The following is a 72,089-nucleotide window of genomic DNA, read 5'->3' on the forward strand; positions in this document are numbered from 1 at the left end:
AATGAGAATCTCAAGAGGACACTTGAGATGCAAACAACACGTATGATGCAACTTGAAGAGGAAGTCAAGGAATGTGAACGCTTTCTTGTGGACTTGAATGCTTTGAAGGAGTGGATGAGCAAAGTAGAGCATGACCATGTATTGAAAGAGGAGAAATTTGACACCATGAGCCGGGATGTATGCGACATGAAAAATGTATGCACAAACAAATCTTGGTCTGATGTATGTGGTAGCAATGTGGTTTCCAATTCCTCACTCATACAAGATGTGGTTCAAACAAAGAATGTTGAGTATGTGGATGTGGAGGAGAAGAAGGAACGGGAGCGACGTTCCAAGAACATTGTTATTTGTGGAATTTCCGAAGAGAAGCTAGACACACCTCCTTCTCTTGCCATTGTTATCGAAGATTTCTTCAAAACCCACTTTGGCACGTCCGGAGTTATGGTCTATGGAGCACATAGAGTGGGGAAGCAAGGAGCTCCTTGCTCGGGAGAACGGCCAATTGTATGCACCATGCCGAATGAGACCAAGAAAAGGATTATTCTTGATAATAGTTGAAAATATTTGAGGGATACAAAATGTTTTGTTTGTGAAGATCGCACTATTAAGCAACAAAATATGCGTCGCAAGGCATATGATGAAAAGAATAAGAAAAAAAAGGAGAACTCTCATGAAGAAAATGTGCCCAAGGAGGAGGCAAGTCCTTGGAGCAAATAGGGATGCGTGACCTATGAGACCAAGTTACAATTGAAAATATGCTTTTGGAATTGTAATGGATACCTATGGAATGCGGAGGTTGGCATTGATGAACTAACAAGCAAAGCCGATGTTGTACTTCTTGTTGAAACTTGGGAGCATGATACACAAAGGATTAACGGCTTGGAGAATTACAATGTACATTCATTGATTTGGTCAAAGAATCTTAAGCAACGAAGAGGACAAGGAGGGGTAGCATGTATGGTTAAGAAAGGATTGGAAGATTTTGTATCAATTGTGAAAGATGACAAGTACAAACGTTATGTATGGCTGAAAATTATGACACCAAAAAGAACACCCATTTGCTACATTCCTCATCATGATTTACCCTTTTATGCTTGCATGGATAGAGATCAGCCATTTTTATTTAGAAGAGGACATTGCTTATTTCAAAGGTGAAGGTGATGTTATTGTATTCGGGGATATGAATGCTCGCACAAAAACATTGCAACATGATACTCAACAATTTGATATGCCATACATTTCAAGGGAGTTGGAGGAAGTTCACTTGTACGATCGTTCTTCAATGGATGAGAAAGAGCTGGATCACTATGGAAAGTTACTTTTACACATATGTAATAGTAGCAGGGGTATGCTCATTGCCAATGGTGTATCTTTGTGGAGTGGAACCAATGGATATACATGTAGGAGACATAATGGGGACAATGTGATTGACTATATGCTACTCTTCGAAGCCATCATGTACCACATAAAGAGTTTTATGTTTGGCCAATGGACCCCGGAATCCGACCATCGCACCTTATGTATTGACCTTTCATGTGGAGAAGCAACTAAGCATGATAATTTCAGCCAAAGGAGAGAAATTATCACTATGTATGGATTTCAAACGGGCATCAATGTACATTGAAATGGTTGAGCAAAAATTATGGATGAAGAAGCTTCAATATGATGCATCATTGGAAACTAAATGGGAAGCTTTCAAGAAAGTTGTTTGTTCTTGTGCCAAAGAATGCTTTGCTATAAAGCATCTCCATGGTATCAACAAAGATAGATCACATAAAAGGTGGTTTGATAAAGAATGTCAAGATGCTCGAAAGTCCTTGATAAAGCTTGATACAACTATGGACAAAGATAACTATCAAAGTCATTTGCATACATACATACAAGGCATTGATTCAAAAGAAGAGAAGAAGATGGAAGTAAAGCAACAACTTTTTCAAGTCCAAGAAAAGGCACATGCATGTGGAAGATTTTAGAGAAACTTGAGGGAAAGCGGGTTGAGTCTTGTGGATATGTACACACATTGTAGGCCCTCTTTTTTACTGTTGAGGATGTATGCGGTGGGCTTGAAAAGTTGGCCACTCGCAAAGCGGGAGATCTTCAAGGTATTAAGCTGGAGATGATCAAATGGACGGGAGATTTTACCCATGAGTGGATGTGTGATATGTTCAACCTTGCACTTCAACATGGTATGCTTTATGATTGGAGTACTAATTGGTTTAAGCCTTTGCATAAAGGAGGGGATGTAAAGAATGTAAACAACTACCAGACTATAATGATTGGGTCTCTTATGGCAAAGTTGTTTGGGTGCATAATGGAGATGAAATTTAGTGATTGGGGCTGAAGATAATGACAAGCGTGCAAAGGGAAAAACGGGTTTTCGTCGATGCCATAGCACCATTGATCATCTTGTCACTCTTCGTGTTCTCATGGAGGAAAGTTGGTTGAAAGGCAAGCGATTGTATTGTTGATTTGTGGACTTTAAAAAAGCCTTTGATATGATTCCACGTAACAATTTGTGGGGAAGGATGGAAAAACTCCAAGTGCCAAGTGAGTTTATGCTTGCGGTTTCTCGAATCTATGAGAACGTGATTTGTCAATTGCGCATGGAAAGAGAAATTTCAAAAAAAATTGTAAGCATTATTGGGGTTAAACAAGGGTGTCCGTTGTCACCAACTCTCTTTGGTCTATGCATCGATCAATTGGAACAAGTGGTACTTAACTTTATGTAAGAAGAAGGCATTGAAGAGGTCACTATTTGCAATGCGGTAATCATGCTTTTGCTGTATGCAGATGATGTAGTCCTTCTAGCACACTTTAGAAGATGCACAAAAGCTTATGGTTGTCCTTGAGAACTTTTTCTTGTATAGTGGGCTGATTGTGAATGAATCCAAAACAAAGGTTATGCTTGTGAAAACCAACCATAAGGAGAAGCCATGCATTGTGTACAACAATGAGACACTTGAAGTTGTTGAGAGCTTTAAGTACCTTGGCCTTGAGGTTCCGTCCAATCACAAGTGGCATGAATGTGCTATGCGTCGTTTGGAAGCAGAAAGAGAGCATATTATTCATTTGAGAACATGTGTAATGCGGGAAACATCAAGTGTTGGGTTCTGAAGAAGTATCTTTTTGGTGCATTGGTGACACCGGTTCTTCTTTATGGAGTTGAAGTGTGGGGCGGGAGCATCTCAAAGTCTACTTGGAAAGAGTTTGAGAATGTCCAAAAGCGTTTTCTTACAAACTTTTTCCAAGTGAAGACACAAACACCATATATGCTCCTACTTCTTGAGTCGGGATGTCTTTCAATTGAGGTTATGGCCATGGAAAGGGTTGTGGAGTACATGATAAAGATGCGTCAAAACCCCTCACATCAACTTCCTACAATTGCATGGGAAGCAAGAAAAAAAGTTCAAAAGACGCATAAAAACAAGATCTTGAGCACGGGATGGATGCAAGACATAAAGAAGTGGTTTGGGAGATGGGATGCATTACACTTGCTACATGATGCTTCAATTGACTCCCAAGTGAATGAAGCTTTTCTACAACGCCAATGTATTACAGCTTGGAAGAAATCCAATGGGTCACGCTTCATACATTACACTATCCATATTGCTCCCAACTACAAAACCATGTTCTTCGCTGAAAGAGGAAACCGTACTTACACTTACATGCTTGAGCCTATCCCCTTGTTGGCGATACGCACTATCGCAACGATTCGGCTTAGCTTCCATTTCCTTCGATGCGAGATAGGGTGTTGGGGCAATGGAGAAGATTCAAATCGATTGTGCACATTATGCTCACTGCAAGTTCAAGAGTCTGAGTACCACACACTACTAGAGTGCTCAGCTTTTGGTCACACCCGAACTTGCTTCTCTCACATTTTGAGCCATAACTTAGACCTACATACTTTCCTCTCTCAGCCAAAGTGTGGGCTCTCCATTGCGACTCTCATAACCACAATTTTGGAGCATCGAGAGTCACTCATCAGCCATACACATACTACATCACATGTAACTTTGGTCCCATAGGTCATATTTGACCTCTGAGGACGATAATAAAATCTATCTCTCTCTCTCTCTCTCTCACTCTCTGTCTCTCTCTCACACACACACACACTCACTCACACACACACACAAAATGGTAGTGGCAAGAGACCTCTCTCTCTCTCTCTCATACACAAACACCCTCTCTTTGTGCCCCTCTTTGTCTCTCTCTCTCTCTCTCTCTCTCTCTCTCTCTCTCTCTCTCTCATATACATACACTTATGTGTGTGACTATGGACGCTTGGGGATTGGAAAAATATGGAGCAAACACATGCATTAAGAAGAGTCTGCAAGCTGCACTCATGTTGGAGAGTTGGCTCACAATTTGGCGACACACATTAGTGCTCGTTGCTTGAGAAAATTTTAAGTTTCATAAGAAGAAGAAGTATAGAAGTTGAAGGTAACATGTGCATTTGTGTAGAAAGAAAAAGTCTTTTGGCCTTTAAAAAGAAAAGTTCAGCCACTTTTCAATTGGCTTCCAAAGGAAAAGTAAAATCTACCTTCAAAAGGAATGTATGGTAAACCTTTTGTATTATAGATTCTCCCATCAAGATAGACTTGGTACAATACTATAGATTCTCCCATCAAGATAGACTTGTATTATAGATTCTCCCATCAAGATAGACTTGGTACAATACAATCTTTGTGTTCCTTGTGAATCAGATGATGCAATGAAGATGGAAAGCTTCATGCATCACAACATAGACTTTGTAAAAAACATTAACTATCCCCAACCTCAATCCCAAGGCCTCAAACACCTTCAAAGGTGGAGAGAGCTAGCGAGGAATGAGGGTAGGGAAGAGGAAGAAGAAACATTCATAGGAGAAAGAAATAGTTCCTCACTTATCATCACTCTTTTTGCTAGTATACATAATAGCATAGTAATTAAGATGAAGAAGATGACAAGCTTTAGCATTGAAGCATGTCCTCTTGGTTGGATTTGCATCCCATAGCCAAGAGTGTTGGTGTAGGCTCTCAACTTCTCTACTAGGTTGGAAAAGGAGATGGAGCTCTTGCACTTTGCACTTCACACAATGTGTGTGTGTGTGTGTGTGGGAGAGTATACCCCCCAAGCTAGTCCCCCTTCTTGCTTTGGTCGAACCCCTCTTCTAGCACTCTTTGGCACTTTATTGGACCTCCTCAAGCTTGGACAATCACAGGCTTAGTGCATACCAAGCAACAAGGGTAGCCATGGGACAAGCATTCCCCTTTTCCCTTTGATAGAGAGGACTTGATAAATGCAAAAACAATTAATTGAATCAACTAAATTATCATTTGACCCCTTGGGAGGCTAACCAATAGTCTTTAGACATGAAGAGGAGCTTGACAAGTGTCCTATTTGCTTTCTTTGTACCAAGCTTACCTTGTGTGAGGGTGTGTGTGTTCTCTCTCTAGCCCCTAGAGTGAGGGCTTGCCCCCCCTTGTGTAGGGATATACATTGACTTTGTGGAACACCTTACCCTCAATTACCTTAGTCATGGAGCACCTTAGCACCTTAGTCATTAAGCACCTCAATCACCTTAGTTAGAAAGCACGACAAGCACCTCAAGCTTGGGCCAGGTTCCCACCTCAAGCACAACCCTAGCTTGCCTAAGGTCAAAGGACTTTTAACACTAACCTTTGGAGGTCTTTAATGAAGCTAACCCTAAGGTCTTTAAGCTCCATTAGCTAGCCTTGCTCTTGGACATACCATCTCTCATTTGGACCCCTTTACTGTAAAGAAAGAGGATGCAAGAGAGCTACACAAGATAAGCACAAAGCACACAGAGATGGAAAGCTTCTTCTTCTTCTCACAGAAAAGAGAGTACAAAATGATTAAGTGCTAAAACTGAAAAGTAGCACATATGTACATGCGGTCACTAAGTGTGAACTCGCTAGAAGCATACTAGGCTGGCACTATAAGTGTAGTCCAGCTGTAGAATCACTAGCAGAGATCCTCCGTGTCGGTCACCTAATGCACCAGTGAGTAAATGCCGTAAGCGGCCAAGACCCATAGTGGATGCCAACTCAAGATGTAGAGCTTGACATTTCAACACTCCTCCTCGAGCTCTGCATGTCGTAGAGTCCAAGCATAGTTCGGAAATGTCGAAGCTTCTCAGCTCCGAGGGCCTTGGTAAAGATATCCGCTATCTACTCCTCTGTGCTGACGTAGACCAAGTCGATGTCGCCCGCCAACACTCGCTCTCGAACGTAGTGGTAATGGACCTCTATGTGCTTGGTCCTGGCATGGAACACTGGGTTCCTAGCCAACTGCATGCTACTGAGGTTGTCACAATGGATGACAATCTGCTGGTCCACCTGCACTCCCAAATCCTCAAGTAATGTGCATAGCCAAACTACCTCGCACGCAGTAACTGCTGCACCTCTGTACTCGGCCTCTGTGCTTGATAAAGCAACCGTAGGCTACTTTTTGCTGCTCCAATTAACAGAAGCACTCCCAAAAGAGAACATGAAGCCACTCGTAGATCTCCTATCAACAATGCTACCTGCCCAATCTGCATCTGTATACCCATACAATGCTAATGGCACATCTGCTGCATAGAACAATGCGTAGTCAAGAGTCCCTTGCACATACCGAAGTGTGCGTCGTACTCCATCCAAATGTGGCTTCCTCGGAAGCTGCATGAACTGACTCTCCAAGCCTACTGTGTAGCTCAAGTCTGGCCTTGTGATAGTCAAGTAGATTAGACTACCCACAATCTTCCTGTACATCTTGACATCCTCAACAACATCACCCTTCTCTGCACTCAGCTTTGCATTCACATCCAAGGGAATAGAAATTGGCTTACAATCATCCATACCATACTTTGACAACATGTCCAAAGCATACTGTCTCTGTGAGACAGCCATACACCCTCTGGAGTCCTGATCACCTCAATGCCAAGAAAGTAGCGCAACTCGCCCAAATCTTTCATTTCAAACTCCTGTTTGAGAAGACCCTTCACATGGTCAATCTCCATAGCATTGTCACCCACAATAATAAGTTCATCTACATATATGGTAATTACCACAATCCCCACATTACTCTCACGTACATAGAGTGAATGATCAGCATGAGCTCTCCTAAACCCAATACTGACAAGATACTTGGCAATCCTGTCATACCATGCTCTAGAGCCCTGCTTCAAACCATACAAAGCTTTGAGAAGTCTGCATACATAATCTGGGTAACCTGGATCGACATAACCAGGTGGCTGATCCATATACACTTCCTCTTGCAACTCACCATTCAAGAAGGCATTCTTTACACCCATTTGATGCATAATCCATACTCTAGATGTAGCCACTGCTATGACAGCTCTCACAGTCATCATCTTTGCCACTGGAGCAAAGGTCTCCTCATAGTCTATGCCATACTTCTGTGCATAACCCTTTGTGACCAGCCTTGCCTTGCGACGCTCAATGTTACCATCAGCCTTATGCTTGGTTTTATACACCCATTTACAGCCAATAGCTTTCTTGCCACTTGGAAATGGCACCAACTCCCATGTGTCGTTTGCTTCCAATGCAGCCATCTCTTCATTCATTGCATCATCCCAATGCACATTTCCAATTGCATCCTCAAAACATGTGGGCTCCACATCCTGTATCACCTTAGCCATGTAGGCTTGGTGATGCGCTAGATACCCATCATAAGTCAATTTTTGAACTGGATTTCTGACTCTGTTAGATCTGTGCGATCCTGGGTCACTCTTTTTCCCTCTAGCATCTTCTTGTACTTTCCCTTACACCAGGTGTCCTGACAGCCGGGATTCCAAATTCCTCATCAAGACTTTGTTCAGAACCATCTGAATCCATGTCTACATGTGAAAAACCTGATGATGCATCAGCCATAAAGGGAGGTTCATCAACCTTTTCCTTTCCTTTTCGTGATACATTCCCTATACCTGCTGGTGGAGTAACCTGCGTACGTAGTCTACCATTCCATGGCTTCTCAACAGAGCCACAAGAAGAGGACTCTTGTGGTCCACTCAAAACCTGTGACTGTGGCCTCACATTTTGTACAACCACATCATCTTTTACATCAGCCCCAATAGTGCCATGTGCATTACTGTACCAGCTGCTCATCTCATCAAAGACTACATCTCTGCTCACTCGTAATTCTCGTGTAGTAGGATTGTAGCACCTGTATCCCTTTTGTTCAAGGGAATATCCCACAAGAATACATTTCTTTGCTTTAGGATCCAATTTCCTACGCAACTCATCTGATACATGCACGTAAGCTATGCAGCCAAACACTTTCAAGTGTGCCAAATCAAGCTTTGTACCTGTAAAGTTTTCCTCAGGTGTTACATCATGCACCGCAGCTGTAGGTGTCCTGTTCATAATGTACACAGCTGTATTTACAGCTTCAGCCCAGAAATGATGAGGCATGTTCTTCTCATTCATCAATGCACGTGCAACCTCTGCAATGTGCCTGTTTTTCCTTTCTGCGACCCCATTCTGTTGTGGAGTATATCTGCATGTAAACTGCTTGCGTATACCATGCATTCGTAGAAAATCTAAAAAATCGCTGGAGAAGTACTCTCCCCCTCCATCTGACCTCAATGTCTTGATTTGCATATTTGTCTCCTTCTCAATCATGACTTTGAAGTCCTGAAAGTGACCAAACACTTCACTTTTGTTACGCATGAAGTAGACCCATACTTTCCTTGTATGGTCATCAATGAAAGAGACATAATACCTGCAACCATGTATACTTGCAGTATCGGTTGGACCCCAAACATCTGTGTGCACCACCTCAAGTGGCTTTTACATACATTACGCTCATGTGGAAATGAGCCCTTTGACCGTTTTCCAAACTGGCATGCTGCACACACTTTATGCATACCATCCACCTTGAATTTGGGCAAACCTTTTACAATCTATTTTGATTGCATGCTGCGCAATCTCTGCTCATTGACATGGCCAATGTGTTTGTGCCAAATTTCAACATCATCCACAACACCTGTGCCTTGTGCAAATAATGCAGCTTTTACCTCAGGCATGTCTACATTCAGCGTAAACATTCTGCCCACACATTTGCCCTCTGTGATCAGCTTACAGCCATTCTGGAAATCTTCTATTTAATAGCCATTCAGATTGAAACGAGCCTGCAAACCCTACTCAACCATTTGTCCAACAGAAACAAGATTCTTTGTAATGTTTGGGACATGAAGTACATCTGCTAAGTACTTTGATTTCCCACTCTTTGTATTTAGAGGTATGTCCCCTACATGAGCAATGGGGTGAGCTGTGTCATCTCCTGTCTGCACATAGCCTGACACATCTGGTTTGCGCATATCTCTAAACCACTCTCCACGAGACGTCATGTGATTAGAGGCACCTGAATCCACATACCAAACATCATCTTGGTGGGAATTCTCTGCAGTCATTGTATTCATTACATGCTGCATAACAAACATGCGCTTGTTTTTACTATCATCTACATCTCTGCTAGTAGATGCATAGTTTCCCTGTTCTCTCTTTCCACTTGATTTTCCCTTTGGACAGTCACGTGACATGTGACCTCTTTCACCACAAGTCCAACATTCTTTGCTATCTGTAGTATGTTGCTGCCTGCTTGATCCTGCACCACAACGTCTTTGACTCCCCTTGCCTTGAGACTCGTTTCCCCTATCACCTGTATTGTTTTGATTTGATTGACCTTCTTGAAATTGGCCCTTGCAACCACTTGGGCCTCGACCACGACCTCTACCTCTACCTCTGTTGGAGTTAGAATAGAAGGCCTGTTCAGACCTATTTCTGCCACGAGAAGTAGATGTGTCAAGACCAAGGTTCTTCTCCTCAAGAATAAGCATAGAAATCAAATCTTGGAACACGGGGATGTCGTCTCTTGTATTCATGGAAGACCTGAAATGTACATACTCATCTCCTAGACCATCCAAGCATGCACGAACAATGTCATCATCTTCCACTAAGACTTTAATAGATCGAAGAGCCTCAATGATACTCTTGATCTTCAAGGCATAATCATTGATGGAGAGGTTGTTCCTCTTAACCTGATTTAGCTCCGACTTTAGTTGAAGCTTCCTGGCCTCGGTGTTCACCTCTAACACTCTGCCTAAGTTTTTCCATGCAATGGCGGGGGTTTCAACATCCTGTAGATAGCCCATCATGCCATCTGTGATGCTCATAGAAATCCAATACATCACTTTTCTCTGGCCTTGTTGCCAGTCCCTCAAAGCTTTTCTTTGTTCTGCTATAGCATTTGCCTCAGGAATCTCTGGTTCCTTTTCATTGTCTCCTTCTACATAGTCCCAATAACCTTTTCCTTTTAGGAAATTAGTTATTCTGAACTTCCATGCAGGGTAGTTATTTTTCTCAAGCTTCTCAGGAACAATCTGACTGAAACCGTCAGACATCTTGAAGCACTAAGACAAAATAGCCGCAATCTGCAAAAAAATGCAAATCTGTTGAACCTGCTATCGTGGTACGTGTAACGCTTTCTACACTCAACGAGTGTCCACAATCAAGCGTACATACAACCACTGTACTTGTACAGTAAATCTCTGTGTACTACACTTTGGAGACTATGTACAAAGAGATTGTGATGCTCTTGCTCTCTTAGCCTCTCTTGCCTGCACCAGGCTCTGATACCATGTAAAGAAAGAGGATGCAAGAGAGCTACACAAGATAAGCACAAAGCACACAGAGATGGAAAGCTTCTTCTTCTTCTCACAGAAAAGAGAGTACAAAATGACTAAGTGCTAAAACTGAAAAGTAGCACATATGTATATGCGGTCACTAAGTGTGAACTCGCTAGAAGCGTACTAGGCTGGCACTATAAGTGTAGTCTAGTTGTAGAATCACTGGCAGAGATCCTCCGTGTCGGTCACCTAACGCGCCAGTGAGTAAATGTCGTAAGCGGCCAAGACTCGCGTGGCCAAGACCCGCGCGGCCAAGACCCGTAGTGGATGCCAGCTCAAGATGTAGAGCTTGACATCTCAACATTTACATTGGCCCCGTGTTGAGATAGATATGTAAGCACATGTCTATATTCTAACCCTTGTTCCTGTTTATTCTCCCACATTAAATGATCAGTTTAATATGAGAAAATCATTTGGGTTGGTTAGATATTAGATTTTATGACAAGATCCTCTTTCTTTATACACATTATCTCTCTTGAAAATTTGAGAGTATGAGCATCATATCCTACTTCAATGCTTAGTATTTGATCACATCAAACTTTGTTTTCTTAGATTTTAGCCCGAGACATGGCCTACATTTCTTTCTCTCCCAGAAACTTCATGGATTCAATTTGTCAATTGCCACCATCATATCCATAGTCTTCAAGCATGCTACATCGTATTTGGTCCCATAGGTCAATCTAACCTTTGAAAATGATGTCTCTCTCTCTCTCTCTCTCTCCTCTCTCTCTCTCTCTCTCTCTCTCTCTCTCTCTCTCAACTCATTGTGATTGTTTCTATGATATTAAAAACCCCTACCCCCTCTCCCTCCTTGAGAAAGTATGCAAGCATGTAAGCAGTTGTGTTCAAAAATCAAAACTCATCGGCTACATTTTTAAAGTCACATGAGTTTTTTTTTTCTTCCTCCTCTTCTCTCTCTCTCTCTCTCTCTCTCTCTCTCTTTCTCTCTCTTTGTGTCCTCTCTCCCCTTCTCAGAATTCATAAGATAATATTTGTCACTCAATTATTTATTTTGGTGACGTTAAATGTTCTCTCTCTCTCTCTCTCTGTCTCTCTCTCTCTCTCTCACACACACACACACACACACACACACACACACACACACACACACACACACACACACACACACACACACACACACACACACATTCAAGCTATACAACATGAAGACTCCTTGCCAATAGTGTTTAGACAAGGTTTGCCTAAGCTTAGTGGTTGAGAGTCTAGATTACCTGGTCTCAAACCGGGTCAACATAAAGTAAAGTGGGGTAAAATAGTAAAAAGTATTTTTGGTGTGCATCTTAAGAAGAAGGAAATGTGCATTGCAAATACATCAACAAAGTTATGGCCATTTTGGTTACAAAGGGCAAGTGCGAGAAGGTCTCAAAGGCTTGGGTGTGTGTGTGTGTGTGTGTGTGTGTGTGAGAGAGAGAGAGAGAGAGAGAGAGAGAGAGAGAGAGAGAGAGAGAGAGAGAGAGAGAGAGAGAGGCACACACCGGGCTTTTGACCTTTTGATATGTTGGGCTACGAGCATCCTCATTGGCACTATGCATGGGTGGTCAAGAGTTTAAGAAACTTTTAATGTACAATAAATGTTATACAATATTCTAACATCATAGAAAAGATCCCATATATTGAAACATTTGATAGAATTGGAATGATATAGAGATGACATTCATAGGTCTCCCTCCCTCCCTCTCTCTCTCTCTCTCTCTCTCACACACACACACACACACATATTAGTCTCTCTCTCTCTCTCTCTCTCTCTCTCTCTCTCTCTTTCACACACACACACAAACATATTAGTCATTGACTAAATATCATAGTAGCTCCTATTGCCACATATGGCTATGGACTTTGAGCCTAGAAGCTAAAAATATGAACCTACCTAGTCAGTCACTTTCAAACTTTTTGAATACTACAAATTTGTAGTCACCTTGAACCATTGTTTTAACTAGGTACAAGTAGTGTTTAAACCTGCTAAAATTTCAAAATCTGGGTTAACTCTTGAGCTTGTGTATCAAAAAGCGGGAAATTTACACAAACCTTAAGGTACTACCATAAAAAATTTCAAAATTTGATTTGAAAAGTAAGAGTTTTTTGCTTCCTTTCACCGGATAAGGATAATATATTTTGGCCCGCCTAGAGATTCATCCTGCCAAAGAACACACACATACACACTCTCTCTTTCACTATTTTATCTTAAAAATACTTTTTTTACTTTTGTCTCTCAATGCTACTTTTTCTTGTTGAGAAGTCAGATAAGGTAAACTCTCCTAAACTAGATAGGTTGAAACACTTGAGTCTTACAAGATGACGGGCAAGTTTTTTTGAGCAACAAAAGAAATGAGCGAGTCTTTCAATAAAGTTAGTTGTGAATTAGAGAGATTTAGGGAAAAGAGATGGTCGTAGAGTATGACAAAGAAATAGAGATGGTCTCTACGTAGAGATGTTCCTCTGTCCACGTGTATGTGGTTACCATTCCCCTCATCCACACATGGAGCCACCTCGGACACTATGTGAAAAGACACAAGCTCAAAAGTAGCTTCTTTCTTACTAGTTGTCTCAACCTAAAGGTCTATACTCTCACTCTCATCAACAATAAACATGATTATCAGAATCATCAAAATCTTTGATGACAGACACTGAACTGACTTGATCATTATAGAGAGGATCATTAGTCAACAAAGCCCTTCCCCATCTTTGAGAGCCATGACCAATTATTGGACTACATAATTAAATGCCCTCATTGTTTGAGTATTTAATTTCTACGTATATGAGATATACACTTTGAACTGGACAATAATGTAGTCATGATACTCTCATAAACGCTAAAACACATCTAGACTTTTCTTCACTGGAACCGCAACAATTTTTTTGAAGAATGTATCAAACTTGATAGCTATATTATATATATAAAAAATTACCAAAATACCCTTGAAATTTGTGGAAATTCTCGAAATACCCCTCAAAGTTTAGAAACTCCCAATATACCCTTGCATCATTTTGGGATGTATTTGCCCCAATTTTAACACAGTTTAATGTTTATGACAATGGAGATCTATTTATAGTGTCTTAGACAAATTTATTCACCAATAGGCTCACAAATAGAGGCATTCAGCTCCAAAAATGATGAACGATTTCATATGAAGAGACCTCAATACCATCTTAAATCCTAAATCTATCATCCTTTATTCATGAGAATCAATCGTCCTATAAAGAGCTGCAAAAAAAAAGATTTTAGAGATGTTTGAAAGGTTAATTAGGGAATTCTGGTGGTAAATTGAAAAAAAGGCTCTCATGCATGTTGGAGATGCCGGACAGAATGGGTCCACGGCACTGCAAACCGATTTTAGTAGTCATCCAATCCCTCACATTACCCAAAAATTCCCAAATGTCCTTCAATTGTGCCGATTTGATATAAAACATAAAAAAATCTATAACAAAAGCACCCGGCCCCGTCGCACCAGGGCTCAGGCTACCATCACTGGCGATGGCAACTATCCATGCTGAAATTGGTTCGCACCACCGTGGATGATTTTGAATTATGATCATGAAGGCCATATAAACTCCTTCTGAAATTGATATTATTAAAAAAAGTAAAAAAACCTTCAGAATAGCCTGTAGGTAGCTTTGAAAAGCTATCATTGGGAACCTGCTGAAACTAGTCCACACCGGCGCGTGGACTGGTTTTGACAGGTTTTAGGCAGGGTGAGTGAAGGAGCTTATTAGTGCCGGTCTTCTTTGCAAGGGCAGCCGTGAGCCCTCGCAGTGGAAGCATCGATAATTAGCACAAGGAAATGCAATCCAAATATGCACACACCAGCTGATAATTGTAGCACTCCAGTATCTACTATTTGACCTGCCTAATGGCATGCAAACGCGGGTGCGCCTCCTCACGCAAGGAAAATGGAGAAACAGACCATGCATTTGTGAAATAAACGTAGCGCTTTACCTCCCATGTCTTCTGCACCTAAGAAGTAGAAATACATATCCTTTCTTGGCTCCATCGTTTTCATGAGAGATAGCGGTGTGTCACTGTGTGGATTTGTATGTGCACTGTTAAGTACGGAGCCTGATTTACCCCTTGTTATTTTCTGTGGTAAAAGCGCACATTTGTAAGGCCCCCATTATGAGGAGAAGCCATCGTGTGTGAACGAAAATCACTCACCGGAAATAAAATTTTCATGGCCAAAATCAGGGGCAACTTTAGGGGCCTGCCCCCGAGACTTTTTTTCCCTCGTTGGAATATTCCTTTTCGCCGGAATATTATGGCCGGACGACGGCCGGCAAACGACCGATCGTTTGGCCGGTGGGGGCCGATGGTCGGAAGTCAATGGTTGGTGGTGGTCGGTGGCCGAATTCAAAAGCGGATTTGTCTACACAAGGGCGGCCACACATGGGCGGATTGGAGGGTCTGATTTGGACTTATTCACACAAGGGTGGCTACACATGGCTGCCTCTCATAAGAGAGGGCAGCCCTTTTGGCCTATAAAAGGAGTCCATTTCTACACCCATTTCACAGTGTGAAGTTGATGCAACAAGGTGGGTGTGAGGTGGTGAGAGTGAAGCAAGGCGGGAGCTCCAAAAGGGTATTATCCGTTTGTAAACTACTTCTTGTTTTGAAGTACTAAAGCCATTGAGTGACTGCTTTCCCGTGGACGTAGCCCACTTTGGGTGAACCACGTATATCGTGTATACTCTCTCTCTCTCTACTCTATAATCTCGTGTATGCAAATCTATCTCTCTCCATTAAGTAATCTACTCAATTATCTATTTAGCTACGTCTTATTTCCTAACAACTGGTATCATAGCAAGGTTTGCTCGTAGCTAAATTATCTCAAGGAAAGGATTCCTTGAATTTAGTGGGAGTTATGGCGGAGGAAGGGAAGCTCAAGATTGAGAAGTTCAACGGCAAAAACTACCAACATTGGAAGATGTAGATTGAAGACTATCTACCAGAAGGACCTCTACTTGCCACTAGGTGGTCTTGCAAAGAAGCCCGCAACGATGGCAGATGAAGCATGGATTGTCCTGGATCGAAAGGCACTGGGAACAATCCGGTTAAGCTTGGCGTCAACGGTGGCCTTCAACGTTTCGGAGATGAAGACCACGGAGGACTTGATGAAATCACTTGATGACTTCTACGAGAAACCATCGGAATCCAATAAGGTATTTCTTATGAAGTGATTGTTCAATCTAAAGATGGCAGAGAATGGTTCAGTTGCAGAACACCTAAATGACTTTAACACAAACATAAGTCAACTTCGATCGGTGAAAATCAATTTCGATGACGAAGTGCGAGCTCTCCTTGTACTATCATCTCTACCGGATAGTTGGGATAGCCTTGTGATGGCTGTAAGTAATTCTATTTCTGGCACAAATACTCTTAAGTTTGATGATGTTGTGGGTGTTCTCCTAAGCGAGGAAATACGAAGGAGAAGCACAGGAGAATCATCAAGTGCTGCACTATCAGTGGAAACAAGAGGAAGGCCTAAGGAGAGGTTCAAAAACCAAAAGGGTCGTGATCTCTCAAGACGGAGCAAGTCACTCACAAAGTCAGTTCTTGAATGTTGGAACTGCGGCAAGAAGGGCCACATCAAGAAGGATTGTTGGTCCAAGAAGAAGAAGGAGACTGAGTCTCAAGACAACAAGCCAACATCCGAGGCCAATGTGGCAGGTAAAGTAGAGCAAGATGCTCTAATTCTCTCATTAGACAATGTGTCTAATTCTTGGATAGTAGATTCCAGGGCTTCATTCCATGCGACACCACACAAGCAACATTTCCAAGATTACACCAAAGGTAATTTTTGGTATGTATACTTGGGAGATGATGAAGCTTGTGAGATTGTCGACAAAGGTACAGTTTCTGTCAAAACTGCTAACGGAAATGAATGGAAGCTTAAAGATGTTAGGCATGTTCCTTCTCTTGGGAAAAATTTGATCTCTACAGGACAATTGGATGATGAAGGTCACAACATTGCATTAAGAAACAAACGGTGGAAGATTTCAAAGGGATCTTTGGTGGTTGCCAAGGGAGAAAAGGTCGGTACACTTTACTTGTGTACTATGAGCACGCAACCTTCAGCTTGTGCAGCAACTACAGAAGTTGACAGTGCGGTGTGGCACTACCGGCTTGGGCATATGAGTGCCAAAGGAATGCAAAGGGCCTTCAAACAAAGAAGCTTCTACCAGGTTTGAAAGAAGTGGACTTAGAGTTCTGTGAAGATTGTGTTTATGGTAAACAAAAGAGGGTAAAATTTCAAAAATCAAAAAATGAAAGAAAAATTAGAAAACTTGAGTTGGTTCATTCTGATGTTTGGGGTCCTGCAAGTACACCATCACTTGGTGGCTCATTGTACTATGTAACATTCATAGACGATGCGACTAGAAAAACATGGGTTTATGTCATGAAGAATAAGTCCGATGTATTTTCCATATTTCAAAGGTGGAAAGCCTTTGTGGGTGAAAGCATGTTAACCTGTCATGCTTTTTCATGTCCCGGACAATGCTAACTAGCACATTTTTGACATATGCTAACTAGTACAATAACTTGAGCTACATCTCCAAGATCTATGACATATGAAATATCAATAGAAAGCACTTGAAACAAGGAATCCAAATGTACAACCTCCGACAAATTTTGATATTATTTGTAAAAAATTTACTGGACGCCCAGCTTTTTGAAGATGTGCTAACTTGAAACTGCTAACAAGCACAAAAAGTGCGACAAGTTAATATGCTTTCAGCCTTGTGGAGAATGAAATAGGTACCAAGGTTAAATGCCTCAGATCCGACAATGGAGGCGAATATTGCAGCCAAGCTTTTGAAAGCTTTTGTGCTAGCAATGGCATTCGGAGGCAAAGGACAACCCCAAGGACACCTCAAAAAAATGGGATCTCGGAAAGGATGAATAGGACAATCATGGAGCGAGCACGAAGCATGCGGCTACATGCAGGCCTACCGCTTGAGCTTTGGGCGGAAGCTGTAAGTACGTCTGTGTACTTAATCAACCGGTCACCCTCAACAGCATTGGATGGGGGAGTTCCAGAAGAGGCATGGACTGGTAAATCGGTGAATTATGCATTTCTCAAAGTGGTTGGGTGTGAGGCTTTAATGCACATAGATAGAAACCTAAGATCAAAGCTAGATGCAAAGTCCAAAAAGTGTTTCTTCATTGGCTATGGAGAAGGTGACTTTGGGTATCGCCTATGGAATCCTGAAGATGGTAAAATCTTAAGGAGTAGGGATGTAATTTTTAACGAACAAAATATGTACAAAGATTACTTGGAAAGAAAACAAACAAAAGAAACAGGTGATGAGTACATGGAGCTTGAGGACGGTGAAGACTCAAGGACTGCAAACGGCGACAATGTGCAACAACGTCAACCAATTGAGGAGCCTCGACCTATTCCCCGAAGATCTACAAGAGCAAGTAGGCCTCCAGAAAGGTTTGTTCCTTCCTTCAACCATCTCTTGATCTCAGATTCTGGTGAGCTGGAATCATACGAAGAAGCTATGCAACATGAATCCAAAGAAGAATGGACAAAGAGCATGCAAGTGGAGATGGACTCACTACATCGCAACCAAACATGGGAGTTGGTTGAGTTGCCTAAAGGTAAGCGGGCACTTCAAAATAAATGGGTATACAAGCTAAAGGAAGAAGAAGGTGGGAAGAAAAGGTACAAGTCTAGGCTTGTGGTAAAAGGGTTTTCTCAAAAGAAAGGTATTGACTTCAATGAAATATTTTCTCTTGTTATAAAAATGAACTCAATTAGACTTGTCTTAAGCCTTGTGGCTGCTCATGATCTAAATCTCGAGCAAATGGATGTAAACACGGCATTCCCTCACGGTGACTTAGAGGAGGAAATCTACATGCTTCAACCAAAGGGGTATGAAGTAAAAGGTAAAGAGAAAATGGTTTGCAGATTAAAGAAGAGCTTGTATGGTTTAAAGTAAGCATCAAGACAATGGTACTTGAAGTTTGATCGATGGATGTTGGATCATGGATTCACAAGATGCAACTCGGATCACTGCGTCTACACGAAGAAATTGGGAGATGGGAAATTCATCATCCTAATGTTGTATGTTGATGACATGTTGATTGCAAGTGCTAACATGCAGGACATCAAAGACCTAAAAGAGGAGCTATCTAAATCTTTTTCAATGAAAGATTTAGGTGCTGCAAAGAGGATACTTGGTATGAAAATAGCAAGGGACAGGACGAAGAAGACAATAAATCTATCTCAAGAGGATTACATCAAGAAGGTACTAGAAAGGTTTGCAATGCAAAATGCAAAACCAGTTTCTACACCTTTGGCTGGTCACTTTAAACTAACGAAGGATATGTGTCCAAAGACACAAGAAAAAAGTAGTTTATATGTCTAAAGTTCCATATGCTGCAGTGGTAGGTTCTCTAATGTGCGGCTATGGTCTGGACAAGGCCAGATATTGCACATGCAGTGGGAGTTGTGAGTAGGTTCATGGACAACCCAGGTAAAGAGCATTGGCAAGCTGTGAAGTGGATACTTAGGTATCTAAAAGGGACAACAACAAATGCTTTGTATTTTGGAGGAACTGATATTTTTCTTCAAGGGTATGCTGATGCGGATATGGCAGGTGACAAAGATACTCGAAGGAGCACTACGGGCTATGTCTTCAGGTTGGAGGCACAGCAGTAAGTTGGGCTTCAAAGCTGCAGAAAGTGGTCTTTCTTTCTACCACGGAAGCAGAGTATGTAGCAATGACGGAGGCAAGCAAAGAAATTTTGTGGCTTCACAGATTAGATTTTTAGAAGAGCTTGGATTCAAACAAGACAATTGTGTCTTGTATAGTGATAGCCAAAGCGCTATTCATCTCGCGAAGAAATCATCCTTTCATTCAAGGACAAAGCACATTGAGGTGAGATATCACTTCATACGCACTCTTTTGGAAGAGCGACAGCTAAAGCTAGGAAAGGTGCATACAAATGAAAATCCTGCAGACATGTTTACAAAGGTGGTCAACAAGGAGAAGTTGAGCTTTTGCTCATCTTCAATCGGCATTCAAGGATAAGAAGCCAGGATAAAAAGCGGTCACAGGTTTGGTTTGGAGATCAGTCTCCAAGTGGGAGATTGCTAAGTATGGAGCCTGATTTACCCCTTGTAATTTTCTGTGGTAAAAGCGCATATTTGTAAGGCCCTCATTATGAGGAGAAGCCATCGTGCGTGAAAGACAATCACTCACCGGAAATAAAATTTTCACGGCCAAAATTAGGGGCAACTTTAGGGGCCCGCCCCCGAGACTTTTGTTCCCTTGCCGGAATATTCATTTTCACCGGAATATTATGGCCGGCCGGCGGCCGGAAAGTGGTCGGAAAACGACCGATCGTTTGGCCAATGGCCGGTCGGAAGTCAATGGCCGGTGGCCGAATTCAAAAGCGGATTTGTCTACACAAGGGCGGCCACACATGGGCGGATTGGAGGGTCCGATTTGGACTTATTCACACAAGGGCGGCTACACATGGTTGCCTCTTATAAGAGAGGGTAGCCCTTTTGGCCTATAAAAGGAGGCCATTTCTACACACATTTCACAGTGTGAAGTTGATGCAACAAGGTGGGTGTGAGGTGGTGAGAGTGAAGCAAGGCGGGAGCTCCAAAAGGGTATAATCCTTTTGTAAACTACTTCTTGTTTTGAAGTACTAAAGCCACTGAGTGGCTGCTTTCCCGTGGACGTAGCTCACTTTGGGTGAACCACGTATATCGTGTGTACTCTCTCTCTCTCTACTCTATAATCTCGTGTATGTAAATCTGTCTCTCTCCATTAAGTAATCTACTCAATTATCTATTTAGCTACGTCTTATTTCCTAACATGCAGGTGCTCTTTATGCGATTATTTTCCAAGACTTCCTTGGTAGTGCTTTACTTGAAAACCCAAGGCTTGTAAGAATGGGTGGCTACTGTGTTCAACAGTAGAACTGGGGCCCTACACTTCACAATAATATATGTTGTCTCATGGGTCTTGTTGCAAGGGGGGGGGGGGAGAGAGAGAGAGAGAGAGAGAGAGAGAGAGAGAGAGAGAGAGACTCGTTCAACTGCGCTCCTACGGCACGATGCCTTCCCATAAGATCTTTATTATCAAGAAGAAGCTTGCAAAGAAGCAAAGGAAAAACCGTCCCATCCCGCATTGGATCCGCATGCGCACCGACAACACCATCAGGTACAATGCCAAGCGAAGGCACTCGAGAAGGACCAAGCTTGGTTTGTAGAAATGCTGCGAGCTAAGTCACAATTTTGACAAACTTAGTAATTGCTTTGTTTAAGTGGGGGAATCTGTCCTAGGGGGTTATGTTTCAGATTGTACCTCCTGGCAGGGTTCTGCCCATGATGACTAAAAATGTATTGGGATTGAGAATACTTCTGTTAAGTGATTCGGCTCTCAAAAAAAAAAATAGAGAGAGAGAGAGAGAGAGAGAGAGAGAGAGAGAGAGAGAGAGAGAGAGAGAGAGAGAGAGAGAGAGAGAGAGAGATCGGTCCTGTTGCAGGTGAAAAGAGGCGAGATTAAAGAAATTCGTTTGCAACAACTACGTTGTGTATGGGGGGGGGAGAGAGAGAGAGAGAGAGAGAGAGAGAGAGAGAGAGAGAGAGAGAGAGAGAGAGAGAGAGAGAGAGAGAGAGAGAGAGAGAGAGAGAGAGAGAGAGAGAGAGAGAGAGAGAGCTTATTTCTAGATTCTATCTAACGAGGGAATTTTTACTCATTTCCTCACACTGGGGATGACGGTGTCTACATCGACTTTGGTGGCTTCTTCACTCGAATGCCTCAACGTGTCCACGGCTAACTGTGGGACACTATCAGGGCTACCATATATGCCCATTTCCTCTGCTAAGAAACTCACATTTGAGCGGCCGGTTGGGACCTTCTTTGACTCCTGCTACATACTAAACTGAGGAATACAAGAGAATAGTCTTCTTGAGGGAGTTCCATCGATGACTTTCTACTTTGCAGATGAAGACAACCACATACCTCCCCTAGAGGTCAGAGCATTCTGACAAGCATATCTGCATAAGCTTCACTCCAACCAAAAGCTCCTCTCTCACTTCTATCCTTGGTAACATCCACCAACAAGGCATTCAATTGACCTTTGACGTTGCCGATGTGACAAAGTGGGATTCACTATGTTAGGTTGAAATGAGATGGCAACAACTATGAGACATGATTGTTAGTCCGCTGCGACTAGCACCTGGAACTTATGTAATGGCAGAGGGAACTAAACTACATCCATGTGAAGTTGAAATGTTGCGGCACAATTGGTTTGTTCTTAAAGTCATTGATGTAAGCATAGAGTGCAACCGCAATGTCAGAGATGGTAAATCTGTGATTAGTGCATTTCACCCCAACCAAGTTCAAGGATGGTAAGGAGGTTAGATGGAGATAAAAAATAACAGGAGATTCAAAACAAAATTGCACAGGGAATAAGCGTGCATAACACATTGGTGTAGGAGGTAATCATGATCCCCATGCATCACATGTGTTCCATGTCACTATAACTGGCTCATTGGAGAAAGGGGTAGGTTTTGAAGTTTGAGATTTTGAAGCCTTCGCTGCTTTGTGGTAATTTTAGATGTGCGGCTCTTTTGGGTTGAGGTGCTACTTGAATCCAACATGACATGGTTATCTTCTTCAATATACCCTGTGCTCACATCAATTTGTAAAGGGTGTTGTCCATATTTGCTCGGAAATCGATTTCGCTCGGTTTTATTTGCTCGTTGATTGGAAACCCCCAAAACACCTTAGTATTTGGGAATAACTTTACTAGTTACAAGGAACACTATAGGGAGGGAGGGTATACATTTTTTTTGGCAAGAAAACAACCCTAGTTAGATCTTCATTGGTTGCAAAAGACTTATTTGATAGTGAATTCTAAAATTCTTAATACTGCCATGCCGTTTTAGGCTTGTCTGTAACCACACAGAAGGAGAAAAAAGCTACGATGAAAATAAACACTCTGTAAAACACACACAGGCACGCACGTGTGCGCGTGTGCCATCCCAACTGGGATACTCCTAGGGAGGTAGCTAGAAAAACGGAGTTCTTGGAGCCTTGCAAAACGGACTTTGTCTCTTTCCTCTCTCTCTCTCTCTCTCTCTCTCTCTAAGCGCACACACACACACACACATACACACACACACACACACACTCGCTACATAATACTTAAAGAGCACATTACATTTACAATACTCTGCAAAGGTTTCTCTCATACACCCACACAGCCCTTTGATCACTCTCTCCCTGTGGTGACATAATGCAATCCCAGCAAAAATGTGGTTTGCTTCAGTTGAAAGCCTAAGCATTATAATTTGATAGTCTTCAATTTGCCGTGCATTAGCACTTGACCATAAGCCCCTGGTCGAGTTCATCTCCCTTTCGTAGTTCGAAATCTCAAAAGGTAAAGATGACGGCTAAATCAATGACAACACACATGCTCTCGGCGCTATCTATCTACAAAACTTGAAATACAACCACTCTAATGGTGGAAACAGGGATGAACAATGAAGTAGTGGACTCATCCTCCTCCTCTCAGGTGGAATATTTCCTCATTTTTTTGGGTTTTTTCCTTCTTAGGGAACTAAATATAATTTTAGTTTTATTCTCTACTTGGATTTTTACATTTAATCTTGTTAAATTAATAAGTATATACACCTTGACATGGAAAGTAAGTAGTCATTACTCTTTTTTCATTCACAGATAAGCATAACCATGGCAATTTAAAGAAATTTTGAAATACTTACTGGCATGGTATTATCTTCGATAATAGTAGCAATAATTTTACTCTTTTTGTCGCGGGAATAATTGTAGACTATTAAAATGACTCATTAACCAAATAAGACTATACTTAAAGTGGTTAAAGTGGATCTTATTATCAAGAAAAACACAGATGTACATAGAAGGGTAATTATTTTCTTGAACATAACAACAAGGTTTTATATATATATAAAATTTCAATGCTAGTTTGTAAGTTTTTAATTCAATTTATGTTCAAAATGCCTACTTAACTAAAATCTTTGCTTGGGGTTTTTCATAAGAGCTTAAGTCTATTCTTGCTCTTAAGCTAGTTGAGTAGCATGGTTTTAAAATCTATTCCTGCTCTTTATCAAGCTTTGTTTGTAATGTAAAAATTCCCCTCTTTCACTTACGAACTAATCTAGAGTTATTACTCTTGGATACACGGCTATCATTGCGAAGTTTTGAAAGCATGGATAAAATGGACATGGATGACAACTGTTGGATCCGCCCTATACCTGTATTCCATGTCTAAAAAAAATTGATGAGGATGTTTTTGTTTACATGATGGCTGCAAGTAAGGATTTCAACTTCTCTTATCTTTGAATTCAAATGTTGTTCGAACAGTCTTTATAGGAAAACTTCTATTGCTGCTACTTCATTTTTTACTTCTTAGATGTAATAAAAACATCAAAATTCTACTTCAAATGTACATATGTTTAAGAAACAAATGTATGTACTCACTTTTATTCATCTTTGTCAATTCTCTTTTTGAATCGTATGGTTCAAGTTGTGAATAAGGCATATAGGTTAATACTCCAACACACACACATAGGCAGAAGGGCGTAAATTGATTTGTCAATTTGTGACCAAGAGATTGACAAAGATACATAAAAATTAGATTATTAGGTTTTTGACCTAGTTTTCTAATAGGGATACATACACACAGTCATAATATCCTCAGATTGACGGGTTTAAAGGTTGTATGCATTACCATCTTACTTTTTTTGCTCACTTTTTGTCAGGTATCTCAACACTACAAATACACTGACCGAATACGGATCCTTAATACCCCAAAAAATATAGAATCTATCAATAAAAAACTTAGTATGGCTTGTGTAAAATTGTACAAACATACCCATAGGCGTTCTTTGATGTACCCTGCAAATAGATACAGACCTTTCCTTGCTAGAGATGCAAAAAAATAAAAATCTTTTTGTTGTATTTCATATTTTTCTCTAACACTAGTTCTGTAATCGGACACTCAAATGTCTTGTTTTTCTAGCAACTTGTCATAATTATTTGCTGAATTTAGAAACAAAATTCATAGGTCACGTTCATATCTTAGGTCAACTATGAGGTGAAGAACATAGCCAAATTTTACTTTTGCCAAAATTAATACCAAATTAAGATTATAATGATAAGTTTTAAGATGAAAAATCATAGAAATTTAGTGCAGTTTTAACAAAATTTTCATATATTGAATATAACTTCTCATCAAAAAAAGATTTTGCACAGATTTCAAGGTGTATGGATAGGAAAAAACTTATTATAACAAGAAATTGAACTTCATAACTTAGTTATGGGACTAGATTTTTGTTATAATCAAAAGACCAAAATCTTGAAAATGCTGACAAAGAGGAAAATTTTGGTCTTTCAAGGCCTCTTTCATTAACATGATGAGGTTATGAGACAAAACCTAAGGTGTATAATGTATTTATAGGTCAATACCCATCAACTAAGAATTTTTCAAGGGTGCAAACTCATAGACATCTTGTAATTTAAGCTCATTTAACAAAAATTGTAGTGCATAATTTCTTGCAAAAAAACCATTGCTATGAAAAACTAATGAAAGTGTGTATATAAATCTCTCAATTGTGTCCATATGAGGTATTTGTATATAAATAAGTGAGATGAACGAAAAAATCCAAAAGTGGACTTTATTTTAAGGCTTATCTTTGATGATTAAAAAATCATAACTACAATATGCGCAGTTTTTTGGATACGCCATAAATCACCAAATGTGGCTTGCATAACCATAGAAAATTATCACCTTATGTAATGGAGTCATAGATCTAGTATATATGCATCATAAGACATTGTAAATCTAGATGAATTAAATGTTTTTTTGTGATCGTTAATTGAATTTGTGAATGTTGCATATTTGACCCACAGGACTTTCTATATTTAATTCTAGTCACAAAGGATTTTTTTTCTCACATGACAATTGCAAAAATATCAAACACACATATAAGTAGTTACCACAGATTACTGCATGCACGCTGCTCATTTTTTTCTAAGGCTAGAGTACGAGTTTTAATAAAACATTGAATGTTTTTGCGTAGGCTCTTTTCATGAGTGTAGTTACTATTGAGATTATGATCAAAAGTGAGGGATTATAATTTTTGTGAGTACTTTGAATAACATGTTATAAGTTTGCAAAAGCATTTCTTGAGTAGTGCTAACTTATGTGGACTCTCATTTTTAGAATGACTCCTTTGCCCTCGGGATGGAATTCCCAGTTGAGCTCACTTCTTCTAAAGCTAGTGTCTATGTTTTACGCTGCATTGACTGTCTCTAAGATTATTGTCGGGTCTACAAATTTAGAGAATTATCCTCATGGTTCTTTACTGCAAAATCTTTCTTTTAATAATTAGATCAAGCTCTTAGCTGCTCTGGTGAAAAACAAGAAAGAAGGACTTAAATTCTTAGAAGAGGAATCAAAACAACTTCCTTTGCTTCAAAAAATTCACACAAAATCACTAGCTACCTTTTCCTCCTCTCGTGTAGAGTTAACCAATTTCCTTAAAAATTATGTGGACTTAACCCGGCTTCCATTATTACACCGGTTTGTCCTTCTATCAATATGTCAAGAAGTACCTTTAGTCACAATCAGGCGGTGCTTAAAGCAGTTAAGAATGTTCAATAGGACTTATGCTCTCTTAGTGAGTCAACACTCATAGAAATGGTCCCTAAAGTGTCAAAATGTTTCCCTTTTCTTCCTCCAAAACAAGTTGAGGTAGAAGGGGCAAGTGTGGACAATCAACTTTCATTAGGAAATTTCGGAGGTCATTTGGAGGGCCATATGAAGGAGAGAGAAAAATAGAGCGCGTCCAATGAGCAGGAGGACGGCGTTACGTAGGAAAATACGTGGAAGACTCAAAAAATAGGAGAATATTCTAAAAACTTTCACGAATCTAGGATTGTGGCATCGTAACTTCTTTGCTTTTACCGAGCTGTTAGGTGCGTGTGTGGTCCCACTGCTGATATTATCTTATGGTCATTAACGTACTGGAGGGTGACCATTAAGTCCGCACAAGATATTGGAATTCTAAAACACTTTCCCTCCATTAGAATGCTTTCAAAGTGAATCGCCCTCCACTAAAGCTTTTCTCTCAGAGCTATGGCTTCCACGTCTTCTCGCCCAAGAAGCTCTAGGTGTTTATGGTCTCTCACACCAACTACCAACACCTGCACTTTGCCTAGAAGGCCAAGTAGTAGCATATCCTCAATTACAATATCAACTTCAATAAGTGCAAAGAACCAATGGGTTGGACAAAGGATAAACAAAGGTTCATGGGTCCTCATCCAACCAAGAAGACCCAAGAGGTCTAGTGCTATCAATGTTTACCGCTCAGCATGGAAGGCCAGAGTGTTGGATTTCAAAGTTGAAATGGGAAAAAGATTTGTAAATGAAGTTCTTGTTCAGCATGTGTTTACCCATCCAGACGTGATAGCAAACGGTGGAAATGTGTCAGATATACATCAACACATTGCAATTGTAAGTATTCTTGACATCTGCACTGCATCTGATTTGTCATTTCACTTATTGATACTCTCATTATAACTTTTCTTATATATTTTGCAACGTTTATCCCTCTTCTTATGAGCAATGGCTCCATTCTTCACATCTCAACTACATTAGATTTGTCATTTTGACTTATTGATACTCTTAGTTTAACTCTTGTTATATATTTTGCAGATGTTTATCCCTCTTCTTATGAGCAATGGGAGCCTATGGAGTGCAATATAGGCCTCTTCCTTGTTGTTCATGCCCACATTGGTTCTCTACAGTATTCAGGGAGAAGCAGCAAAAGCCTGGCTGATGAAGGAATATTTTTCTATGACCACTTCTACCAACTCTGCCTAGGGAATAAGAATGGCATGTTGGTGAAAGTGCCTCTACCAACCGACCGGAACACTGTGGACTGGCCAGTTCCTGAGGAAACAATGGTGGAGGCAATGCGAAGTAAGCTCTACAAGGATATACAGAGGTCTCTACGTAGCTCTATTCCCACCAAACTGGTTAGAATTGCAAACTTTTGTCATGATGCACTGTTCATAGAGTTGTTTCATAACTACAATATACGTGTTACGAAAACTATGTTCATGTGCAAGTCATTTCAGCAATCATCCTGTGACAAACTTCTTGACAAAGGATGGTATGTAAAGGAAGAGATTGGCATACGGTGCGAGGTCGCGCTTGACACTCTAGTTGTCAAGTACATGATTGCAAGCCAATCACTATTAGTCTCCTTTTGGTATATGCGATCACAAATGCTCAGAGGTAAGTACATTTCTATGGACAAGGTTTCTACAAGTTTGGAAGATAATCCTGCTGTGGATGTGGAAGTGATTGATAAAGAGCAAGGCCTAATGTTGGTGGTTACAATAAGGGAGCTATGCAGTTGCGGCACGACATAATTGAAGAGTCAATGAACAGGGACCTTTCAAATTTTTCCTTTTTCCTAGCTGGCTGTAAGGTGATACGGCGTAGGGAAAACGATATTTTGTGCAAAGAGTTGGATGGTCGGGTTGAAATAGTGTCAATGTAACAGAGATTCTTGTGAACCCAAGTGTATACGAATGACTTTCAATACATGAAGTTTTTTGAGCTCATTTGTCAATTGTGCTCTGTGAATATACGTGTTCTTGAAATACATTTCTTTAGCCATTGCCACCTCTCTCTCTCTCTCTCTCTCTCTCTCTCTCTCTCAATGTTAGGCAAGACAAAGACATGATAGAAGAGTCATCTTAATTCATTAGAAAGTACAAACTCGTCCGTGAACAATGGATTGAGATACAATTTCTGTAAGTATGGAATCAAAATGTCTTCAAGGTAAAAATCAAAGGTATGCCCCTCAAAAGAGGGTGGTGAGATAGTTGTTCCTGGTGGATTTAGTTCTCCCTTTTCAGGAGTATCATCAATTAGTAGTGTATTATTTGCATCAAAGGGTACATCGATTTGGCTAAACGGTTTGTACAAAAGAGGTAAGTGTGGTTTTTTAGGGTGGTAGTGGCCCTCGATGGTAACACATTTTCTTTGATCATACAAAAAGGCAAAATATGACGTGTGAGCACTGCATACACCGCAAAATATTGTAACTAGTGGCGTCAAGTTTTGCCTTTGCATTGAAGACCATACGGAAACTCTGAAGCGCGGAAGAAGAAATTGAATAAATTCTTTGGTTCCTGGACGAACCACGACTCGACAAGTTCCCATCCGAAATGTTTGCAAATCCTCAAAGGGGTCTACTATACCCAAAGGCACGCGCATCAGCAGCAATCCATTGATGTCCAAGATAATCAACCTCTGTAAAAGTTGACAAGTACATATAAGTAGTTAGAAGCTGAACATATTTTGCCATACTTGAATAGACATTACCGGAACAACCGTATCTACAGGTAGCAAGGGTCCATACTGGGTCTCTATAGAGTTGTTGTCGTTGTTGCTATCCTCTGCTTTAGCTTCATCGTCGTAGTCATCATTCTCATCTTCATCAAGGGTCTCCCCCATGGCTCTTTCTGCCTCATTTAGGGTTTCCTCCAAGGTCTTTTCCTCTGCCTCTGTTGGCTGGCTTGCATCATCCATATCCTTTTGCTCATCCGTTGGCCTGCTTTCCTCATCCATATCGTTTAGCTCATTTGTAGGCCTGCTTTCCTCATCCAGGGTTTCATCCATGGGCTGTTTTGGCTCCTCCACTGGCCTACTTGGCTCTTTCATTGTCTCCTCCATAAGCCCCTCTGCTTGTACACTAGCACCTTCCATATGCTCATTTGACCTTTCTTCATTCTCGGCTCTTTCATCTTCGGCTGATATGACCCCCTCGGCCCGTTGTGATTCCACTGTATCTAATGCAGGGGTTTGTCGCGGTGGCTCGTCATGTATTGTCATATCAATTGTGCGGTCATCCAAGCCGCTATCTTCAGGCTCTCTAGGGTTTGACATAGTGAGCAGGTGTTGTATTAGACTTACCCGATATCTTTGCAAATAATCATATGTGTAATTTTGCACAGCACTCTGCAAATTTGAAAGACTACATGGTGAGAAGTCTTGTATAAAGAAAACCAAAACTGATTGAATGCATTGCCAAATGGTTACCTTAGTCATGAAAGGTTTTAATGAAAAGTAGCTTTGCAGGACATATTCTGCATGGAGAAGACATCTCCAGCCGCAAGAATTTCCATCGGTTTGATTTGGTACAGATACATCTTTGATTGGGGCCTTGTATAGTTCATACCTTCCACATAGCTTGCCATAAGCAAGAAACAACCTCTTTATACAACTGCACAAAGGAGTATCAAGATGTTAGCTTGAGGCTTTTAAATTTACATGGATATCTATAAGGAACACTTTCTGATACATAACACTTACAGCCTAATTTCAGGGTGGGTTCCTTTTATTGAATTAAACACCCACACTGCTGCCTGCTCAACATCAAGGCATATGAGACTCCAGTGATGATTGTTCTCATATGGGAAGATGATGACAGTTACTTCCAGATAGCACAGTGGAGAAACCAACTCTCAAATGTGCCAGATGGACTGTTCTTCTGTCTAATAATCACTGACATTTGTGGATCAAGAAGAAACACCTCCGTGTGGGTGTGCGGTGGAAGTTGACTTTTGATCAAACTGCAGGGAGTGTACCTGAGTTAGTACACCTATGATCTGAGTTTTTAAAGTTAGCAAGATAGTAACACTTACTTAAGACAAGCATAGATAATTGTATCTGAGATATGAGCATCTGGATTCAACAATAAATTAATGTCCACTTTTTCCAGAGCCAGCTTTCTGGCTCCATCTATAAATGGTATCTCTGCAAGCAAACCATCCTTCATTGAAAGTAGAGTTTCTTTGTTGCTTGCCTCTATGGATAGGGCCACATTGCATCTGTTTGCCTCTGGGATTCCACTGCTACTTTTGCTTTCTCCTTAAGCTCTGCTTCCCTCATGTCCTCTGTTTGGCGAGCAACCGTCTCTGTCCTTGCCCTTGTATTCACATCATGTGTGACATCTACAATTGTGACTTGTGGGAATAGCTCAGGGGGGTATAACAAAATTTCCCTCATTTTCTTATCCTTGCAGACATTGGGGACCAAAAGTTTGTCATACCTCCACCTTACCCTTTTTAGTGTCTCACTATCTTTGTCCATTATAGTCACCCTGTGGGCATGGGCTGCTACAATGGTCATGTCACTAAAGTACTCAAGCAGGAAGTCCTCTACTGCTTCCTATAGAGCCATCAATGCAACCACTTTCCACCCTTTAGTACCCCAGGTAGCTTCTTCACAAATGGACCTCACCATCCTTTGGAAGGGCAACTTTGGTATGCACTGACGGGAGCAAAGCGAACCCCGAACCCCAATGGCCTCTAAAACACCTGGGACCGAATGACGCGCCTCGAGCCTGTCATGGTAAAGCAAACAGAGGGCACCACCTAGCTTCAGCGGCTAGGACGCAAACAACACACCACCATAACAAAGTTTTCATCCAAGAGAGATGGATGCTTGGGAGCAAAGATGAAGAGGAAAGGGAATGAGATCAAGTGAGAGAGAGAGAGAGAGAGAGAGAGAGAGAGAGAGAGAGAGAGAGAGAGAGAGAGAGAGAGGGTATAGCGGCTTAGTACTTAGGCACCACAAAAGGATGGCGAATCTGCACACCCTTCACACATACACAAGCTCACTCCAAACACAAGACTAGGTGGCGATTCCGCACACCTCACATGGGCAAAACATTGCAAGAAAACATACTCACAAAACCTCAAGCTTTATTTAGAGAATAAGGCGATGAAATGGGGAGCATAGGGTAGGGGAATGAGAAGGGAGAGCGTGGTAGAGCACATGGCGGATAGGTGGGAGTTGATGGCGAAGACTTGCACGAGGGCTACGGCCATCATCCTTCATTTAGTTTCCCTTCATCTTCCATAGCCCAAGGGTGTAGAGGTCATGCTTAAGACGAGCATGGTGATTGCGGTGATGGTGATGGTGTGGGTGTGTGTGTGCGCACGAGGCACACACAGTGCATAGTGTACTCTTTGGTGATGGTGTGTGTCCTTAGTGTGATGGTGACCCCTCTTTATATAGGGGAGGAGGGGGGAGAAATTCTAGAATTTAGAAATGAAGAAATCATTATTTACATAGGCCATGTGACTGTGGGCCCCACTTGTCTGGCTGTGTGTATATGTGCCAGAACAGCAGTCTCATGAGAGAGAGACTAAGAGAGAGAGATGGGTTGATGAAAAAAGTGAGAGGTGACATGGAGAATAAAGTAATTACAAGAGGGGAGAGAGGGGAGTGTGTTCAGAGGTGAATCTGTGTGCAGATGTGTGTGAACACAAGAAAAATCAGGTAACCATCGGGTGGGGATGGGTCTGTGGGCACCTTTTTCAGTGAAACTGAGTGTGTGTGAGTGTGGGGGAGGTTATTTAGATACAAGACAAGAGACATGGCGCCCTTTAGAGAGAGAGGGGGGTATTTGGGTCATGGGATATGATAGGAGAGAGAAAGAGGGGGTGGGGTATACTATTTTGGAAGATAGGGTAAGTTGCATGTGAGTTAGGGTGCATTATTGGTGAGTTATAATGCATTATTGGTGAGAGGTGGGGTAGCTTGAAGGGAGAGAGAAAGGAGAAAGGACAAGGGGAAGAGAGAGGGGGTTGACCTTTTGAGTGGAGGAGAGGAAAAGGGACACTCGGCGGGGCAACAGTGAAGAAAAAGGAGGCAAGGTGGGGATGGGCTACCCCGCAGGCATGAGGTGGCCTATTTTACCTTTTTTATATATTTACATAATCATACTTTATTTTTTTTCTTACTTTTTCCAATGCCTTTTACCACTCCCTCCCTAAGAGGGGGTTTTCATGGGGTGGGGACGAGAGAAGAGGGGTATGGGAGCTTGGCTTGTGAAAAGCCCCCATCATTAGCCCTCCCCTTTTGGCTAGAGGCATTCATGTCTCTAGCTCATATGTTTGATCATTATCGTCGGAGGTGGCAGCTGATGGTGTGTCCTCATCTGGAATGTCAATTGGTGGAGCCTGGTCAAATCGAAGAAAATAAGGTTTAAGTCGCCAACCATTTACCGTGGTTTTATGAAGTTTTCCATCAGCCTCCATAAGCTGGTAGCTTCCATTGGCATACTTTTTCCTGATGATGAAAGGGCCTTCCCATCGGAGCAGGAGTTTCTTATCCTTGCGCGTGTCGAAGCGATTGTCGTAGCGGAGCACCAACATTCCTTTCTTCAATTTTTTTTTCTGGAGATGCTCGTTAAAGCTAAGCCGTCTATGCTCTGCTTGTGCTGCATAATAATTTATTGCTTCTTTTCTGTCCAGCTGCTGATGATGTGATCTCTCAAATGCATGTTGGGTTGTTGAAGTTGGCTTGCCATTACTCTGAGACTTTGTAGTTGCACTTCAATGGGCAAGATTGCTTCCTTACCAAATACTAGATGATACGGTGTGAATCCCAAGGATGTACGAAATGAAGTTCTGTAGGCCCATAAAGCTGGTAGTAGATACTTATCCCAGTCTCCGGGATGATTGTTTACCTGCTTGGTAATAATTTTAGAAACCATTCCATTTACCTTTTCAACTAGGCCATTACATTGAGGGTAATATGGTGAAGAGTGCCTCCCTGTAATGCCCAGTTTTTGCATTAATTCTCCTACCAAGTCTGCTCTGAAACCTGGCCCTCTATTAGAGATGATCTCTAAAGGTGTGCCAAACCTACAGCATATCTGCTCGTAGATAAATTTAGCTACCTCTACCGCTGTGATTCTAGTGGTGACTGTAGCCTCTGCCCATCTAGTCATGTAGTCGACCCCCATGATAATGTAGAATTTTCCTGAGTTGGCCCTAGGTAATGGCCCAATGGCATCGATACCCCATTTTTCAAATGGGCCATATGAGAGAATAGGTGTCTATGGTTCAGGCATAAGTGACCTAGTGCCGGCCTTTTGACACAACTTACACGTTTTGCACCAATGGTGTACATCACGGTTGAGGCTAGGCCATATGAAGCCTGCCTGCAAGATTTTCCTACTTGTTATGTCTAGGGAAAAGTGACCACCACAAACCCCGTCGTGACAGCTAGCAATTACTCCCGTGATTTCGTGAGAGAGAGGGACCTTCCTGAGTATTTGGTCCTTACCCTTACAGTACAAACCATCATTGATGAGTCGATACCTTGTGGCCTTCCGTGTCAGCCATTGCTTCTGTCCCTTTGTTAAATCTGATGGGCATTCCCCTGTTTCCAAAAAATGCATGATGTCAGGCAAGGCATCACTGCCTTGAAATAGAGGGAGCTTTAGTTTTATTGCTCCAACCACCACTTCCTGTAGTCTTTCACTTGCTAGGGCATCTACTTCTTGGTTTTTGAGCCCTTGGGATATGGTGTATTTGAACTTCTTCAAACTTACCCAACAAGGTTTTTACACCACTTAAGTGAGTCCTTAAACTAAGATTCTTGCATGCCCATGCTCCATTTACTTGCCTTACCAGAAGTAGAGCATCCCCAAATACATTAAGGCATTGTACACCTTGCGAGACACACCATTGTAGACCCTTGGTTAGTCTGCATACTCAGCTTCATTGGTAGAATGTGAATCTAACAATTGGCCCAACGAAAATACCTTTGTCCCTTTGTCATCAAAGACCACTATGCTTGCAGCTGCTTTGTCGGACGCTCGCTTGTAGGCTCCATCAAAGTAGAGAGAGTATGCTCCTTCTACCATCGGTGGTACTGGAGGTAATCGGACTTCTCCTTCCTTAGATTGCTTCTCCTTCCTTTCAAAGACTTGGTAGGTCATGAGTCCCCCCAAACTTGCCCTTGTCGTGCTTTCTACCTGTACCGTGTAGTCAAACTCTTGCAGATGAACTAGCCATTTAGTAATTCTAGCAGACACATCCATGTGTTGTACAACATAGGGAAATATTTCATCCGTGGTTAGAATCACAAATTGCTTAGGCAGCAAATATGACCTAAACTTTGTAGTTGCAAATCTAAGAGCTAGGACTAAGTGTTCCACATGGGTGAAACCTTTCTCTCCTGCTGTCATCATTCGACTAGAGAAGTAGATTGGCCTCATGAAAGATGTCGTCGTATCCTTTTGGAGTAGCACAGCCCCCAATGAGTCATCACCAACACTTGAGGTGACATAGAATTTTTCATCCCACTTAGGTGGTGAGATAGTTGGCAGAGTGGCTAAGACCTCCTTTACCTTGTTGTAGTGATGTTCGCTTTCCTCGTCCCAAGTGAAAGTTGATCTTTGAGTGAGTTGTTGCAGTGGTAGAACAAGTTGTGATAGTAGATGTATGAATCTACTTAAGTACCTCACCTTCTGTAGAAACGAGACTAGTTGACGTGCGGTCGTTGGTGAAGGTAGGGCTATGAGTGCTGACACCTTACTTGGGTCGGCGTTGATACCTTTTGCTGAAATTTCATGGCCTAGTAGAATGACTTTACTCTCCCGAATGTGGCATTTATCCACATTTAATTGCCCACCTAGGCTCTGCAACCTGGCCAAACCTTCAGTTACCTTTTCTAAATGTGAAATACGGGAGCTATATATACAAAAATCATCAATGAACACTCTTATGGATGTTCCAAAGAACGGTTGAAAAACATATGTGACATATCTTTGGAATGTGGCAGGTGCATTTGTGAGACCAAATGGCATAACCCTGTATGCAAAACAACCCCATGGCGTGATAAAAGTGGTTTTTAGCTGATCTTCCAAGGCTATGCGTATTTGAAAGTATCCAGAATAACCATCACAGACGGTATAGCATTCAAAACCCGCTACTTCATTCAGAATTTCATCCAAGAAAGGGAGAGGAAAGTGGTCTCTCTTTGTAGCTGCATTTAGTGGTTTGTAGTCAACACAGACCCTCCACTTACCATTTTTTTAAGGCGTCACCACTACGGGTGACACCCATTCTGAGTTTTCTACAGGATAGATGAATCCCGCCTCCAGTAGTTTCCTTACCTCGGCCAAGAGTGCCTTTTCTTGTATGACCCCCAATCGTCGTAGCTTTTGCACAACTGGTTTTACCCCTTCCTTCAGCTTAATATGATGTTCCACCACTGTAATGCCTGTGATTCTTTCATAGTTGTCAATGAACAGGTTAGGAAATCCCATCAACATTTGCAAAAAACTATCTTTCTCCTCAAGTGTTAATTCCGTAGACAACATACCCTTCAACCTACTTCCTCCTAGGCCAGGTGATTTTCTCTCCTCTTCATTGGGTTTCCCTTTTGGTGATGGATCACCAGTTGTGCTTACCCTTTGTGGATCCTTCATAATGATACCCATCACATCAATGGAACTGTCACTTTCATCGGTGGATGTGGTCTCCTCCTCAGAACTGGAAGATTCACTAGTGGTTTCATCTGCCGATGTTTCCAGATTCATTTGCTTCTGCTTGCCAATCCTCATGTCGTAGTAGATTGTCTCCCCTTTCTTACCGGTCAGGCGTAGAAGGCCAGTACCCCAGTCCTGTTTTGCCTTCATGGCCATCAACCATGGCCTTCCCAAAATTAGTGGATAGCCCTCCCCCTTAGTAGGCATTACAAAAACATCTACCTCTACCTCAGTGTTGAAAGCTTTGATTTTCACGGCACTTACCACACCCACACACTTTACTTTTGCGTTGTTTGCCATCTTTGCCTTGCATGGAGAAGGCTTGTCAACCTCGAGCCCTAATGGAAGCATCATAGCTTCGCTCATTACACAGATTTGTGCACCTCCATCAATGTAGGTGTTTCCAACCCTCTTTCCTTTTATGTTTACGTCGACAATTGGAAGGATGTCATCCATGTTGCATCCCGAAATTGCTCCGGCTGCCTTTGTTTTGGAGCGTCTTGTACTTACCATTTTAGACCATTGTCGCCTTACTTTTGGTGCAAGATGTAGCAGCTGTGGCCATGTAATCTTCGGTCCTTGCTCTGCCACATCCAATGTTAGATCATAGGGCTTAGAACTTTCCCCTAGCTGGAAGTCGGTGATGCCCAATTTCCGTCGTGGCCTGGATGGCCTCTTGCTAGTTTCTCCTCTCATGCTTCTCTCATCATCTGATTGTGTAGCTTTCTCCCTCCTAGCTCTTTTCACAGTCATGGCTTCAAGTGGTTCTAAAAAGGTTACCTTCTCCTTACCCTTGTCCTTCTCCTTTGCTCTGGGTGGATCCACTACTACGGCTTTTCCTTTCTCTTCTAGCCTTATGATGTTTACAGGGCGATCAGGTGGTGGGGCTGGTGGAAGAGGTGGGATGGATGCTTGTAGTGGTGTCTGGGGTGGACGTAGAATTTGTGTTGGTGGGGGTGGTGCTCGGGGTGGGGGTGTTCTTTCTCTAGGGGGTGACAATTGGTTCCTCCTACCTCCTCTATTATAGTTTTGTCGTGGTTTGGGACAGTAGTATATACCGTGACCGTCTTCTCCGCAGTTGTAGCAATGATACTCCCTATTTTTTCATCGTGCTCTTCCGGGGTCTTGATCTCTTTCTTGACTTCTCCCTTGTTGTATTAAGTGGACATACAAATTCTATAGTTGGTCAGTAATATGGGCCAACATATCTTGTTGGTCATCTCTTACCCCAAGAGCCGATGGTCGTGGTGGAATGGTGGTTGTCGTAGTTGCTGGTCGACGTGATGTTGCTGTTTCTGTTGACTCGGTTTCTTTGGCTTTCATTCGCAGCTTCTTGTCCTTAAGGCGAGCAATCTCAACGGCTAACTCGTACGTAGCCGGGAATCTACCTTTCACCTTCTCGTTGAGAAGCGGCCATAAGCCATGCGTGAACCGATCTTTTTTTAGGAAATCGGGTGCAGCTTCCCCCCTTGCCACTGACTCAACCCACCGTTCCCACAAATCCACAAATTTGGACTCATAGGTGGCATATTCTAAAAGACCCTCCTGCTTCAAGTCTCTCAACTTGTCCCACGACTTTTCTGAAGTGGTACCTCCCCCAAAGCGCCTCTTAAAAGCGGTTTTTAAGGGTTCCCAGTCATCCTTGGTTGCTTGTGGAAGTGCATTGTACCATGATCTAGCTTCTAGCTTCATGAGATGCTTAAAGATTCTAACCCGAGATTCATCCGTATCTTTGTTGCTCACTACACATGCTACTTCAAAGTCATCTAGGAAGTCTGTTACCAAATCCTCCCCCTTCTTTCCTTTAAATGTTGGAAATGCTACACTTGCCATGATTACTGAGAGAGAGCTAGAAAGACACACTGCTTAACTTGCAAAAGTTTTTTTCTTCTTTACAAGGAGGCGTGTATACCCTCTTATACTAGGACATAGATTAAAACTTCAAACGATACATTGCCTTGTACCAAAGGTAGGACAAATGGTTGATCTGATGCTAGAACCTCAAAAAATCGCTCCCCACCCAGCATGGTGTCAATGACGTGCTGGTAGTGAGCCTTCAAATCTAGTATTACCTTGATTGAGCGTACACGTGTTGGTATGTGTGATCTGTCTTGAGGTAGGTTGTACTGATTCATGTGAAGCTTAGAGGTCCTTAGTCACTGTCCAAGCTTGTGGGAGAGGGTGGTGTTCTTTCCTGAAACAAACTCAGTAGATCCCTAGTTTCTCTAGTGAGAGTGTGAGCCAATGATTCCGTTATCTGTGCTGCAGCATCAGGTGCGACTTGAAAACTGACTGTGATAATTACCTCGGTGACTTGAGTTACCCGATTCTCAAAGTAGAATAGTGTTGATTCTCTATTGTGTAGAGCTCCTTCCATTTTGTTGTTGTGGGTTGGTTGTAGGTTGCGGACATGGTTTCGACCTTCTCCTTCTTCTTCTTGGCACTTGGCCTATGTATATCCACTGGGTTTGGCGTGTTGGTTGACTCTCCCACTGCAAATCGATTACCGTTACGCCTGGCACTCGAGCTTCGATGGAGATGCGGAGTTTATCTAGTTGTGCTTGGAGCTCTTCTTCTTCTGTCGTCCAATTAGCAAATCCTGCTAGCCATTCATCCATTCACAATAGTTTAGGGGTTTTAGTCTTGTAAACTGAAGGGTTTCATGAAAAGATCCTCAGTGGGGGCACGAAATGACGGAAGCAAAGCGAACCCCGAACCCCGACGGCCTCTAAAACACCGGGGACCGAATGGCGCGCCTCGAGCCTGTCATGGTAAAGCAAACAGGGGGCACCACCTAGCTTCAGCGTCTAGGACGCAAACAACACACCACCATAACAAAGTTTTCATCCAAGAGAGATGGATGCTTGGGAGAAATGATGAAGAGGAAAGGGAATGAGATCAAGTGAGAGAGAGAGAGAGAGAGAGAGAGAGAGAGAGAGAGAGAGAGAGAGAGAGTGAGGGAGGGGGTATAGCGGCTTAGTACTTAGGCACGACAAAAGGATGGTGAATCCGCACACCCTTCACACAATCACAAGCTCACTCCAAACACAAGACTAGGTGGCGATTCCGCACACCTCACATGGGCAAAACATTGCAAGAAAACATACTCACAAAACCTCAAGCTTTATTTAGAGAATAAGGCGATGAAATGGGGAGCATAGGGTAGGGGAATGAGAAGGGAGAGCGTGGTAGAGCACATGGCGGATAGGTGGGAGTTGATGGAGAAGACTCGCACGAGGGCTACGGCCATCATCCTTCATTTAGTTTCCCTTCATCTTCCATAGCCCAAGGGTGTAGAGGTCATGCTTAAGACGAGCGTGGTGATTGCGGTGATGGTGATGGTGTGAGTGTGTGTGTGTGCACTAGGCACACACAGTGCATAGTGTACTCTTTGGTGATGGTGTGTGTCCTTAGTGTGATGGTGACCCCTCTTTATATAGGGGAGGAGGGGGGAGAAATTCTAGAATTTAGAAATGAAGAAATCATTATCTACATAGGCCATGTGACTGTGGGCCCCACTTGTCTGGCTGTGTGTATATGTGCCAGAACAACTGTCTCATGAGAGAGAGACTAAGAGAGAGAGATGGGTTGATGAAAAAAGTGAGAGGTGACATGGAGAATAAAGTAATTACAAGAGGGGAGAGAGGGGAGTGTGTTCAGAGGTGAATCTGTGTGCAGATGTGTGTGAACACAAGAAAAATCAGGTAACCACCGGGTGGGGATGGGTCTGTGGGCACCTTTTTTAGTGAAACTGAGTGTGTGTGAGTGTGGGGGAGGTTATTTAGCTACAAGACAAGAGATGGCGCCCTTTAGAGAGAGAGGGGGGTATTTGGGTCATGGGATATGATAGGAGAGAGAAAGAGGGGGTGGGGTATGCTATTTTGGAAGATAGGGTAAGTTGCATGTGAGTTAGGGTGCATTATTGGTGAGTTATAATACATTATTGGTGAGAGGTGGGGTAGCTTGAGGGGAGAGAGAAAGGAGAAAGGACAAGGGGAAGAGAGAGGGGGTTGACCTTTTGAGTGGAGGAGAGGAAAAGGGACACTCGGCGGGGCAACAGTGAAGAAAAAGGAGGCAAGGTGGGGATGGGCTACCCCGCAGGCATGAGGTGGCCTATTTTACCTTTCTTATATATTTACATAATCATACTTTATTTTTTTTCTCACTTTTTCCAATGTCTTTTATCACTCCCTCCCTAAGAGGGGGTTTTCATGGGGTGGGGACGAGAGAAGAGGGGTATGGGAGCTTGGCTTGTGAAAAGCCCCCATCAGCACAAATCAACACATTTCTGTGCCTTCCTGATTTCTCTGAAAAGTCCCATGCAGCTCTGTAACTTCTTCACCCTTGGAGCTTTCAAAATTTTATTTGGTTTTCTAGGTCTCTTCTTTGGGGTTGCAGATCTGCTACTTGCCTTAGCTGCTAACCCTGGTCCCTTGCTTGCCTTCCTTGCAGTGGCCTTTGTTCTAGCCATTCCACTGTATAAAAATAGAATAGTCTCTCTCTCTCTCTCTCTCTCTCTCTCTCTCTCTCTCTCTCTCTCTCTCTCACCAAAACTTATCCCATTACTAACGGCGCGCGTGAAAGATATTTTGACCCCAAAATACACCTCCGCGCACCGTTTGTATAAGGGAACAGAAAGACTCTCTCTCTCTCTCTCTCTCTCTCTCTCTCTCTCTCTTTCTCCCCCCTTCCCCATTGTCTCCACTATTCCTTCCTCTCTCTATACTCTCTCTTTCTCCCTCTGTCTCTGTCTCTGTCAAAGCAGACCAAAGTACACACACACACACACACACACACACACACACACACACACACACACACACACACACCAAGATACACTCCCTCTCTTTTACTCGTTCTACTTGCGTTTCTACAGTACTAAAGGCGCGCAAACAGACATCCAAATCGGAGGTGGCTGTCTCCGTGCGCCTTTAGTACAAAGAGACATAGAGAGAGAGAGAGAGAGAGAGAGAGAGAGAGAGAGAGGAGAGAGAGAGAGAGGTGGAATGTGTGTGTGTGTGTGTGTTGTATTTGTGTCTTTGTGTGTGTGTGTGTTGTATTTGTGTGTGTGTTGTATTTGTGTCTTTGTGTGTGTGTGTTGTATTTGTGTGTGTGTGCGTGTGTAAGAGAGAGATAGATATGAAATTTATTGTGAGAGAAAGAGAGAGAAAAAGAAAGAGAGAGAGAGAGAGAGAGAGAGAGAGAGAGAGAGAGAGAGAGAGAGAGAGAGAGATAGAGAGAGAGAGCCAAACCTTCTTAGGACGCAGACTTTCTTTCTGTCGAAGACGGGTCTACTATATTATGCACGTGCTTTCTGTCGGAGACGCAGATGAAGGCTCAAACTCTCTTTCTCTCACTCTCTTTGACTCTCGCGGTGTGTCACTTTCTCTCTCATACCTTTTATATGTGACGTACGAAAGTATCCGGGCCCAATAAATGACCGCACGTGCGGCATCATGCAACTATATTCTATTTTTTAATAACCACGTGGGCGCCGCCGAGGGTAACCGTTGGAGAGGGGGAATGGGGGACGACACCCGACACAACCAGAAACGCCTATCTATAGCTCAGGGTCAACACAATACCCCAATCCACTCCAAAACACCTTTGAAATGACAATCTACACCTAATCCGCTTCACCTGCCCAGTTCCCAAGCGCACACACGCTATCTAGGACTGCAAAACGAGTCGACACCTCATTGCACTTGCTCTGCCTCCCTTCACGCATACACTCACCCTCTATCTCTCTCTTTTGTCAAAGCACCAACGATCCGGGCATACACATGCTTCATCGGCACCGCGGCTGGCAACAGACGAGACGACAAAGAGAAAGGGGGAAGGGGGATGCGACACGGCACCATAGACCAAAAGGGTTGTGCATGAAAGGCTTCCAAGCTCCATTACAATCCCTCTCTGAGCTTCTCTCTCTTCTCCTTTCATGTACAGTCCAACGAAAAACTAAAAAAGCCCCTAGTTACAAAAAGTTTTGCCCCCTTATTGGGCTCGTTTTTTGAGTTTTTAGGCATTTTTCATGGTAGGCCCGACATGTGGCACTCCCCTTGGGAGGCTCAGCTTGACATTGACTAGCTTGGTGCTTATCCCGAGGCTTCATACTTCACTCTACACACAAGCACCCTCTAGGGAGCAACGATGGTGTCGTCGTTGCCCCTAAGGGCCCACATTGTCCTCAAAAATGTTTTGGACCAAATTTGTTCGCGGGAAACGGCCCCCCCATGGGCGGGATGCCACGTCATCATCCTCCTCGCGCGAGCGGAGCCGCCCAGAACCACCGTGCGGCCGCCTGCAGCGCCACCACAACAGCGCCATGCGCGGACGCCATGGCCACGAGCTCCTAAGGAGCCTCTCTCTCCCTTTGTGACACTATGAGGGCCTCACAACCCAGCTCAAATAGCCCGCGTCCGACATTTTCAGCTCCGCCTATGGGTTCATCCAGTGCGCCACGTGGCACCCTCTAATGCCTTGACCGTCAAACCCCATGAAATACTTCACATGAAGAATGAAAACCATCCAAATTTTTTGGCCTCCTTCTATAAGCTTCCCTTTGTGGCTCCCGGAGTCGATTGCCAAGCAGAATAAACCAACGGAGACTCCACATTCCTGGCCCCGTCTACACCTGTCATCTCTGCATTTCAAACCCTTGGCGCCCTCGAACTAAGGCCTCCAAAACAAGGAAAAAACATCTGCAATTGTTCACCGCCCAAATGCTCCCAACTTCACTTCATTGTATCTGATCGACCGAGCATTCGATGGACGTGCAGTCGATTCCGACTAGCTCCACATGGTAAACATTCCCACCGAGAACTTTGGCAAGGCTCAAAACCGCCAGATGGCACATCTTCCAATGTGGCCAAGTGGGCTCAGACCCGGCCCTCGGAAAATCTTCAAATGGCCATAACTTGCTATCCAGAGCTCCGATTCACGATCCGAGAAGACAGGCATGCTCGATAACTCGAGCACTATACACATATGCACTGACATCAACCCGGGACACCTGTCCCCAGATGCCCTACCCGTCAGGGATCTGCTACACCCCCTTTCTTTAAAACTGCAATATCTAGAGCCCCGGGACTCCGTTTGACGAGCCGTCTAGACCTGCTCGGAAAGCGCATCGAGCACCACATTCCGGCACACAAAACTATCATTTCGGGCATATGAGACCATTCTCCAATTTAGCGCTTGACAACACACCCATGGCCTAAAAAGCCGCATCAAGCATACACTTTCACCTGCCCTTGGCTGCAGCCGCACTTCACAGCTACACTATCACCTGGGCCTGCATTTGCTCGACCACATAGCCCCGCTTGTGCCCATTTCTATCGTCGATAGCATTTGGTTGTACCATCATTGCCCACCCCCTCGTTGAGCATTTATGCTCAACCAAAAGCATACTCACTACACACCAAAACGGCTTAACCACACCAACACTGAGCAAAACCCAAAACACACCACAAAGTGTATATACAGTATATACATAGCTCCCTGCTGCTGCTGGTCATCTTTTAGGGAGGTTGCCCAACCCCCTGCATTATCTGCTATTATCCTCCAGGATCAAACACTTGGCTTTGGTCATTTTCATCCACAAGTAGTAGCTCCCTATAGAACTGCTCCCAAACGCCAACCCGATAGTGCATATAAAACGCACCCAACATCTCTTCACTGCTCCAAGCATCCAAAAGAGCACCACCGTGCTCACCACTCGGCTTAACAGCCACACCAACAGACAAACTAGTATCAACAGACAAACCTGCATCAACGGACAAACCTGACAAACCAGACCCTCCCACCCAACCATGTAAAGTGGAGGCACCCTCCACAGACTCCTGTAACTGGCGAACTGCCCACTGTACTGCTGCAGTGACAAGCATAGCCTTCAAGACCCAATGGCACATCTTGCTCGATGGCCTAGCCGCATCCATAGCCTGTTCTTCCTCTTCACCCATGGCAAAATGCACCTATTCATCACCCAAAGGCCTCTCTAACAGCATCATACCATCGCAGTCCATGCCTGTGGCATCCTCAAACACCGTATCCTCATGCTCATCCGAACCAAGCGAGCCACATGGCTCCACCAATGCCCCTTGCAGACCGTCCTCTTCAACCCGTTCACTTTTCACCTCCATGGCAGCTTTCTCTTTGGCCAAGCTCCGTACCTGCTTCACTATCAAAGCACACTGCACGACCACTTTAACCAACATCACCATAAGCATGGTGCCGCACAAAACCTTTGCATGCATATCCTCAGCCCCAAGCTTGGGCACTTCCACCTGCTCTTCAGCCACATTGGCAACCATCACATCTTTATGCACACAATAGGGCAGCTGTACCTGCACCATCTCAAGATCACTGGAGTCCGTCTCCTCGCTATAGGACGTGGATTCGTCCTCTTCACCTACCTCCCATAAGCTCGAGCTCGAACTCTCATCACCATCATTGCCATAGGCCGAATCGGCACTTGTATCCATATCCTTTAATGGCTCCAAAAAATCTTGGCTACTGCCAAATTGGTTCTGCACACTCTTCTCATCAAGCTCCAAGCTCTTGGCATCTCGGCCACAATCTGCCACTTTCTCAAGAAAACCCTCCACAAGAACATGCTCTACCATCTCCTCAAGCTGTACTTGGCACTTGGTATCTGCCATCTTTTCCACACACAGGCTCTCCTCAACACATGGCTCGCCCTCGTTGGCAAGCGCATCCACCATTGGCACTAGCATCCTGCAAACAGGCACTTCCACACAAGCAAAACTGGCCATCGGCCTTACCTCCACAGCTCCACAACTCGCACAACCGGCACCCTCCTCGACGGGCTCACAAAAAACTTCACTGCTGCCTCAAGAGGCGCACAATTTGTTGGCTTTAGCAAGCCAAGCTCCATTTTCCTTCTCACCTTGCGGCTCTTTAACCTGGCAACCTGGACCGCTTCGACATAGCACTTCGGCTCTTCATCATCAACCTTTTCTCGAACGACAGGATGCAAACAAGCCAAAAACTTTTCCAATTTGAAGCAGTCACCGTTAACCACATGCGTAACAGCCACCAACTGCTTCCAGTGAGCTTCAAAATCTGCCACAAAAACCTCAAAATTGGCATTTACATCCTGGCGCAAGCCTTTGATTTGCGCATCCACTTCATCCACCGATAACACCTTACGAAATTGCAGCAGAAACTTGTTGGACGGGAAGCGACTCACACACCCATGAAGTGCATGCAAACACTACCTAGATCAACATAATGTCAATCGAGGACACAGATGACCCGATAGGCACACGGAGGAAATCTCTTAAGCTTGTCAGACTGAGACCATCCTACACATACAACACTTAGGAAGGCCAACTGTGCGCTCCTTGCCGCACTGTCGATCGCACACACACTCTCCCTCTCTCTCTCTCTCTCTCTCACACACACACACACACACAAGGAGGTGAAGAAGAAGAAGATGGAGATGGAGCAAGAGCACTCTTCAATTGCACAAATGAGAGAATGAGTAAAAATTAGGTTTAGTTGGCTTTTATAGGAGCTCACCCCATTCACACTTGGGCGCCCATGCTTAACCAACTAATCCCTTGAATGTCCAAGTTAAAGTGCGCCTCTCATCGACGATCACTCTACCTTTCCTTATTGGACCGACAAGCCCGGTACCTGACTCTACCAAATACATAATACACGTCCGTCGTAGGTGATGGGGTGTCCGTGTGCCGTGAGGGTTAACATGCCCCCCTTCCTGATGTAGATTCCGTCCTCGGAAGCTATTGAGTTGAAGCTGGTTCGTCGAGGTGGAAGAGCATTTGAGATGAATGTCCTTAGCCTTCTTCAGTCACTGCAAAATCAAACAACATTGGCACAGTCATTGCATTCTCTTAAAAAGCATATGTAGTTTTAGGTAGACAAATTGATTGGTAAAAGAATTTCAAACAATTTGGTAGCAATGAACATTAAATTGCAATGTAATCAAATGCATAAACAGATGTAAAGGCAAAAAATTAAACAAGTCTGGGGTCGCTAATTTGACGGTCGAAAAGCACTAGAGATCGAATATTAATACCATGGGTAAGCTTCTTAATTTTCTGTGGTCAATTAAGTTGTTTAATCGCGAGAGCCAAGTATTCATGTTCGAGGGCTGACTAGAGGCTATACCTAGAAGACTTTGTAGTTAAGCTACCATAAAAGGAATTTCTCATGAAATCATCGCCTGACTGATTACTTTTTCTTTGACCCCCCAAGGTCTTTTCACATTGATTCAGTTTTGTTGTGTGTGCTTATTTTGTATGCCTTGGGTTTTTTGCTTTTCAAGGAAAAGCGCCCACGCTGGGAACCTTTAGGGCTCTTGTACCATAGGCGATACATGTGAGTGAAGTACCAAATCAAGCTGAGATTTCTCTTCCAGCTTAAAATTTTACATTGTGGCACTTTGATTTTTTGCGTGTTCATTTTCAGCATTTAAATTTTGTAACTTTGGGGGGTCATATAACATTGTTACACTCCCCAGGCTCATCACATTAGTTAACTCCCTTTATAATACTTAAGCTAAAGGTCACTAGGGTTAAGCCCACTAGAAAGCCCTAGTACATTTCATACAATGCTGCCTAAATCGGATTAAGAACCTAAGTAACCATTGCTTATTAGGAAGGCATTCCCCATGGTATTAAGAGAAGATTTCTAATACCTAGCTTGGTCAAACTAGCTTAGTCGGACTGCTTGATTTTTACACCTAAACAAGTGATTATGACAAAACATTACATTGAATTAAATGTTTGATACTAAGCCAATGCGCTGAATATTATGCTACCAATCACAATCAAAGCAGACAAACATGGATGCAAAAAGATAAAGGCAATGCTAATGGACAAGAAACACCTGTTTGTGTTGATGGTCGCGCTTGATTTGAAGTGTGAACGAGAGAAAGGTTCCATGAAGGTCCAAACTCTATCAATAGCAACACGTTCCTGTACACACTAGGAAACAAAAGGAATACCTCCAGGAGGCACATCAGTGGGAAAAGAGAACTTCGCTAATCACTCAACTCTAAAACAGAAACACTCCTATCGTACTAATCTTACTTACCCTCCATCACTCAAGTGATGAGGATCAAAGGTGTTTTATGGCATAGGTTTCTGTTTCACTATACCAAATGTGACATGTGTAGGTCTGAGTCAATGTTTTGACTTTAATGTGCATACTCGTTTGCTAATTGCTCTTGCTCTTTATTTTTAATTTTTTTGTGAGTATAAAGCTTTATATGTACATTCCCTAAGATTGGTGATTAAGAGGTCAGGGAAAAAGGTTGAGAGGGAAACAAGTGAATAATGGATGTCAGCAAACACTCCCCCCTTCCTTGGGTAGATCATACCATTTGAAATGAGCTTGTCACCCTTTGAAACCAATTGTTCCAGTTGGTAATAGGTGAGGATTTTTGCCAGTAGTTTTCTATTACCCTAGGTGCCTTGTCAAGCTGCAAGGGTGGTAAGGTACTCTCCCAGGATCGAACTTGAAGTGGTTCATTAGGTGATTCTTGAACACTGGGAGGTGTGGATTCTTTTGTAGCTTCATTGAGGTCCACTACTATAGATGGAGGCGGTGTAGAAGCTTTTACCTCTATGGATGTATTACATGATGAGCTAGAATCTTCATGGGACTCCCCCCTTCCTGAGCTAGGTGGAACAAATCGTTCTTTCTTTGGTACCCAAACTAGCTCGGGAGCAGGTGTGTAGCATTCTGTGATTTTTTCCTTTCCACGATTTTCAATTTGTTTTGGAGCCACAGGATTGGGTTTACATGGGCCAGGTGATAGGTAAGAGTACAATCTACGTTTTGGCACCCAGATTTGATCATTTCCTTGATAGTAGCCTTGGGCTTCCAATAGTCGTTTAGGGATCCATCGCAACATTTTCTTACTTTTCTTGGAGCGAGTGGTACGTTTCTTACAAGGCTTCTGTTTTTTAGCACTAGCTATGGTCACTAAAGAAGCTTTAGGGACCCACTTGTATGTTTTCTTCGTTACCTTAGGATGAGTCTTGTCGGAAGCGATACGCATTGCTTGTAGCATATTTAAGGGTATAGGCATTTCATTCCCCTCAGGTGTTACCCAGGTCGTCCCCCTATTTCCCCAAGTGTCTATGGTTGATGCTAGGTGGACCCAATCCACATTGTCTGATTCCGTCATACCCGGTAACACATCCATGTAAGGAGAATCTTGGCCAATGTATGTATCCTTCTTACAAGTGTAACAATATTGTAGTGGGGCCTAGTGAACTGTGGTGTCAGAGCGATGATCAATAATGGTTTTACTCCCTAAGGGGTGTACCTTACCAGTCACCAAATCCACTCTAAGGACAGAGTCTTGGAATTGCAAATAGACATGATTTTTAGACCAATCATGAACCATTTGTGCTTCCCTCATGAATGGTCGTCCTAAAATCATTTCATATGACATAAGGTGTTTAGAGAAATCCATTACAATGAACGTATGTCGTACCTTGTGTCCTAGAACTTTGATCTTAAGATCCTTGAGCATCCCCATAGGTTTGGCTATGGTACCATTTGCCATCTTTACCACAATGTTAGTAACACTAAGGCGGGGTTTTCCCATGGATTCCCAACAATCTTTTGTAACGATGCTAACTCCCGCACCACCATCAAGAATTCCCTTTATAGTTAATCCCTTGGTAGTGATGGGTAGGGTCGCATTAGACTCGTCGCCTTCAAAATATTGCCCTAATTCGTTAATGGGTACCTCGATCACAGACTCGTGTCCATCTAAGTCAAGTGATTGCACATGATTTTCCTCATCAATCATAATCGAGTCAGGCCTATTTGGTTGCGCAAACTGCGGTAATCCCGTTCGTAGCTCTCCGTTAAGGAATGCTCGAAGTGCAAGGAATAACTCAGGATCTCCATACAGCTTTGCTATGATCGTGGTTCGGACCTCAGAAGACATGAAGTCCACTAGTTTGGCAACATTCATTGGCGTTTTGCAGGGTGTAGGTCCTTGACTAGGAACTGGTGAGGATGGAATCTCATATTCCTCAATGGGATCAGGTATTGCTTCGTTAAACATCCTTTCCAACAAGAAGGGTGTATACTCACTTTCTGATGTCCCGTCCTCACTCCCTTCTTGGATGATACTAGATATGGCTAACGGTCTATGGTTCATGTGGGGTGGATGAACTTGCGTGGGAAACACTGTGTCATGAATTTTGACCTGCATGGGTTCTGGTTCTAGTTTCCTTTGAGTCTCCTCCACTAAACCTCTTAGATGTTTCACCTGCTCAATCTCGTCTACTGGGTTTGGGTACGTTCCAATCTTCTTTTTACGATTCTTCCCTTTTTGCCCCTGCGGTTTATCTTGGGGGTCTTGGATTGGATTTGGAAACACTTGTGGTGTTTTCAGAGGCTCTTTATGGTTTTCTCTCATTCGGTTTTCATTTGGTCCCATGTTACGGTTTTCCTTGTCGGTCTTTCCCTTTGTGGTATTGGTTCTAGTCTCCATTGTCTCGACTGAATCTGAATCATCCTCGAGGTCATTCATATACACGGGGTCATCTCCTGTTCCTATGTTTGTTTTGGAACTTGGCTTTGAATTTTCCGTATTCTGCGACTTCTTCCTTCGTGTCTTCTTTTTCTTTGCTTGGATAACTGACGCGGTATCTCTCTCTTCGAGGATATGTCCTGGCCCTTGAAGCATGGACCGTGTAATCGCATAAGCGGGTGCAACGGGTGGTCTTGGCGATGTCACACTAGCAATTTCGACCAAATTCAGGGGTGTGATTTTAGGCGCATTTGGGTTATAGGGGCATTGGGCAATCAAGTGATCTATGCCACAACGATTACATGTGAGTATTGGCATTGCAGACGTGCTCCCTTGATTCACTTGCATCTGTGCAGCATTCTTTTGCAGCCTAATAGGGCACTCCGCTGCCCGATGTGGTCCACCACACTCGTAGCATTGAAGAGGTGGCCTCCTAGCCTGGGTGTTGATATTTTGACCTCTGGATGCGAGAGCAGCAGCTTGATAAACCGGCTTGACTTGTCCCCAACAATCTTCCATGTAGTATATAGGACACTCTTCCAATGTATCAAGTCCGTAGGCAATACTAGTGTCTATTTCCTCCTCACAACCATCTGCATAAGCATTTGATGGCTCGCAACCTACTTGGTTCATAGGGGCGACTCTTGGATGCGGGGGCTGCGGTCCTAGCACAGGAGGTGGTAGCGGTGTAGCTTGTACAACATTTTGAGGTCTAGGGACCATGTGTTGCGGTAGTTGCTCAACAGGTGGAGTAGGCATCAATACAGGAGCTCGAGGCGCATCCGTCCAGGCTACAGGTGGTCTATTTGCCATCATACGTTTGATCATTAAACAATCCTTAGCTTGGTGACCATACCTACCACATGCGTTGCAAGTTCCATTAAATTTTACTCTAAACGTAGGGCACTCACTAGTGCTATGTGGACCTAAGCAAATGGAACACCATTGTTGCTCCCTTCTTGGATACATGTGACTATTTTGAGGGGGTCGATTATCCTTAAGAGACTCTTGGATTGCCTTGGTGAGGTCTGTCAAGAAGGTCTCAAATACCTTTGGCTCATTGGCAATGGGCTTTGCAGTCATGGGTTCATACTCAATGGCTTGTGAGCTAGTGGATCTCGTGTCAGTAGACACCCTCATGCCTGCTATCATCAAGTTGTCCTCTAATTGGATTGCATTGGCAGTGACATCTTCCCAGGTTGTGATACCTCTAATCACTAGTCCATTATAGATTCCTTCATTCCTCAACCCTCGAATGAATCGATCAAGCAGTTGGTTATTGTTGAAGCGCTCATTTACAGGGCAACGAGAGTTTAAGTGCTTTAGACGACTAATGAAGTCCCTTATTGACTCTCCTTCCTTACGTTCGGCCTTCTGTAGCTGAGATGCTACACCCCAAAGCACACCTTCTCGTATGTACTCCTTTAAAAACAACCTTCGAAGGGTAGGGTAGATTGTTTTCTCGTCCACCCTTAGGGTCCTATACCAATCTCCAGCCTTCCCACTTAATGTCAAGCTTAAGGCATTGCACTTATGTAGTTCGTTGCGTTCCCCTAAGGAATCACATACTTGTTCAAACACTTCAATGTGTTTTCTAGCATCTTCATCCCCATTGAATTTTTGCATGAGTTTGGCAATTTGTACTGCCTTACTTCTAGGCTCTCTCTCAGATGCATGACGCATATTTTCCGCGATAGATCGACCTATGGTTTGAGCAAACGCTGCCAAGTCACCTATGTGAGGAGGCAGGGCCGGTGGAGGTACTCTTGGAATCATATGTGGGAGAGGAACGGGTACCGGTATTGGCATATGTGTAGATGATGCAGGATATGGAACATAACCGGGCATAGGTCCACTCGGATAAGAGCTAGGGAGCGGCACTCGAGGAGCATAAGCAAGTGGTACAATTGGAGGTGTGGGGGCCATGTGTGCATAAGGGGCTAGAGGCACATACGGTCGAGGCCCCATATTAGGTACTACGACACTAGGTAGTGGCACTGCGCTAACCGTAGATGTCATCGGCACATTCTCTGTCAGGCTTATCCCTGGAGTGAGCACTGTGTTTTCCTTGATAGAGGGTTGAGCCAAGTTAGGGAAGCTAAAGTTTTCGCTCGGAGGCTCAGATTGCATAGAGACACCAGGTGAAATGACGTAAGATGGGTCCATGGGGCTCATTAGAGGAGTCTCCATTTGTGATAGAGTAGGCTGTTGAGCCTTGCTCGTATCCAGAAATCTCATGGGGCCAGTTGAGAGTATATTTACCCCTCGGTTTTGCCTTTCTGATTGAATAATGCCATGGATAACATTACAGATCATTTTCTGTTGATCTTCGATGCTCGTGGCACTAGAGGTGGATTGTACAATCTCTATCCATCCTACATGGTAGGCGTGGCCAGAGTAAAGATCCGTCAACACCTCAGTGTGGAGGTCGTATGTCCAATGATCATTAATGAACAATCCTTCTAGAGTCGACGTGTTAACGGTTTCTTGTGAGGTAGAAGCAATGTGGCTCCCCGTGGTTTTACTTGTCACCAACGGTACTCTAGAGGGAACTTCTGAAGGAGGCAGCTCAACAGGGCCTTCTTGGTAAGAAGTTGGTAGGATATCCACATGGACACTCTTTGGGGGTGTGGGGTCCACGTGCGATGTGAGAGGAGATTCCACTTTCCCACCCCCTTCGTGTGCTTCATTTGCATCAGGTTCCGAGCGAGTAGCTCTACCTAATGTTTCCATGAAACGGCTAAACATACTAGTACTAGGCTGTGGAGCTTCGGGAGGTGCATGGCCTTCTCTCTCAGTGTTTTGGGTAGGGTATGCTTCCATGATTTCTGAGTCGGAGGAGGAATCACTAGCGGCTATTTTAGGGTCTTGGGTGGTGCTACCTTGTGTCCCCGCTGAGGGTCTAGAGCTTATCGTGGATGGGTAATGGGTGTCCGTATGAACAGAGGCACCCTCAATATGCTCGTGTTCTAGCACCCGCCCAGAGCGTAAGTGCATGTGCTTTTGATACCCTAAGGTGTCAAAAAGCTGCTCTAGGAGGCCTTGTGACTAGTTTTTAGCGTGTTTTTTGTTTGTTTTTTTGCTAGATTTTTTAGAGCGTATCGTGGAATGGGCCGTGTGATAGCTCGAAACGAGCGTATCGGTCAGAGGGTCGTGCCGTGCTTTACAGCCCTCCGTTTGGTCACTCTATGCCCTCGGAATCCCTAAAACTGTCAATTTCCAGTAGGGAACTAAGCCCAAACTAGAAAGTCTAAGGGTGCAAGTGGGAAGAGAAAGGAGGAGAGTGGAGGACTTGTCCCACATACTCTCATTCTCTCTTGAGGGAGTAGGGTATATATATAAGAGTGAGTCTAGTATATATCATAAGGCTGAGGACTGAGGCCTGGGCCTGGGCTTGGGCTTGGGCTTGGGCTTGGGAAAATGATCCCGATCCCGATCTATCTTTTATATAAACCAACCCGTCCGTTTTAAGAGTCACGTTTTTTATTTTCAAAAAATTTAGACGCCCGCTCGCTCGCGTTTTTGATTTCCTTTTTTTTTTTTTTTTTTCAAATGATCCCGATCCCGATCTATCTTTTATACAAACCAACCCGTCCGTTTACAGAGTCGCGTTTTTTATTTTCAAAAAATTTAGCCGCCCGTTCGCTCGCGTTTTTGATTTCCTTTTTTTTTTTTTTTCATTTTTTTTTTGGGAGAAAAAATAAAAAAACTTTTTTTTTTTGTGTGTGCAGAAAATACAGAAATTGAAAACGCAGATATGCAAAAATTGCAGAAAACACAGATATGCAGAAATTTCAGAAAACGCAGAAATTGAAAAAACGCAGATATGCAGAAAATTGAAAACGCAGAAATGCAGAAATTGCAGAAAATTGCAGAAATTGCAGAGAATTAAAAAAACGCAGAAATGCAGAAAATTGCAGAAATTGAAAACGCCGAACTTGAAAATGCAGAAATTGCGAAAATTGAAAAAACGCAGACAATAGCAGAAATTGAAACTTGACAGCAAATGCAGAAAACGCAAAAAACAGAAATCTCCACACACTCCTTCCCTGCCTTTCCTATGATAGAAATTGCACCACAAGGAAGCGTAAAGTGCTAACCGAGCTTAGTGTAGGGCATATCCCCGGCAACGGTGCCAAAAATGTGCGCTCCTTGCCGCACTGTCGAAGCAAGGGACTTGCCAATACACCGTGTGCAAGCCACAAACGGCTCCAAGCACACAACAAGCCTAAACTAGCAAGCTCAAGAAAACAAAGGGTGTGTCACTCACCGCTCTACGCTCGCCTTCGTGGTGGATTCCTCGCCGCGATGAAGAAGAAGCTGCAGTCGTGCCGCGCTCAACCGCTTCGCCGTCGTCGTGCCTTCGTAATGCTCGATCGCACACACACTCTTCCTCTCTCTCTCTCTCTCTCACACACACACACACACAAGGAGGTGAAGAAGAAGAAGATGGAGATGGAGCAAGAGCACTCTTCAATTGCACAAATGAGAGAATGAGTAAAAATTAGGTTTAGTTGGCTTTTATAGGAGCTCACCCCATTCACACTTGGGCGCCCATGCTTAACCAACTAATCCCTTGAATGTCCAAGTTAAAGTGCGCCTCTCATCGACGATCACTCTACCTTTCCTTATTGGACCGACAAGCCCGGTACCTGACTCTACCAAATACATAATACACGTCCGTCGTAGGTGATGGGGTGTCCGTGTGCCGTGAGGGTTAACACCAACTAAACCACAATCAAGAACCTCACTGCTCTCAACTACACCACCTAGCCACATACACACATACAAAAGGTAACTCACCTATTCATGCCAGATTCGTACGAAACTTAAGGAACACCATCCCCTCACTAGGATACACCTGTCCCTAAGCTTCTACACTCAAAATCCTCACTCAAAACCCATCTGCGGAAAACGCGTAGGATGACAGAGCCGAATTTTGAAAGTGCCCGAAACTGAAATTTATGAGTACTTATGCATAGCTTATGTCGCCACGAATCTATAGACTACTAGCACGCAAAAAACAGACATCGTTTGATACACTTACGACCACAAATAGCTCGTAGGTGCGTCGGCGTGTGCGCTTCGTCTCATGGGGAATGCTTGGCGTTGTCGCGTAGCTCTCCTCGAGCCTACCGCAATGGTGCAGTCGGATCTCCAATGCGTTGAGCGATCCGGGCGTAGCGAGAGGATGAAGCTCACGCTCACTCTCTTTCTCTCTCACACACAGTAGACGGCAGCGCTAAAACTTGATTATGATAAAAGTCTTTTTTACAAAATGACCTAGGTACCTTATATACTAAGGCTACCTTAGGTTTAACCAAAAATGGGGTTGAAAGGGTCAAATGGCTTTGTATTTACAATCTGGAAGTGCCATTGCACCCCGGCTTCTGAAACTAGAATAACTACTCATTACAAATGACGTTTATATCCATAATCTGCAGCATTTCAGAACTCGCAAAAGATAAGACTTTGGTACGAAACTTGAGTTATGTTGTGTTGTTGACCCAGCGGTCAACATTCCCCCCTTCCGCGTTCATGTCGTCCCCGACATGACCTGATTGTCGATGGCGATGTGGTCTTTGCTATCGTTTTGTTGTTGGAAAGAAAGTATAGACTATATCCTTTGCAGTAGCTTGTCTTGTTCGTCCAATCTGATGTACATAGTCTTCACATGATTCAGGTAAATCATAATAGATGACGAACTTTATGTCGTTCACATCCACGCTCCGAGCTGCAGTATCTGTTTCTGTCATTATAGGTCTACTGCCATATCTAAATTCAAAAAGAACCCAATGTCGTTTAACTTGACTCTTATCATCATGGATAGAGAAAGCTCCATCCATCACTTGCTCCAGCAAATCTGTCAAGTCGGAGTATTTGTGATTCTCAGAAACAACTTCTACAATCTGTAGAATTGAGTGATTGGCTTTCTGATCTTGTGAGCCAATGACAACTTTGTAAGGATTTTGTCTTGTGATTACTCTTATGTCTGCTCTTTGTTATTGACGACTTCTTTGTTCTTGAGTTATGTTGTGTTGTTGACCCAGCGGTCAACACTTTGCTGTTGGTTTGGCTTCATCTGTTGCACTGCTTGTATCTTTGTCGAACCACAACAAGAACTATGATCCATTAGAGCTGACGTCTATCATCGTAACCGTTCATCTTTTGAGATCCTCCGATGTCTTTTATGTCTGCTCTTCTTCATTGGGGACTTCTTTGTTCCTGTGCAATCATGTTGTTAGTTTTGTCTGCAGCTTTGTCATTGTAGGCCATTCTTCGACTCGCCATTGAGGAGAATTATGCTATGATCTGAAATTGGTGCTCCAATTCATTTGTCAATTGATTTGAGTAACATTTCCTTATTGTTGATGTAGAAGGAATATGTACAAGAGGATGGTGATAGGTGTCTTTAGATTAGGGTCTAAAACCTGGATGACCAAAGGGAAAAAACCCGGTGGGAAAAAAATGCCTTTGGTATACGCTCTTATTGGAGTTGAGCAGTTGAACGTGAAGTACATGTTCATGAAAGGTGTGTGCTTGGGTGAAACACGGAAAGAGTGCCTGATGCAAGTGCCAATTATGGGACACTCTATATGCATATGAGAAATTTGTCAACAAAAGCATGCAATGTGAAAGAAGGAGATGATGGGTGTTTCGAGGAATAAATGTAGCACATGTGACATCAAAAGATGGGTGTTTCGAGGAATAAATGTAGCACATGTGACATCAAAAGATGTCTCAATAGCTTCCACCTTTCCAAGAAGGGTTTTCGATGTAGAAGTTTCTCCACTCGTATCTCACTGTGCTCAATACGTGAGTGTCTTTGGAACCTTCTCTTTCACTTCACCGGACTTAAGTACTTAGACTTCGACTCTTTTGCTCACCTATACCAGCATGAGCGACACAACTTAAATATGCTCAAATCTTCCAGCTTGAGCAGTACCTAGAATAGCTAAGACGCTTAGACCACAAAGAATATTACTTGAAGCTTTGGGACTAACACCTCACTTATTTTGTGGCTTAGCTACTCGACTCTGACTTGTATGACTTGTTGGTTGCATGTTGACACTGCTTTGTGACAAGTTCTTCGGCTGTTGTAGTGGCTGCTGAGACATACTTCGTGAAGTTTCATCGTTTTCCTGTACCTTCTTCTCTTTGTAGTGCTCAGGCCTCCCGTCAGTCTTTTCTTCATGTGGGTTATGGATTTTTTTTTCTTAATAATAAACAAGGAAAATCTTAAAACAACTCAACAAAAAAAATTCATTTAAATAGAAATCTAAATGCTATGTACACTATACACATGTCCCTAGGGGCTCATATATGGATTTTGTCCCCATACTCCTCTATAACTCTACTATGAGGGCATATACTCTAAATTTAGTCAAAAATTTATCACAATAAAATGCAAAAATTCAATGCATCTCACAAAACATTGCCCTCTAATAGTCATAATGTTAGGTCCGCATTCAGAATGCTTCCACCCTTCCTATTTGGAGTCATCCTTTACGACAGGGTATCGCAAAGGGTATGTGTTGTGCTTGGACAAAAAGTTGTGCCTATGCAGGCCTTGTAATGTAGCCCTATTATGCATACACAGTCAATGCATGGAAAAGATTTATGATGTGCAAGATGTGGGTATAAGCAATTTGCTTATTGGCATTTGTTGGCGAGGCTTCCTATTCTAAGCAATGTAATGGTCTTTGAAGCTCCTGTATCGTTGCTTGATTGAAGCGACTTGCTCTCTTGTAACTGTACTGTAATCGTAGGAAGAATTGTAAGAATTCAAGCGGCGAAGCACTGACAACAGTTTTGTTGATCTTCTTTGGGACCCATTTCTTTGCGGTTATTGGCTGTTTTGTTGCTGACACTCGTTTGGGAACCCATACTTGCGAATGCTTTGTTTGTGTTTGAAGAGACTTCTTTGGGATCCACCTTTTTGTTGTGTGAGTCGACAGTGGTCTTTGCTTCATCCCTTGTACGCTTGGTTGGTGACGGGATTCAGGCTTTGAAAGTTGATATTGTGGTTGTTGTGGTATCCAAATGAATTCCTGACTTTTTTGTGCTTGAATCAACTTCTTTGGAGCCCAAACTTGAGTTGTGAAAGCTTGTGACTTTGTGATATTCTTACCCATTCGTGCACGCTTTCCTTTTTTTTGTTTTGGTGTTGGATCTTGTGATTTGTCATTAGAGATCTTTGTTTTCTTGATCCATATCTGTTTTTGGCTGATCTGGCTTTTTGGTATCCAGATTTGTCGAGCTTTTGGCTTTGACTTGTTGTCCTGTTCTTTTGACCTATCATGGTTGTTGTTGAAGGGGTTGGTGATAGTGATGGTCTGAGTTGATGATAGGGGATGTCGTAAGATTCATCACTATCGCTACTATCCTCAGCAAGGTTGACTTCTTGTACTTTCCCTTGATTTTTTGGCTAGTATTGGAAAGTTACTGTCTGTTTGCTCATGGGTGGTAGTTTCTTGGAGGACTTTTCTAGCCCATTGATTAGAGCATTGTTAGCTCGTTGCTCTGGTCGTATTCCTCCTAGCTGAGTCTTTGCATCCTTATTAGGAGCCCTGTATGAGGATGCTTGTGGTGGTTGTGTCTTCATTGAGGACTTTGGAATCCACTTTTGATGCACTTTATTCGTGTAGCAATGACATTGATTCTTGGGTCGTTGATATTCTTGAAGCTCGAAGTGTTCTACAGAGTCATAGAACTCGTGGTCTTCTTCATCTTTTGATTCTCCACATTTCTTTGTTTGATCCTTATTTCGAGAGCTTGTTGATGTATGGTTCTCTTCGTTTTCCTGGATTACACTCACTGCAAAATAAGGAACGACATCATAGCCATTTTCATCACAAAACTTTGTTGTGGGAGCATCCTCCACGGCGCACACGTCCAAAGTAGCCAAAATGTGTTCCCATCCAAAAGGCTCTAACTCTTCTTTAGGAAATGGTTCTGGGATATAGTCCTTATCCTCTATAACCCGCTCTAGGATACATTCCTCACGTTTCAAGCTACCACATTGTGAAGCTCCACACATCCACAGTTCTTTAGGCTTACCTAACCAAGCTGGAAGTTCTGATCCTGCTACTGTGGCGGAATCAAACTCCTCAACTGGTGTTTTCATCACATCCATGTAGCTATGGTCCCTCAAGTTTATCTTTGTTATGGTTTCCATATGTCTCAGGTATATATGGTCATAACCCCAATCTTGGACCATTTTAAATTGTCGCATGAATGGCCTTCCTAGAATGATTTCATAGTTGTTCTTCTTGCCAAAGTTGACAACAGAAAAAGTGTGTTCATATTCAATGCCACAAGAAGTAACAATTACTTTTTCTAGCAGTCCTAGGGGCTTTTCCTTGTGTCCGTCTGCAAGCTGCAGGGTCATTCGTGTGGATCTCAAGGCAGGTTTTCCCCATTTTTTCCAAACCTCTTTGGTTGCAATGGCCACACCAGCTCCACTGTCAAGGATTGCCATGGTTTGTGCACCATTGAATTCCACAGGAAGGGTGGTGTTTCCATCTTCTCCCTCGTAATACTCTCCTACCTTGTTTAATGGCACTGGCCTAGTATTTAGTTGAGGCATTTCAAGCTCTTTGATGCATTCCTCGAATTGAGTCATTGGGGTTTTTACACCAAATTTCTCTAGACATTTACCCACATTAGCCCACATGTTTGGTCTTATTCTGAGCAACTCGGCTAACATTATTGTACAGGTGACTGGGGTAGATAGAATATCTACTAGCCCCTTTGAATCGATGGCCTTGTTGGGAGACAGTCTCTGTGATGGGACTGCAACCACATGTGACTTGGTTTCGTACTCTTCCATGTAGGACGGTAGTGTTATTAGCGAATGGGTTTGACTATCCATAGATTGTAAAGATCCTTTGTCGCCCCAACACGATTGCACATCTAGATTTATTTGAGATCCAGTCTCAAATTCCTCTATTGGTGGTAGAAACACTCCTCGTTCATCACCAGTCTTGTCTACTCGTCTTCTTAGGTCATCGGCTTCATTGGACTCTCTGACTTGTTTCCACAATTCGTCAAGACCATCTATCTCTTTACAATCCTCAGGTATAGCTTGGTGAAATCCCTCGAAAGAGTTATCCGTGGTATTCAGTACTATCCTTGGTTCTAATGCTAGGTCTTTGAGTTTTGGTCTGAGCTCATGATTAGAATCTGGCTCTTTTAGTTCCTGGTTTGGTGGGATTACTTGTGTTGGCATGACGCGGATCACATCCTCAGGTTTTGCAACTGGTGGTTCTAGTAAAGATTGGGCTGTTTGAATCATTTTCCTGCACATTTATAATCTTTGCTTTTCTAATTCCGCATAGGGATATGTCATCCACCTCTGTTCTTGGGTTTGGTTTTTTTTGAGCCTCGCATCATAGGCTTTCAAGAGGGCATCTAATGTCTCATTATCCTTCTCTACCAACACAGATCCTCCTGAACTAGCACTTCTCGGTTTCTCATCCGTGGATGGTTCTTCTAGAGGTTTAACCATCTGTGTAAGAGAAGGTGCCTCCTTTTCCTCATGTTGTTTTATCTTCTCCTCAGCTTCGGTAAGCTTCTCAACTAGGGATTTTTGCTCTCGTTCCCTACGTGCTTTCATCCTAGTCTTTCTAGCTTTCCAACTATTTCGTTTGATCTTGGTTTTCTCACTAGGTGCGTCTGGCTTTTCGTCCATCATCTGTCTTTGGACTCGTGTCACGTTCCATGTTCTTTGTCTTTGGATTCTCATCGGCTTCCTTTTGAGCTTGCACTCTCGTAACTACTTGAACTGGTACAACATTTTCATTTTCTGAGCTACTAGGTAGCTGAACAATCCCTGATACATTTGTCGTGATTTTCCTGATTTGGTTTGGTTTTTTCGGGCAATCGGGGATCAAGTGAGTGATGCCACACTCAAGACAATAGGCATTTACTTCAGTGATCTCCGTATGAGGACATTGTTTGACCAAGTGGTTGTCACGACTTTTGTGACAATCTGTCTGTGGTTGAAGAGATTCTTTTAGCATTTCCTCTTGGCTATAAGCAAGCTTTGACCTAGATAAACTGTTATTTGCAATGAATCGCAATGTCCTTTCGTCCATTTCATACCTTCTTTCTTTCGACTGAAACCCGGGAGGTGGAGGTTGTACCGGCCTCACCACTCCATGTGTTTCTGTCACATTTTGTTGCTCCGAAGGGTAGTACTCACTTTGGTTGCTATACCACATTGTAGCTGGTACTGGCGTTGCTTTATTTGATGCTTCCATCATTGGCATGTATCTCATGTCTACTTGCATTCTAGCACCTGGCTGCGGAGGTTGTTGTCCTAAGACAAGCTGTGGCCTTAAAACTCCTACTGGTCCTGGCGCATTCTCCGTAATGTATCTAGGTGGAGTAGGTGCTTCTGGAACAGGTTGTACATACCTCTCCCTAGCATTATCCATGCTATAATAGCACTCTTCCTCCGTGTGGTTCGTCCATTTTCTCTCAATTTCACACCACTTCGGCTCTCCCGAATCAGACCTTACAAGAGGAATCAACCTCTTGACCAAGTCGTCGATAAGCTTTTCTTGATCAATAGGTGCCGTTGGCTTGGCAATGGACTCACTTATCTGTGAAACACTGTGCTGAGAGGATGTGTCATCTCCTTGACTCTTTAAGTCCTTTTCTTTGTATGCCTCACAATTATCCACTAGATAAAGAGCTTCTTTGATCAACTCGTTTAGCGTCATCCTCCTTATCATATGCAGATCCTTCTGAAGGTCCGCATGTCTCATTCCTTGGATAAAGATCAACATCAGTCGTGCTTGTGTAGGTAACTCCGCTCTCGGACAGAGCCTAACATATCTCTTGAGTTGTAATGATGCTTTGCGTACTGATTCATTCTCTTTCTGTTTGAATCTATGGATTTGTGAGACCGTGTTGTGAGCAATGCCTTTTGGCGAGAATTCTTCAATAAACTCCTCAAACAGATCATCTAGGGTCTCAAAATCCCATATTTCCACCGAATCAAACCATGTAGCTGCATCATCTTCTAGAGTCAATCCAAATCCCGCAAACTGTGTCGCAAAATCTGAAACTCCCTCTGCTCTAATCACTCTTCTAAAAGCCGCTACGTGATCTCTCGGATCTTCATCTCCGGAGTATTTTCTGTTTACCCATTTCTGGACTTGGGATGGTCTAACTTGTCGATTGTCTACAAGTCTAACCAGAGACTCTCCCAATCCTTCTCTCGTTATCGCTCTTGAAGGGAATCCTGGTGGCTCTCTTCTTGGAATTCCTATAGGTATTCTCGTGTTTGGTGGAGGCATTTGTGGTCCTTCATTGACCAAATATCCTCCTCTTTCTAGAACAGTGTGTGGATTTGTGCTTTCTACAACTCTGTATTCTCGTCCATACTTGTCGACAACTATAGATCTCCATTGACAGTCGACTCCGTATGTGTAGACATATAAGAGCTTGTAATCCGTTATCTCTTCTAGGTATGGATCTGAGCACCTATAAAGATTGACCTCATTGTCGTCAATGTATCTATATAGTCCTTCACTCTCATGACCAATCATCCAAACTCTCTCAACAAGATGGGTCTTTATCAATTGCAAGTTTGGAAGATCCATTGTGGGAGGATATTCCTCTATCGTCGGGATCTCCAAGCTTGTGTAAGCTGCGTTTGAATCTAGGGTAGACATGATTTCTAGGCTTAAGAGCTTTTTCTTGGTTTAAGTAGACTTAGTCCACTGTGTTCAAGTGCTTTGGTTAGGGAAAAGTCAAAACTATGTCCAAAACCGCAACCGTTTCGTCACAATTCTCGCAAATTGTCGCTTTTAGACACCTCTAACTTCCGGATGAATTTTGAGGCCTCAAACGATGTTTTTTTTCAAAAGTGAACGAAATGGTTGCCGTCCGCATGCATTTAGTTCAAGTTTTGCTCTAAGATCTGTAGGGCCGCTCTCAGGCTACGTTTTGATATAAAAACTTTTTCGATCCGATACCGTTTGTGAAAGTTATGGCCAAAACAGTGAAATGCAGTTTAGAATGGAAGAAGACTTGGGATCTCTGTGACACTGTGAACACTTCTGTATGGTCAAAAGTACAGTTGGACCCTAAATATGGCCTGGAGACATCCTACGCATAGTATGTCTATATGCTCAGAATTTAACAAAATTTGGTCCAGAGACTCCCCTTGAGTCCAGCAACACAATGGTATGCTCAGAATTTCAATTGGACCTAAAAATGGCCTTGAGACATCCTACGCGTAGGATGTCTTTTTGCTCAGAATGACTTGAAATTTTCACCCCAGCTTCTCCTTGGTGTGCTGATCACAGTGGTGTGCTCATAGGTTGGTTTGGAGTCCTATATCAAGCTTGAGACATCCTACGCGTAGGATGTCTTTTTGCTCCGTTTCAACTCAAACTTGCACTGTAGCTTCCCCTTGACGTGCTTAACTCACATCTATTTTTACTTTTTGATTCTGACACCTATAGGTTGGTCAAATGATCAAGAATCTGTTCCAAAAGCCTAATGTCTGTTCTGATGAATTCCTAAGTCAAATCAACTCCAAATTGGACCAAAATTGACTAGGAGACTTGCCTAAGGCTATATGACAGCATGGTATGGTCAAAGTAGAATTTTGGTCTCAAAATCATGCAGGAGACATCCTACGCGTAGGATGTCTTTTTGCTCAGAATGAACCCAAATTTGAACTACAGACTCTACTTAAGGTGCTGATCACTCTGGTATGCTCAGAATTTTGTTTAGAGTTCAAAATCACATAGAAGACATCCTACGCGTAGGATGTCTTTTTGGCCTGTTTGACCCCAAATTTGTCCCACAGCTTCCCCTTGATGTCAGTAACCCAGTGGTATGCTTAGATTTGAGTTTGGATCTCAAAAGACCCAAATTTTAGCTGTTCTTGCCTTTTTCAGTCAAAAGTGTTAAAGTCCGCTTTGAACCCAATTTTCTCACCCAAATGAGCTTAAAACTCTCACATGCACTCAAAACATCATTTAGAACATGCCTATGGATTCATTCTATGGTTTGGTCTCAAAAATTATGCCTTGGGCACATTTTGGGTAGGATGTCTGGCAATTCTCGTCTTTTGGCTTTGATCAGTCAAAATTTGGTCAAATTTTCACTTTCCAGGTGAAAATAGGGTAAAATCTACCTTCCGAACACACCGGTCACCTCAGATTTTCCAAAAAGTGCACAGATCACCCTGTAGACATCCTACGCATAGGATGTCTACTTCTGATTTTTTCAGACTGAAGTGTCCCTGATGCTTCCTTATGCTCTCAGCAAGTGCAAGTATGCTTCACAATTGCAAAAACATGCAAAAATCACTCAATTTAAGTGATCTTTTCTGAAATTTTGCGTTTTCTCACTCCGCCTTTTGGCTTTTGGTCAACAAAAATAGGGAAAAACACCCAAGTCAATATGTTACTAGGGTAAAGCCTACCCTCTGAACCCATTGGTCAACTCAGAATTTCAAAATTTGGTCTCCAGAACCCTCTTGAGACATCCTACGAGTAGGATGTCTGTGTTTACAGAATTGCAGGTTTTCTTCACAGAACCCTTGCAAATGTTGTTTTATATACACAGCATCAGTCAGTCATACAAAAATGTCCACAAAAGCTTGTTTAATGCATTTTTACCCTCAAAAGCACACTTTTCCGTGATTTCAAATTCAATCATGCACTTTAGCAAATAATTCAGTGATGAATAGCTCTAGATCAGAATCAGATCACTTACCTAAAGCTACTCCTACAAATCATATGGGGTTTCGCATCTATGAGTAGAAAAACGCTTCACTGCCACACACGGACTAGTAAACGCTTTTATCACCTCACAAATCACTCGACCACCAACAACTACTCTAATCCACAGATCCTAACTAAACCTATCTAGTCGCAGACCCTCGGCAAGACACACGCTTCCTAGCTATCCACTTGATCGCGGAATATCCTCTTCCGGATCCACTTAAGAAAAACGCTTTCTTTAGCCGAAACTAAATAAAGCAACCATCACACGAGTGTTAGTAGGAAACCTACTTAGGTCCTTGTGTCCCCGGCAGCGGCGCCAATGTTGGACGGGAAGCGACTCACACACCCATGAAGTGCATGCAAACACTACCTAGATCAACATAATGTCAATCGAGGACACAGATGACACGATAGGCACACAGAGGAAATCTCTTAAGCTTGTCAGGCTGAGACCATCCTACACATACAACACTCAGGAAGGCCAACTAAACCACAATGAAGAACTCACTGCTCTCAACTACACCACCTAGCCACATACACACATACGAAAGGTAACTCACCTATTCATGCCAGATTCCTACGAAACTTAAGGAACACCATCCCCTCACTAGGATACACCTGTCCCTAAGCTTCTACACTCAAAATCCTCACTCAAAACCCATCTGCGGAAAACGCGTAGGATGACAGAGCCGAATTTTGAAAGTGCCCAAAACTGAAATTTATGAGTACCTATGCATAGCTTATGTCGCCACGATTCTATAGACTACTAGCACGCAGAAAACAGACATCGTTTGATACACTTACGGCCACAAATAGCTCGTAGATGCGTCGGCGTGTGCGCTTCGTCTCATGGGGAATGCTTGGCGTTGTCGCGTAGCTCTCCTCGAGCCTACCGCAATGGTGCACTCGGATCTCCAATGCGTTGAGCGATCCGGGCGTAGCGAGAGGATGAAGCTCACGCTCACTCTCTTTCTCTCTCACACACAGTAGACGGCAGCGCTAAAACTTGATTATGATAAAAGTCTTTTTTACAAAATGACCTAGGTACCTTATATACTAAGGCTACCTTAGGTTTAACCAAAAATGGGGTTGAAAGGGTCAAATGGCTTTGTATTTACAATCTGGAAGTGCCATTGCACCCCGGCTTCTGAAACTAGAATAACTACTCATTACAAATGACGTTTATATCCATAATCCGCAGCATTTCAGAACTCGCAAAAGATAAGACTTTGGTACGAAACGTGAGTTATGTTGTGTTGTTGACCAAGTGGTCAACAAAACTGCTCTCGAAAACCTGTCCAAACCTGTTTGTGTGCTACTCGCAAACCATCAAACCATAGCTTCGCTTTTCCTCGCAGCACCAAGGGCACCGTACGCACCTTGTCATTATCACCTGTCATCTGCAATGATAGCAAGAACAACTCATAATCTGCCAGCCAGTCATCCGCATCCTCGCTTCCGCTGAAGATCGGGCCACTGCTTTGCCACATCTTTACTTCAAATCACATCACCGGGGAGCTATCACTGCGCTCCTCTGTGGGGGCACCAGAAGATGGAGAGGGGGAATGGGGGAAAACACCCGGCACAACCAAAAACGCCTATCTATAGCTAAGGGTCAACACAACACCCCAATCCACTCGAAAACACCTTCGAAATGACAATCTACACCTAATCCGCTTCACCTGCCCAGTTCCCAAGCGCACACACGCTATCTAGGACCGCAAAAGGAGTCGACACCTCACTGCACCTGCTCTGCCTCCCTCCGCGCATACACTCACCCTCTGTCTCTCTCTTTTTGCAAAGTACCAACGATCCGGGCGTACACACGCTTCACCGGCACCGCGGCTGGAAACGGACGAGACGACAAAGAGAAAGGGGGAAGGGGGATGCGACACGGCACCATAGACCAAAAGGGTTGTGCATTAATGGCTTCCAAGCTCCATTACAATCCCTCTCTGAGCTTCTCTCTCTTCTCCTTTCATGTACAGTCCAACGAAAAACTAAAAAAGCCCCTAGTTACAAAAAGTTTTGCCCCCTTATTGGGCTCGTTTTTTGAGTTTTTAGGCATTTTTCATGGTAGGCCGACATGTGGCACTCCCCTTGGGAGGCTCAGCTTGACTTTGACTACCTTGGTGCTTATCCCGAGGCTTCATACTTCACTCTACACACAAGCACCCTCTAGGGAGCAACGACGGCGTCGTCGTTGCCCGTAAGGGCCCACATTGTCCTCAAAAATGCTTTGGACCAAATTTGTCCGCGGGAAACGGCCCCCCCATGGGCGGGATGCCACGTCATCATCCTCCTCGCGCGGGTGGAGCCGCCCAGAACCACCGTGTCGCTGCCTGCAGCGCCACCACAACAGCGCCATGCGCGGACGCCATGGCCACGAGCTCCCAAGGAGCCTCTCTCTCCCTTTGTGACACTATGAGGGCCTCACAGCCCAGCTCAAATAGCCTGAGTCCGACAGTTTCAGCTCCGCCTGTGGGTTCATCCAGTGCGCCACATGGCACCCTCCAATGCCTTGACCTTCAAACCCCATGAAATACGTCACATGAAGAATGAAAACCATCCAAATTTTTTGGACTCCTTCTATAAGCTTCCCTTTGTCGCTCCCGGACCCGATTGCCAAGCAGAAGAAACCAACGGAGACTCCACATTCCCGGCCCTGTCTACTCCTGTCATCTCTGCATTTCAAACCCTCGGCGCCCTCGAACGAAGGCCTCCAAAATAAGGAAAAAACATCTGCAATTGTTCACCGCCCAAATGCTCCCAACTTCACTTCATTGTATCTGATCGACCGAGCATTTGATGGACGTGCAGTCGATTCCGACTAGCTCCACATGGTAAACATTCCCACCGAGAACCTTGGCAAGGCTCAAAAACTGCCAGATGGCACATCTTCCAATGTGGCCAAGTGGGCTCAGACCCGGCCCCCGAAAAATCTTCAAATTGCCATAACGTACTATCCAGAGCTTCGATTCACGATCCGAGAAGACATGCATGCTCCATAACTCGAGCACTATACACATATGCACTGACATCAACCCGGGCCACCTGTCCCCAGCTGCCCTACCCATCGGGGATCTGCTACACCCCCTTTCTTTAAACTGCAATATCTAGAGCCCCGGGACTCCGTTTGACGAGCTGTCTAGGTCTGCTCGGAAAGCGCATCGAGCACCACATTCCGGCACACAAAACTATCATTTTGGGCATATGAGACCATTCTCCAATTTAGCACTTGACAGCACACCCATGGCCTAAAAAGCTGCATCAAGCATACACTTTCACCTTCCCTTGGCTGCAACCGCACTTCACAGCTACACTAACACCTGGGCCCGCATATGCTCGACCACATAGCCCCGCTTGTGCCCATTTCTATCGTCGACAGCATTTGGCTGTATCACCGTTATAAGTGTCATTTTGAGAGAGAGAGAGAGAGAGAGAGAGAGAGAGAGAGAGAGAGAGAGAGAGAGAGAGAGAGAGAGAGAGAGAGAGAGAGAGAGAGAGAGAGAGAGATTGACAGAGAGAAAGCAACTAGAGAGCAATGGAGAAGACAGCTCCCATGGATTTTCTGCAAACTCCACCAACAAAAGGTGATCTCTCACTCTCTCTCTCTCTGTATTTCTAACAATAGGTAGCAACTAGTGTGTGTGTGTGGAAACAAAGAAAAACCCATAATGCTCAACACACACACACACACACATACACAGATACACACACACACACACACACTCTCTCTCTCTCTCTCTCTCTCTCTCTCTCTCTCTCTCTCTCTCTCTCTCTCTCCCTCTCTCATTCTCTCTCTGTTTGTGTACTAAAGGCACGCAAAGATAACAAAATACCGTCTGCAACTCTCCCCGTGCGTCTTTAGTACATTCATGAGACCTGCCTCTCTCTCTCTCTCTCTCTCTCTCCCTCCCTCTACCTCTCAACAGTACTAAAGGCGCACGTAGAGAGTTGCAGAGAGTCTGTGGTTGTCTCTGCGCGCCTTTAGTACACAGAGAGAGATAGATAGATAGATAGATACTCTCAATAGTACTAAAGGCGCACATAGAGAGTTGCAGAGAGTCTGTGGTTGTCTGTGTGCGCCTTTAGTACACAGAGAGAGATAGATAGATAGACAGATAGACAGAGAGAGAGAGAGAGAGAGAGAGAGAGAGAGAGAGAGAGAGAGAGAGAGAGAGAGAGAGAGAGAGAGAGAGAGAGAGAGAGAGAGAGAGAGAACAAAGACTTGACATGTTTCCTGATGAATAGGATTAAGGTCTAGTAGGCAGAAGAGGCTAAAACCAGACCCAGAGCTTGTGCCAGGATTCCAACCTTTGCAGGCTCAGTTGCTTAGCATAAAAGAACTGTTGACTTTTGTTAGAACATCGATCAAGAAGAGTCAATTTGTGAAGATGAGTAAGAGAGGTCAGCAGGCCAAGAGGATCCCTCACCCTACAAGGGTCCCTCACCCTCTACAGTACTTGTCAAGAAAAATACAAGAAAGAGGAATATAGACTTCTCAGATGATGTAGATCTCCTAGCAAGCAGTCCTTGTGCAAGTAAAGGTAAAGCCAAAGAGGATGTGCCTTCTCTAGAAGACCCAACTATAATTGATGAGAGGTTGTTCGATTTTGTAGCATCCTGTGCTGGAGACAAATATGATATAGTTCATTCTATGTTTAACCCAAAATTTGATATTGAAGACCTTTTAGCTCAGCACAGTGAATTCTTGCAGTCCTACAGAGATAAATTTGAACTGATGGTGTAGGTAGGGAGGGTTGTTCTGCCCAGTATGACTGTCGTTCATTTAAATGACTGCGGTGGAAAAGGACAGGGACTGAAGAAGTATAGGGAATTACCACCTGCTTTGCCGACATTTAGCCTGCCCTTTGCACCAAAAAGAGTGCAAACTTATTCAGGAATCCTTTGGCTTTATGATTTACCTGAACAGCCTGTTTGGATTCCTCATGTAGAATCCTGATGAGGTGTTAGAGGAGTAAGATGTAGCACCAGACGAAGAATGCGAGGAGACAACACATATACAAGAAGTCGAGGAGGTTGAAGACACAGTCGAACTTGAGGTTGAGGCAATTGAAGTACAAAGAAGTAAGATGCTCAATATGAAAACAATAGAAATCAAACTACCCTTGGATGTCAGTAACTTCACTGAGAAGCATGCTCAGATGATGCTGCATGCTGTGCCTGACTTCAGGATTGGAGACAGGACCTATATCTTTTTACATGATGTGCAAAGCATCTTTTACTTAAGGGAGGACTTCTCCCTGGCTATCATTTCCAGAGTCCAAGAGGAGAGGAGTGGATTTGTTTCAGAGGATAGTAGTGATGATGAGGCAATGGAAACATATAGCAATCCAATGGAATGCCTCCGAAGATGCTTTGAGAAAGCTGAAAAATACAAGGAGACACTACTGGATGAAGCCACCTTCCAAGCAATAAGACAAAGCCTAAGACCATCAACAAGTCACAAAGAAGTGGAGGATTGGTTTAACCATTCAGGTCAGGGGTCAACATCTGTAGACCTGTGGCAGGAAAACCTCTTTCTGCAGGATGAGAGCTTCATGGTAACTCCCTGTGTGTGTGTGTGTGTGTGTGTGTGTGTGTGTCACTTAGTCAGACATGATATGTGCAGTCTTGGATTGCTGACAAGGATGACTTCCTTCAACGGCGGACTTGAGAGTATCGTGGAAGGAATGAGGCCCTAGCACAGTACCTTTCAAAGCTTTGCGAGTTGCCGATATTAGTTTTTCACAATGGAATGTCACAAGAGGGTTCAATAGCAACTTACACATTAAAGACACTATCACGCTTCTTGGGTGGACCCGTGCTGCCAAAAAGTGCAGATAAAGTCATTCTCGTGGACAAAGTGTTTGCCAGAGATTGTTTTGGTTACTGCTTGGGATATACAGGTGGTCGGGCAACGTATTACTACACTTACACAGCAATGGCACTAGCTCTTGGTAGACAAAACCTAGATGAACTTTTAGAGTATGGAAAACATCTCATGATTCGTTACAAGGGTGATGTGCCAAAATTTAAAATGGAACCTTCAAAATCTTGATACGCTTCAAGTAGTAGTATAAGATCATGTATTACAGAAATTTTGTACAATGTCATCCACTCAAAGTATCTTTCTCCACTTGTGGTTCACATACACCATTGTCTCTCTCCACCTTTGTTGACCTTCACGAGCACCGGAGTTGTTGTATGCCATTGATCTTTTAACTTTTTGTTGTTGTAAATGTCTGATGGCTTGTGCTGTTGCTGAAGAGGCCAAGACTTCTTTTGCCTACATTCGATGAATGATTCTACGATAGAACCATTCAAATGGTTCTCTCAAACTGTTAGCCTTGATTCGAGAGCCACCATGTCGTGTGTGACTGAAATAAGCATTTCTCGCCATGTAATGAGACTTTTCCATCCCTTGGGTATTCCATATTTTCGGGTTCCCATACTTTTGTATAAAATATGGTAAATGATTGAAAATGACATGCTGGATATGAAAACAGATTACTTAGAATGTTTTACACTCACATAGTTACACATAAAAGAGAATCAAATACACAATAATACCATGTAGTGAGTAATCTGGGTGTCTGTCCATGCTGTCTTGAATGATTTTTTGAGAAGGTTGAGATTCTCCTTGAACTTGTTCAAATCACCTTGTGACCAGTTATCTTTGTCGCATATCAAAAATAGGATGTCTATTGATCGCCAAACCTCAGCCTTCGTGTTATGAGTAGTTGGTTCTTGATCTTTGACTGCAATATGTAGCTTTTTCCAGCTCTGATACTCTAACTTGCTAACATAAGATGTGTTATATATTTTTCCATGTTTTGTTAGCTTCGGATCTCGTATTCCTTGGGGTTTAGATAAAACCTCTGTGCCTTCACCCCACCGATGGATGGTTTGCATGGGACATCCTTCTCAGCAGTTGATCTCTTTTCATCCCACTGGATTTTCACATTGCCATCATGAAGCCTCATATCCGACAGTACCAATTCTAAGCACTGCAGGGCTACTTGTCGCTCTGCTGAGTTCTTGATTTTCCAAGCAAACCCGATATATAAGTAGACCAATTTCTCCACAATTCTACAAAGGGCATGCATTGTACATATGTGGACATTCACAAGTGGTATTTTCAAAACCGATCGAAAAGCAGGGTCCTCAATGTGACGTGTTGGAGCTTTTCTCCACCACTTTGGGTCCATGGCCTTTGCAGACTCCATGCAAAACAAACACGGTGACTTTGCCATTGCACCCATTCCACAATTATACATGCACTTTAATGTTTTGAGGTCACCTGCAAGATGCCACTGAACTTGAAAGTATCTCCTTCCATCTAGACGTAGTACCTCTCCCTGGTTAGTCTGGCGATCAATCACCTCCAGAACATTAGTTTGATGGAACACCCAATATAGAATCTCATGATCTTCTTTCTTTACCTGCAACACAAAATAAATGAGACTGAAGTAGATGTGAACATTTGAGCCTAGCTGAGAATCTCGCTTACCTCAAACGCACCAAGCCACCATATGTTAGATTCTGATTGAACACTAAAATACAAAGGATCATCATTGGGACACTTTGAGAGGGCTCTATTCATTAAAGTAATAGTAACACGCTCTAGCTTTTTCTCTTTAACATAGACAACGCACAGGCCACGTGGTGTGTCACTGTACCATCGCCCAAGATAGTAC

The 72,089-nt window shown here is 43.2% G+C and overlaps 1 pseudogene; it reads left to right on the plus strand.

Moving 5' to 3' along the window:
- Window positions 1-20,780: 20,780 nt before the first annotated feature.
- Window positions 20,781-21,017, plus strand: LOC147442808 (large ribosomal subunit protein eL39z/eL39x pseudogene; annotated as a pseudogene).
- Window positions 21,018-72,089: the final 51,072 nt, after the last annotated feature.

Source organism: Adiantum capillus-veneris, chromosome 14 (assembly GCF_014529385.1).
Source record: "Adiantum capillus-veneris isolate H3 chromosome 14, ASM1452938v2, whole genome shotgun sequence".
NCBI lineage: Eukaryota > Viridiplantae > Streptophyta > Polypodiopsida > Polypodiales > Pteridaceae > Adiantum > Adiantum capillus-veneris.